We start from the raw sequence: 72089 nt of genomic DNA on the forward strand, positions 1-72089 counted from the left end.
ATGATGAGTTTTGGTTTCACCGTTAAGGAATCTTCTATACTTATGACAACAGACAACTTGTCACACCTTTCCCCAGATTACCTTCTTAATCTAAGAAGAGATGTGAAGACTGCAGTTGCCAACCCTTTTTATATCTCTTTACAGTTCAATATCCTATCCAACAACAACTTAATGCATAACAAAAAAAATTCCATATCAAAGAACATCCATATCCAAACATATATATTAGTACCAAAAGTACAGATGTTCATATCTAAAAAGTTGACTCGAAGTTCCACCTTGAACCCTCTAATATGTACATGGCAAACTTAAAGACTAAGCAAAACTTGATGGATCACCTAGACTTCAAGATCTCTGATATCTTTATAGTGACGAACTGGTAGAATGGCTAGGCTTCAGGGTGTGGACTGCTACCTGAAGAGAGAAAATATTTGAAAAAATGAGCTTAAAAATGCTCTATGAGTGACTACTTTTAGAGAAACGTGCTTTCATAAATGCTCTATGAGTGAGTACTTTTAGAGAAACGTGCTTTTATACCTAAGTAAACATAAACATGCTTTTCATAAAACATTTACATACTTATTTTCAGGGTTTGAAAATAAAATTGAAAATATGAAATCATATCATATAAAAACCTTGAAATAAAATTCATCATCATTTCTTGTAAAGCACTTCTACTCCTCTGCCTAAATCTGAGGGAGAGCCCTTTTACTCAATCTCTAATAACCTTAGTTGAGAGAGAGCTCTTTTGCTCAATCTCATCAACGTCGATAGCATTGGTAATACGTGAAGGATCTCACACCGAGAGTTCCATGAGCACGTTTGGATAACTCCGATCTCATAGTGACCGAAAGACAAATATATACATTCAACACATATAGTTATGCATATTATTCTAATTATCAGCATGCTCAGAACACAATAAATAACAGGGAAAGGGTTCATACCAGTTGAAGACTCTCTTCGAACTTCTAAACCCAAAGCAGTGGAAAACCTCCAACGGATCTACCAACACCCGACGAGTAGGTCGACTGCAACAACACGATCAGAACGTACACGAACACTGCAGCGGGGATAACACCACCACAAGAGAAACTTGGGTATTCTCGGAGTCAAAAACCCAAAGAGTGGGCTCTGGTGAGTTTGGTAGAGGACGGAGGAGAAGACGTCGTGTAGACGATAAGCAAGTAGGAGATGAAACTCTGCTATCGTATAATGGAAATGTTTATCGTATAGTAGAGCTACACGATCATGTAGGAAAAACTGAACGATCGTTTAGGATAAATGTATGCGATCGTTTAGAGAAAGCGTGAGGCAGACGATCGTTTAGACGGACGAGCTTCTATCGTATAGGCTCTCGCGATCACTTTCACGGATTCTTTTTGGACGCGCGATAATACGAATGCACGACTGATCAAAATGAAAACAATTTTCATTGTTTTAATCTGCCGGTTACCATAACCATCGCAGCCCACTTCCCACGTCCGAACGTGGATAAATTCGTTAATTATCATATAATTAATGAATTAGTTTAATCAATAAATATAATCATATTATATTTATATCCTATAGTTTGATATCATATATCTACTATAGTATTTTCTCCTCTACTTGATATAAATCATATTTATATCTAATTTCCTCCAAAATAATATATCTCATACATTTAGCCAATTATATCATATATAATTAACCAATCCAATTATATCATATATAATTGAACTTCCTCTTGTCAATTTGAACATTTCAAATTAACCTAAACACTGGTTCTCGGCTTTATCCAAGCTACCTAGGTGACCTAATGGACCTGTGGCTCGAAGCTCTAGCGGTAGGTGAATAGCTGACTAAACTCTTTAGCCATGAGATTCACCATCCGTTAGCTGTTAGTGATTCTACCAAAGACCAACAGCTGAACTCTTCTTACCACAGATATATTTCTGTGTCCATCGGATATAACCAATCATGAGTACGATGACCCTTCACAGATGCTCGTAAGTACAACTAAGCCAATTTACTATTTTGCCCCTATAGTTATATCTCACTTCTTAAGTACCACTGATTTCTCTAATGAATAATACAACATAGTCCAACTATGTATGAACACCTCTCGGGCCAAGAGAAGAAGTGTGGTGCCACATCGTTCAAGCGCCGGAATCAGTCCTTAAGGGAGCCATCTATTTACTTACCTATGCCTCGGGGAAGGAGTGAATTCCATCTTGTGTAGTTGAGTTCCTAGCTCCTAAATCAGACGAATCCCCAAAATGGTAGGTTTGAATCGGTGAATTGACCACTCGCGCCCATATAAATCAAAGGACTGCCCTCAATGGCAAGAGTTCCCAACTCACTCAGGATTGAGGTCATGTTACCTATGGTCATCCTAGTGAAGTGAAGTCTCTGTCATGAATGGTGTTATATAACGAGACGTTAACACTTTGTGGTCAGGTCTTATACAAACTCTTTGTATAGGACGCTCCTGCTCGCATGTTCCTAACATGAATGATCAAGATTAGACCATCTGTGATGAGTCACAACACTTGTGACCATTCCACAAAGCAGGCCGCGTTCGTAGCATTACAAGGATAAGGTTTCCCTCATTTATCCATTTACTATAGACCATTTTGGTTATCACTCAAGACATGATCAACTTGTATGTCACCACATACATGCTTGAGTCATATACAGATAACCAGGGATTTTATGTTTATTGGTTTGTGGTAAAGCAAATAAAACAATTAACTGAGCAAAATACAAGATGTGAAGTAAATATCATATATTAACATCACAGGTGTTCGTATATACTGTTTACAAACTACAGAACATGAGACTTTAGGGCATCAACCCCAACAATACGTGCACATAGAACTGAATAAGATCCTGACTGCCTTACCATATCTTCGGTATCAGGGATCCCTAGCAGCATAACTGAAAATTTGGGTACCTTACCATGGCTTCGGTACCAACATTTGGAGCAAAGTTCTTGTACAAGGCACAAAACATTTAAAACACTCATAAAATAGCATACTCATGATATAATGATTAAACCTCAAAGTTTACATGTCATCGCATAGTACCTTGTAAACATTTATCATACTCATAAATTCCTTTGTAGAAGTTCATCATATTTTATAACATGGGCATAAACTTATTGAAAACCCAAGCTAATTCTCATATAAAATCTATATTTAAAACTATGGATCATGCGATCAACATATATTAAAAGCATGCATCGAGGAAACCATGATATAAAACAACATGTCATACTGGCTATGCGTCTACAATCATTTGTAATATTACTCATTAGAAATCACTTGTAAAACATTGTCACTTACGGTCTTGAGCTACTCCCCAAAAGGCCTGTACGCCTCTCCTATTTGCGTCTGCTCTATAATAAGAGTAAGTCCCTTGGTTAATGTCATTGGTTCCCTTTTGAGCTCAACTTAAACATTTAGCTTAACATCATACTCAGGGATTTTTCCTTATAATTTATTGATCACATAGCTTAACACATCCCATCATTACTGATTTCATTGCATCATGCCTGAACTCATAACATCATTTATACTTTGTCAGTTTACGTTTTACTTAACTGAAGACCGGTAACCCTCACTTATGAGTGCTCGATAAATCACGAAGACATGCTTTCGTGCCTATGCGACGAGCATCGCTACGAGTCAACCTTAGCATGCCTCGACTACTCACACATTTTTTCGTGCAGCCTCATGCTTTACTCCGCATGTGCACCTTATACGGTGATTACTTTCGCTCATGATAATCCTCATTTCATGCCTACGAACGTCGTCACATATCTCAACAGGTCAGTTGGTTGCTTATTCTTCAGATACAGCTTCCTGTTTATTCATCCATAATCATTAATCCAGATTTCAACTTCCAGATTTTAATAACTTGCAATCCAGCCATTATTTAACTAAACTTCTTTCTAAGAACTTACTCATAAATATCTTAACTTCTTACCTTAGGATTTGAGCATCAAATTTCTTTAGCTAGGCTGGAAATCCTCTAATTTCTCATGATTGCCCGAGAATTGATGAAACTTCAAATTCTAAAAAATTCTTCAAATTTTCAGACTTTAATAGCTTGAATCTTGTCTCGGCAGCCCGATTTCACCTTCAGCACCAATTAAGCTTTAAGTGGGCAATAACCTTCTTTCCTTAATATGAGAAATTTGGCAAAACAGATTTTTTTTTTCAAGACCTATTTATACTTAGGCTTGCATGCACATCTTGCTTAATCAAATGCCACATGGCCTATTAATCCTTAGTTAATGTTTCTAAAACTGCCACTTGGCCTACTTACTATGTGATTAAGTTGAACTCTTTAACTTAACTTCATCACACAGGCTTGCGCCCACTTAAGCCCCTTCCTACTCTTCGTCCATTCGTAGCCATCATCGTGTCACTTTGACTTAGGCATTCATCGCGAACCTTATCTGATCATCTTTCCCTTAAATGGCTTCCATAACATACCTTGTCACATCATCTATGCGACACCATTTTCTCACGGCAGTCTTGCCTACCAACCTCTAAATCTCTCGGCCAGTCCTCATCTTATGCCCATCTTAGCACTTTACCTTATCATCCTTTGGAGTGCTCATTTAGGCAACTTGGCCGCTCACACGTTGCCTGCTCTTGGCCTTTACCAACACCATATGAATCTGGTCGCACACCCTTTTTCTCAACCTCAGCAACTTTTTGTTCGCTCGATAGCCAACTTAGCTTCTTTTATGGTCGTCTGCATGCATCATAGGTTATTCTTAACCACAATGTCCCTTTCTTTAATATCTGGCCGCATAGCATAGAATGACTGGCTGCATAACTTGGCATGACTTCAACGCATAGGACTCTCTGTTTTTCTTCTAAGTGTTAATTCCTCTCCATTCATCTAAGAGCTTAAAACTCTATACTTAGAAGAATTTCTACCCTCCTTGAGCTTGGCTTCACGCCCAACTTTCCTTTGCCTTAAACTATTAGAAATTACTAAGTGTTGGCTACCCATTAACCTATCTGAGAGCACTCTTCCTAAACACTTGAATTTTCCCTCTTCTTAACATTTATATACATACTCATTATAATTTCCATATTATTTCAACTAATACAAATATCATAAGTACATGCTTACAAAAGCTTAAACACATAATTAAGAGAACTTAAGCATAACTAATTAGTAAAGAAAGTTTAGGGGGCTTACACAACTTCCTTTTCATGTGTGAAGGGACAAGACTGTGAATTTTCTTGTCATTGTTTGCTTCATGAAATGGTTTTGCCTTCAAGGTTTTCATCTTTCTTTCATGTTGATCATTTATCACTTTGAGACGATAAAAAAGTAGATGACGAAGTTCAATCTCTCTTTGATGTGGAGATACTTATCCTTTTGAAAGTTGAAGTTTGAGTGAAGTACATGTTAAACATTGGTTTTCTTCTTCTATCGTGGCCATACTCACTCTTTGAAAGGCCGAAGATCGAGTAGTTGAAGGCATAAGAGATCGAAAACAGAAGTTCTTTGCTTGATTTCTTTTGTATCACCAACTTCTTCGGCATTAATATAATATGAACTTGTGAATTTTCATTTTCCTTCTTCATGAGAAGAAATTTTCTAAAGAAGAGCTCCTTTGATGTTATCGGTTAGTAAGGTTGAGAAAATTTTTCATTCTTCCTCATTTCATGTTTTGGCTTCAGTGAGAAATATCTCTTTTGGATAAGATGTTGTTCTTGTTCTTCCCAATGATTTTTATAAGTCAAATCTTTATCTTCAACAGTGATATATTTGATCATGTCTTTGGATTTATATCCCGACCCCTCGTGCTAAATTTGAGCAGATACGGGTTTCGTGGTTATAAATTGGAGTAAGACCAGCTCTTGACGATGGAGTTAGCTATAACACATTTGACTACATTTATTTGTTGTTACCGTAAGATGATTTGATCGAGTTGTTTCATCAAAGTCTAGCTCAATTTTTCTTTCTTGAGCTAATCTTAGGATTAGCTCTTTTAGAATGAAACATTTTTCGATTAGATGATTGATGACTCGATGATACTTACAATAGTTTGGATCACAGACTTTTTGCATCTTTTTTGGTCGTTTAGACTCGGGAAGTTGAATCAAGCGTGCTTTTAGTAGTTGTTCTAACATGTCAAAAATGTTGGAATCAGGAAAGGATAAACTTTTTCTTATCTTTCTTTCAAAATTAAGTGATGTATTTCATATTCTTTATGCTTTTCGAAGGTTTTGTCTTTTTCTTTGAAAGATGACTTAAGGAGTTGTATTGACAATCATATATTCTTCTAAAGTCATATTGACATCATTTTCTTTATTCTTTACAGTAGAGACTAAAATATTTTGTCTCCTCAGTTAACTCCATATTTAGGCTCGAGTTTCTAGCTCTTCAAATGTGCGAGGCTTTATACCTTAAAGAATGTAAAGAAGTTGCTAATGCATGCCTTGAATGCACATTTCAATGGTAGAAAGTTCAATGAAATAGTCTTTACAATCTAGACTCGCAGCTCTCTAGCGATTTATGTAATCAATTACGAGTTCACCTTTTCGTTGCTTAGTGTTGGTAAGCTCGAACATACTGTCTATTCGTCTTGTGCTGAAGAAACAGTTTAGAAACTCTTTTTCGAGTTGTTCCCAAATGTCAATTGACTCAGACTCCAAGTCAGTGTACCGGTCAAAAGCATTTCCTTTCAACGTTTGAACAAATTGTTTGACCAATAACTTGTGTACCAACATTTTCACTTGTTTTGATGAAATGAGTGACATGTTGATTTGGATTGCCCTTCCCATCAAATTGCTAAAACTTAAATGGTCGGTATCCAGTTGGCATTGTTAAATTATCAATTTTCTTTGTATATAATTTAGAATACAAGAAAGAACTTTGAGAAGGACCACCATACTAAGCATTAATAGAGTTGGTGATCATATCTTGCAATTATTGTACTAACAATGAAGCAATTGAAATTGATTGTTGTTGTTGACTTTCTTACAAGACTGTCTTCTCTTTGTCGTTATCCTTGACAGCAAGTGAGGCTTGCTTCAGAAGTGATAGTTTTCAAAAAGAGCTATAATTCCTTGCTTAATTCATGCTTGTTAGTGGATTTTATGTGTTAATTGTCTTATTTTGTAGATACCAAGCAATCAAGAGGTAGAATTAACCATTTGGTGAGAAACAAGGGTAATTTGAAGCAATTTGGAGGTGATTTGATCATCCAGACTTCAAAGGAGTAGAAATGACCCAACTGCCCCTGTTAGAGCGTCGTAACACTCATGCATGCATAGCTCCAACACCTGTGCAATGCTGAATGGCAGAAGCTGAGGATGCAGGCCAGTGTTGCAATGTTACGATGATTAACAGAACGCCAAGCGTCTGCACTCACATGCCTACCGTAAGGGAGAGTCACAACATTGTCGTAATGCATGCCCAACACTTGACGGCTGAATCGATGAGAGCGTTGCAATTCTTTCCCTAGCATTGCAATGTTACGACTATTTCTATATAATCTCTCTTCGGTTTTAGGTTAAAAACTATGCTAAAATTCATGGAGGCTGAGGAGAGGCATGGTTTTTTTCCTTTCCTTTTGTATTTTTAGTATCCATAGGTTAGATCTATGTTTAATTTTGGGTTGTAATTGACAAATTGGATGATTTCCTTGATTTTTCTATGAATTAATAGATGATTCCATCTAATTTCTTTGAGTAAGAGGTTCAATGTAATTTTCTTGAGATTTCTTTGATTGAATTTTATGTTATTCAATTCCATGCTTCCTTTGAATCTTGATATAATTTAGATTTGTATTTATGTGGTGGAGTGACGAACCTATCATAATTGCATGTCTAAGCTAGTTGATTTCGAGCCTACGCATTTCCTTTGTGTTCGTCTGTGCTTGAAATCACCCTAGTGGCAAAAGATTGAATGTGACTGCTTAGATTTATAGGCTGGTCTTGAATCTTGTTAACGCATGTTTAATCTGGATTCGAAGAATATACTGGTTAATTGAATAAGGTTATCTGGTCAGTTAATCACACAATTGAATCCTCAGTCTTAATGCATATGATTTTAAATTCTATATGATCGTTGATAACCTAGTAGAATTAAGAACATATCTTAATTCATAATTAGAACCATGATTGATTATGTATTAATTAGTTGTAAGCCTTTGTAGAGGCTAGTTAAATCATATCAATTTGGTAGTTGTTCACGCATGAGTTGAACGTTTGCTTACTTGTCGAGTTTGATGATAGAAATCGCATAGAACTCTCGCTATTACTCTAGAAATTAGATGGACTCCATTCCTAGATTACAATTACCCCTTATTCTATAAATTAGATGAACTCTATTCCTTCATTACAATTATCCCTTACATTTTAATTTCAAGCATGTTTTCCGTTTTATCGAAAAACAAAACCCCATTTTTACTGCTTTCATAGTCAAAATTAGCTTAAGAGAGATTTAATTCTTGGCTCTCTATGGTTCGACCCCGTACTTAGCATTGTTGCTACATTTTTGTAGTAATAGAGTTTGATGTATTATAAATCTTCTTTTGAATAGGTTTGAGGTTTATTAACGATGTAAGCATTGAATCTATCAAGCGACATCATGACTTTCGATGTGATTCTTTAGAGATGTGATTTCATAATCTCTCTCTTCAATTGCCTTTATTAGCATGCTCACATTCTTTTCTAGTTCAATCATTCTTTCTTCATCTCTACTCACACCTGTTATCATGTCTAACATTATATTGGATTCTAAAGCTTCTTTGCTTGGTTGTTCAGAAGATGAAGTGGCTTCATTAGACAATGGATTCTCTTTGATGACAATCCCCTTATTTATTGATTTCAACAGTTGCTTCCATATATTTCTTGTGATATCAATCGTTGGTTTCTCTCAAATTGTTGGCTTTCCTTGGAGCAACCACTAGTAATTGGTCCTGTGTAAATGCTGATAGGATAAGATAACATGCAACGGAAGCAAATAAAATCAATAAGCACTCTAATTATGTTTAATTTGAGTTCTAAAACATGCTTAAACAGAAATTTAAGTAGAGGGTATCTCAACAACATACCTTTGATGAATTCTCCTTATTCCAAGCTGTTCTTCTCGTGATTCTAGCTCCAATTCAACAGTGAACCATGAAGAGATCTTCTCTACTATTCTCAATCTTGAATTTGAGTGGTGGAACATACAATTGAGCTGAATTTATGAAGGGAAAGGGATGAGTTTTCAGGTAAAGGAGAAGAATTCAGCTAGAACTTTTTCCTCTAGTTCTTCCAACTTCCTTCTTCCCGATCCTCACAAGTTGAAGTGTTTTATCCACTCTTTTCATGTAGGCACTGAAGAAGACATCTCAAGGCCACCTCAATTGCATGTATGAAAATGGGATTTGTGTGTGTATATGGGAGGAACACCTCAATTTGGTGAAAATGTGGGAAGATCCCCCTCAAATCTAATTTTCAATTTTTGTATTTTTAAATTCAAATTTTAATTAATTAAAAAATTAACTAAAATTTTATTTAATTAATTCATATTTAATTAAATTTAAAACATCAAAATTTAATTCCTCAAATTGAATTGAAATTGAAAATTAATTTGATTTTTAAGTAATTAAATATATTTTATTAATTAAATAACAATTTAATATAAAAATATTAAATTAATCACACACCTAATTTTAAACATGAATCCTATTTATGTAATTAATATTTAAATCAATATTTAAATATTATAGACTCTCCAATTTTGTTTAATTTCGATAAATTAAAGATTTAATTATATTAAATATAATTATACAAACTCTAATTTGAGTTTGTTTAATTACAATAAATTAAAGGTCAATTATATCAAATATAATTATACAAACTCTAATTTGAATTTGAACTTATTCAAATTCAAACCCTAGTTTCAATTTGAAATGCAATTTGAACACTTCAAATTAATATCATTCCAAATTCACTCAATTTATTAATTCAAGGTGTTCATGTTTTACGAGCTAGTAGAGGGACCTTATGAACCTACAGATTATGAGCTCCAAAGATGATTAATTGGCTAAAACTCTTTAAACCAAATTAATCAGTATTCGTTAACTATCAAGTCACACCACTGTAGCTCTATAGTTGCACTCTCTTCACTGTAGATATATTTGTGTCCACTTGATTTAACCATAATCAGTAAGTAGACCTTTCACAGGTTGTTCACAATAACAGTTGGGTCAATGTGTTGTTTTACCTCCAATATTACATCTTGCTCCTAAGTTCCACCGATCCTCTAATGAATAATTGGTTTGTGATCCAATCACTAAACTGGATCCCTCTCGGACCAATGAAATGGTGGGGCCTCTTGTTCAAGACATGGATTCAGTATTTAAGTGAACAACCTTTCTATTATCTCTAAATCGGGTAGGTGTGAATTCCTTATTGTACCCTATTTCCCCAGCTATCTACCCGGTCTTACCCCTAAAATGAGAGGTTTATTAACCCATCACTGTTGAGCCAATCTTCGTCTGAGCAAATCTAAGAATAATCCCGAATAAATAGGAATTCATAGTTAGCTCAAGATTAAGATCAAGTTACCCAAGTCATCTAAGCAAAACAGTCAATTCTAAACAGTAAACTCATTGCATAGGACGCCCTCACTACTCATGTCAATACATGAATGAATCATGATCACTTCGTTTGTAGCACCTTACAACAAATTGTAACAACTACAAAGTGGGCTGCATCCGATAGTATTATCAGAATAAGGCAGCCAACCTTATTCGTATACTATAGATCATTTTGACTATTTACTCGAACCTGGTCCACTTTTATGTCTCCATATAAAGTTCAAGTATTCATATAGTAGCCATGGATCTTAGTTTATTGGATTTAGACTTTATAAGTGCAATTTATAGATTCAATAACAACTTTATTGAAGTAATGTCGAATAACATCTTTATTGATAATAGAATATGTTTAAATTTACAAACTGCAAGTTTTAGGACATACAAACCCAACAATACTCCCATTTGGACTAAAACTCAAGTGGATAAATATATACAAATATATATAATGTTCAGTACAATGAGAGAATAAAAACAGAAGTATAAATACAATAGAATAGGGCATCAGATACCCATAAATTCTCCCACTTGCCCTAGTTATAAGTATCTCGTAGACCTAGTCCTACTAGGTGACCCTCGAACACTTTAGTAAAGAGAGCCTTAGTAAATGGATCAGCTAAGTTGTCTTGTGAGGTTATCTGCATGACAATCACGTCTCCTCTGTGTACAAGATGAGATGGTACTTCCGCTCGATGTGCTTTCTACATTTATGGCTTCTAGGTTCCTGTGAGTTTGCAACTACTCTACTGTTATCACAATACAAAATGACCAACAAGTGCATATTTAGAACCACTTCCAAGTCAGTCAGAAACTTTCTGAGCCATACTACTTCTTTTGCTGCTTCACTTGCAGCTACATACTCAGCTTCCATTGTGGAGTAAGCAATACAACTTTGCTTGATACTCCTCCACACTATTGCTCCTCCATTCAGAGTGAATACTGACCCCGAAGTTGACTTCCTTGAATCAATATCGATTTGAAAGTCAGAATCAGTGTATCCAGTAAGGATTAGATTCTTAGCACCATATATGAGCATATAATTCCTCGCTCTCCAAAGATTTTTGAAGATGTTCTTAACGGTAGTCCAATGATCATATCCTGGACCGGACTGAAATATGCTGACTATTCCAACTACATAGCATATGTCGGGACGAGTACACAACATGGCATACATTAAGCTCCCTACTGTTGATGTATATGGAATTCGTTTTTGTTTGGCCCGAGGATCAATGTCGTTAATTTGACTCCATACTGAAGCAAAAGGAATTAGTAAATACCGAACTACTCCTACTACTTCAAAGACGTAGTAACAATGGTAAGTTCGAGTCGATCCACAGAGAAGTGCGATCGGTTTCATTAAGTTAAATTTCTAACCAAAGCGATAAATGGGGGGTTTTGATGTGGAAGAGATAAATGTGTGAAATTGAAATAAAAGGGTAAATGTAATCCCGGATAGGAGTCTATCTAATTTCTAGAGCAAGAGAGAGTTCCTATGCAGTTTCTTTCATTAGGCATCTATTAATTACACTGAATCTGTTAACCCTTCAATCTATTAGAAAATCTAATAGCCCAATTAGCCAGTTTTGATAAAAATCTAAACCAACCTTATTTCAGTTTAAAACTTTTCCTTCTCAGCGACATACAAGTTAAAACTAAAAAGCATTAAGAAATGGTTCAATTGTTGGGACATACTACAAATTGGAAAGCCATATCTTGTAGCATGATTTATTTGGAAAAGATTATATTAAGGCATACATGAATTTGGCCAGAAAAATTCTAGACCCTAAATATGCGATCCTAATATATGCAACTAAATCAATCAATATTGCATAGGTTATGACGAATTTGCAAACAAGAATTTTAACAAATTAATTTGTCAGAAGAATTCATTGAAACTCTATTAATATTAAAACGAATCCATCCAAAGAATTGACAAGAGTACAGCTAAATTAATTAGAAAACCTTCAAGAAATTAACATAAGGCTCTTACTCTAAGAAATTAGATAGAGATTACCTCTCAATTCATAGACAAATCAAGAACGAACTTCCAATCCATCGATTACAACCCAAAATAAAATAAGAACTAACCTAAAGATACTGAAAATTGAAGGAAAAGGAAGAAGAATGAAGACTAACTTCACCCTCCATCAATTTGGCCTCCAAAATTCGGCATATTTTGACCTAAAGACAAAGGGGAGTATTTATAGGAAAGATCACAGTGTCGCAACGTTGAAAATAGTGTTGCAAAGCTGGTGTTTTGCAACGCTGCACATTTTGCCTTAGATCGTCAGGGTAGAGCGTCAGGCTAGCGTTGCAACCCTATGACAGTGGTAGTTTCGTAATTTTCACTGTTTTGAAGCCTAACTGCTCAAATCACCTTTAAATTTCTTCAAATGAGTCCTGTTTGACTCTGATTTCTTGGTTCTACCTCCTCGATGCATGATACCTACAAAATAAGAAAAATAAACACATAAACTTCGATAACAAGCCCGAATTAAGCTAGGAATAATAGCTCATTTTGAGAGCTAACAGTTTCATAACCTTAACATCTTGAGGTGTCTTAGGACATTGTTCCTTAGATAGATGAACTCCATGTCTGAAAGGCAACATTCCTTTCTTGGAATTTTTCATTTTATATCTAGACAATATCTTGTCTATATAAGATGCCTGAGATAATGCTAAAGTTCTATTCTTTCGTTTTCGAACTATTTGGATCCCAAGAATATATTGTGCTTCACCTAAATCTTTCATTTGGAATAGCGTAGCAAGCCATCTCTTGACATCAGCCAGAAACTCTACTTCATTTCCTATGAGTAGAATATCATCAACATATAGAACCAGAAAAGTGATAGTTTTGTTAATGATTTTCTTGTAAACACAAGGTTCGTCAACATTTTAGTCAAAGGCATAAGATTTGATCGCAGTGTCAAATCTTATATTCTAGGATTGAGACGTTTATTTCAATCCATAAATGCATTGTTTAAGCTTGCAAACCTTTTGCTCTTGACCCCGTTCAATAAATCCTTTTGGTTGAGACATGTAGATACTCTCCTCAAGATAGCCATTTAGGAAGGCTGTCTTGACATCCATTTTCCAGATTTCATAATCCTAAAATGCAGCTATGGACAAGAGTATTCTAATAGAATTTATCACGGTATCCAGATAGAAGGTTTCTTCATAGTCCACCCCCTCTCTTTGTGTAAACCATTTTGCCACAAGCCTAGTTTTATAGGTCCGTACCTTTCTAGCTTTGTCTCGTTTTCTCTTGAATATCCACTTACAACCGATGGATCTTACCCTTCTATTTGATCTACAAGATCCTAGACTGAATTGAAGTACATTGACTTCATTTCAAGATCCATGGCTTTAACCCACTGTTCTTTGTCCAGCCTTTTATTGCTTGTTTGAAAGTTAATAGATCCTCTAAGTCATCATCGGGTATGATGACTTGAGTTTCAGTTAAATCCATGTACCAATCAGGCCGTTGCATAACCCTGACATAGAAGGACGTGGAGTGCCAATTTCATCAACAACTCTTGTTGATGGACCTACGAGATCTACAACTCTTGTTGATGCATTTGTCGTTTCTTTGATCATTTCATCTATTACTAGCCTACTGCGAAGTTGGTGATTCTTGATGTGGTTTTCCTCTAGGAAAGTTGCATTTGTCGATACAAATACTTTTGAATGATGTTCCAGTTTCTTAGGATTTTGCACCAACACGTATGTTGGGCATCCCCATATCCTAATGTGATATAAACTACCTTTATGTCATCTCCAAAGCTCGTAAAGTGTTTCAAAAAATTTTTTCGAGGGAACCATGTTCAAAATATACACCGCGGTTTCAACTGAATGTCCCCAAAAAGAATTTGGCAGCTAGGCATAACTCATCATAGAACGAACCATGTCTAACAAGGTTATATTTCTCTTTCTACCATACCATTTTGTTGTGGCGTGTCAGGTGCTATGAGTTGTGACTGGATTCCATATTCTATCAAATAGTCTTGGAATTTCAAGTTCATATACTCACCATCTCGATCTGATCGAAGTGTTTTAAGCTTTTTACCTAATTGGTTTTCAACCTCTGCCTTATATTCCTTGAACTTCTCAAGTGTATTGGACTTATGATGTATTAGGTAAATATGCCCATATCTAGAATAATCATCAATGAAACTGATCATGAAATATTCATACCTTCCTCTAACTTTAATATTCATCGAACTATAGAGGTCTAAATGTACCAGCTCTAAGGGTCCTTTGGCTCTAAGACCTCTTCCAGAAAAGGATCTTTTAGTCATTTTAGTCTCAAGACAAGATTCACATGGTGGTGATGAACTGTCTTCTAACTAATTTAGATGACCGTTCTTAACCAATCTCTTAATCCTGTTGAGATTTATATGACCAAGTCTCAAGTGCCAAAGCTAGACATTTGGAGAAACTTTCATTTTCTTATTTTGAGTTTAAGTTGTTTTAAACATCTCTATGTTCAAAACAGCTTTTACCTTAGTCAGTTTTAACATGTGTAAGTTATTTTCTAATTTTGCAGAATAAATATTAATATCTTTCGAAGTAATGAACACTTCATTATTTTCAAAAGAAACTTTGTAATTTCGTTCTAGCAAACATGAGACAGATATTAAATTCCTTTTTCATAGAAGAAATATAATAAACATTTTCAAGTAAAATGTATCTATCTCCTATAAATAACTTCATATCTCCCACTGCTTTAGCTGAAACAACCTCCTCGGTCCCTACCTTAAAGGTCGTTTCGCCTTCTGTAAGTTGTCTCCAGGAGCTAGTTTCCTGAGAGAAAATACAGATATGATTAACGGCACCTGAATCTAATATCAAGGACTTTTTATCTTTTTCCACTAAGCATGTTTCGATGACTAGTAAAACGCATTTACTCCATCGTTCGAATTTTTCATTCTCATCTATATTGTTCAAAACTTTAGATGAGTTGGGAGATAGAGGACAATCCCCTATTAAAACTTACTTTGAATCATCATTTGCTAGTAATTTTCATGTTGAATTTGTTAGGAATGTTCTAGAACTCGTAGTTTGTGTTAAAACATTCTATTTATCAATAAAATATTATTGAGTATTTTATTCAATAAAGTTTTTGATTTTGCATTCTATTATGAAAATCTAATAAACACATTTATGCTATAGTATGAATACTTTAACTTTATGTGATGACATAAACAAGATCAAGTTAATAGTATATAGCCTAAATGGTCTAATGAGTATATGGATGAAATTGGGTATCTCGTCTTGGTAACACTATTGGATGCAACCGATTAAGTAATACAAATGATGTGATCCACGGATCATTCATGTAGAGACATGTGAGTGGGACATCCTATGCAATGAGTTTGCATATAGGCTGGACTACAAATAGTCGCTTTTCTTTACAGTGACCGTTTACTATTAAAACTGACTATTTCATACTTAAGTAACCTAGGATAACTCGATCTTAATCCTGAGTTAACTATGAACTTCTGTTTCTTTAGGATTATCCTTTGATCTACATGGGTGAGAGTAGTCCAATAACACTGCTCAATAAGCTTTCCATTTTAGGGATAAAACTGAATGAATAGTTGGGGACATAGCCCTACAAGATGAAATTCACTCATACCCATTTCAGGGATAGCAGATAGGTTGTTCTCTTAAGTACTGATTCCAGGTCTTGAACAATTGGGGCCTCACCTTCTCATGATAAAAAAAGGACTTGATTCATAAGTAGTATTATGAATTGAATTATTCATTAGATGGTCAATGGGAACTTAAGGAATAAGATGTATTTGTAGGGGTAAAACGGTAATTTTGACCAGCTATAAATACGAACAACCTATGAAGGATCGACTTACTGATTATGGTTTATATGGACAAAAATATATCTACAGTGAGGAGAGTGTAACTATCAAGCTATAGTGGTGTGTCTTGATAGTTAATGAATAGTAATTAATTCGATTAAAGAGTTTTAACGAATTAATTCTAGATCGTTGGAGCTCATGATCTGTAGGTCCATTAGGTCCCTCTACTAGCTCATTAAATTGGAATAACAAATTGGGTATTGATGTATGAATTTAGGGGTTTCGATTGATTGTATATGATAAAATTATAAACGTTTATTTTAATTGAAATTAAACGAAATTGGAAAATAAATTAATATTTAAATTATGATTTAAATATAAAATTGATTTATTGGTGATATTGTATTAATTTAATATTTAGATATTAAATTAATATTATTTTTAATTAAAAAGTATAATTAAAATCAATTAAAAAATTAATTAGTTTTATCTAATTAATTATATTGAATTAATTTTATAGAACTAAATTAAAATAATAATATTTTTTGAAAACATTCTTAGTTAGTGGATTTTTTTCATTTTTTGGGGAAAATCCACTAACCATATTTGTTAGAGAATAACCAAAATCCATTACTAATTTTCAATCTGGAGCTGCCCAACATGCAACTCGATATATTTGCATGGTTTTTACCTATATATTGGAGCTCTATGCATGAAGATCACCAAGAGATAAAAAGAAATTTTCTGAATTAAGAACCTTGCTCTCGTTCCTCATCAGTTCAGCTTGTTTAAAGTGTTTCCACCACACATTCCAGCTTGAGCATAATTGAGAAGATCTCGGTGGCAGTCCTCTTGGTGATTCAAGCTCTATCTTGGTGTTTTTCAGCTGTTTTGTGGAGGAATCTTCAAAAGTAATATGTGGTTCAAACCCTTTTTTGAATATCATATGTACAACATGCTTAGAACTCAAATTAAACGTAGTTATGTGCTTTTTGATTCTGTAGTCTTCCGCTGTATGATATATCATTCCTACAGAATTGTTATTACCGTTAACTAAAGCGAGAGCGAGTATTTTTTAAGATTTCAACATGCTGAAATTTTAAACACATTCTTATTAGTAAATTGCAACTAAATCCAAATAAAGCTTTAGCAAAAAGTAAAATGTACCCATAACCATTATTTATTTGCAACGATACTATAATGAGTCAGAATAAGTGCTACTGCGGGGCAGTCAAATACTCCTTCACTAAAGCAAGACAATCTTGACTAAATACTATCTCCAGAATAATTCATATTTCAATAGTCATTTAGCTACCATTTTTTTTCATAACTTACTAACACTTTAGTAATTTTGTAAGTGTAACCCTCTATTTTCAGACCTCAGAGTTTGGTTCCAACGATGCTACAAATTTGAAAGTCAAGGTTGGAAAATAGCCTAAGAAATCCTATGCATTTTTTGGATTTTGAATTTTCCGAATCCTATGTTACTACCCTCCGAGGGGATAGTCGTCGTTAAACAACCAGCAAAACCAACTTAAAGACGACAAGCAGGTGCAACAAAGGAATCTCACGGTCTAAATAAATGGAAGAGACCTCCGAACACATTGACACATGTCCTTCACCCACTTACTAAAACTACTTCCCCCATTCACCTTGACGTTGACCCATACAAACACTTTCCGAATGAAGGTCACTCCCAGGGTGACATGAAGCATCATATGAATCTCACGATGTGAACTTTTTAGGGATGTGAGAGTTGAAATCAATATATCGTATATTTGATTTTACATTGAACAACTTCCCCTCATTCACCTTGATCTTGACTCATGCAAACACTTTCCAAATAGAGGTCATTCCCAGGGTGACACGAAGCGTCGCATGAATCTCGTGATGTGAAATTCTTAGGACATGAGAACAAAAATAAAAATATCATTTTTGATTTTACTATAAACAACTTCCCCTATTCACCATAATCTCGATTTATGTAAACACTTTCCGAATGGAGGTCACTCCCAGGGTGACACGAAGCATCATATGAATCTCGATTGTGAACTCTTAGGGTTGTGAGAGCTAAAAATAACATATCGTATATGTTATTAATCTCCCACTGAAACATTCTTAAATTTCCACTAAATTGTTCTAATAATATATCATATATGCTATTAAACTCCCACTAAAGTCTCCTTATATTTGTTTGGGTATAATTTTACTCAAGTTTGTTTCGGCTAATTAAACAATCTAAGTCTATGTGTTTATCCAAGTATAACGTTTATATTTGGATTTAACCTACGATGTCTAAGTGATAAACCAGTTTTAAAACCTCACACCGCTCACGTACTTCTCATAAAACTGGTTAACAACGCTCAATTATTCGGCCATAATCCTCAGGTAGGAGGTGTTTCGTAGACCATCAACTTAAGTACCCCCAGCCTTAGATAGGATTATATACCGGTTGAGTTTGTAACCAAATTTTACAAGATGTCAACCTATTTAACTATTAAAACAGGTGGTTAACCTACATGAGCATGCAGCTTATCTTTGTTATAGATTTTAAATGTCTAACCCAATTTTATAACAACCTACAAAATTTTAGACATGCTAAACATCCACAACATACATCAAAGGCATTCAACATTTAATATAACATTTTATATTAAAATATTTGAAACCCTATACATGCATACTATATATTAGAACACTTTATAACATACTTTCAATACATGTAACATGCTTCCTATAGTGGGATTTTAAATCTACATGGCATGCTTTATACACATACAAGATTTATTTAATTATAACATACATCACATGCATAAATAATTAAACACAAACTGATATGATTTCAGTTTTGGCATTTTCAAGCAAACAAAAGATCTAATTATTACAAAAAAAAAAAAGAGGCAAAAATTAGCTCCAAAACACTTATGGATGGCTCGAACCGCCTTGAACCAGACCCGAACCTCTCGAACTGGACCTTCAATGCTCAAAATTTGGCTGAATCGGGAAAAACCATCGAGTACCATCAAGCATCGAGTATGCCATGTGCATGAGCATCAAGTATGCCAATGAGCATCGTGCATTGAGTATGCCATTGTGCGTGAGCATCAAGTATGTCGTTGAGCATCGTGCATCGAGTATTTCACTAAATACCATTGAGTATGAGCATCGTGCATTGAGTATGCCATCATGTTCCATCGTGCATCGAGTATTTCACAAAATACCATTGAGTATGAGCATCGAGTACCATCGAGTATAGCATCGTGCATCCAGTATTTCACTAAATACCATCGAGTATGGGGCATCGAGCATTGAGTATTGGGTAGTGGCTGAAAATCCAGTTATTGTTGCTCGACCTTCTTCACTTCTTTCTTCAATTACATCCTAATTACAACTCTAATGACTCCAGTCAAATTATAAACCCTTAATCACACATTTAGGCCCATCAATCAGGAGCCAATTACAAGAATTACTACATAATTGAAGAGAAAACAATGGCAAAACTCAGAAAAAACCATATTAGTTCATCATTTTCATACAACTTATGAAAAACACCCATTAAAACTCAAATTAACACTAATTGAGTGCTTAAATCACGCTCTGATACCAATTGATAGGATAAGATAACATGCAACAGAAGCAAACAGAATCAATAAGCACTCTAATTATGTTTAATTTGAGTTCTAAAAGCATGCTTAAACAGAAATTTAAGCAGAGGGTTTTTCAACCACATACCTTTTATGAATTCTCCCTATTCCAAGCTACTCTTCTTGTGATTCCAACTCTAAGTCAACAGTGAACCACCAAAAGATCTTCTCTACTATTCTCAACCTTGAATTTGAGTGGTGGAACTCACAATTGAGTTGAATTTGTGAAGGGTAAGGGATGAGTTTTCAAGTGAAGAAGAAGAACTCAGTTGGAACTTTTTCCTCTAGTTCTTCCAACTTCCTTCTTCCCGATCCTCACAAATTGGAGTGTTTTATCCACTCTTTTCATACAGACACTGAAGAAGACATCTCAAGGCCACCTCAGTTGCATGTATGAAAATGGAATTTTTGTGTGTATACGGGAGGAACACCTCAATTTGGTGAAAATGTGGGAAGATCCCACTCAAATCCAATTTCCAATGTTTGTATTTTTAAATTCAAATTTTAATTAATAAAAAATTAACTAAAATTTGATTTAATTAATTCATAATTAATTAAATTTAAAACATCAAAATTCAATTTCTCAAATTGAATTGAAGTTGAAAATTAATTTGATTTTTAATTAATTAAATAACAATTTAATATCAAAATATTAAATTAATCACACACCTAATTTTAAACATGAATCCTATTCATGTAATTAATATTTAAATCAATATTTAAATATTATAAACTCTCCAATTTAGTTTAATTTTGATAAATTAAACGTTTAATTAATCAAATTGTAGGGTTTTATGTCCTAAAACTCGCAGTTTGTAAAATGATAAACATTTTCTATAATCAATAAACTTATTATTGATTTTATAAATTGTATGAAAGTTTAAATCCAATAAACTAAGACCTATGACTATTACATGAGTACTTAAACTTTATGTGGAGACATAAGAGTGGATTAGGTTCGAGTAAATAGTCAAAATGATCTATAGTACATGAATAATCTTGGGTACCTCATTCTGATAACAATATTGGATGTGGCCTATTCTGTAGTTTTTACAAAGAGTTGTAAAGTGCTACATACGATGTGATCCTAATTCGTACATGTTATGACATGAGGAGTGGGGCCATCCTATGCAATAAGTTTGCATAAGATCGGACCAAGAAATAAGTCACTCTTACTTTATAACCCTATTTACTGTATAAGACTGACTATTTCACCTAGATGTTCTAGGTAACTCGATCTTAATCTTGAGCTAATTATGAACTCCTGTTTATTCGGAATTATCCTTAGATTTGCATAGGTGAGTGTTGGCTCAACAGCGCCGGCTCAATAAGCCTCCCATTTTAGGGGTAAGACCTAATAGATAGCTGGGGACATAGAGTGCAAGATGAAGTTCACGCCTACCCGATTTAGGGATAGGAGAAAGGTTGTTCTCTTAAGTATTAAATCTAAGTCTTGAACAAGGGGCCTCACCCTCTCACTGGGCTGAGAGAGTTTGGTTTAGTGATTGGATCACAAACCAGTTGTTTATTAGAGGATCAGTAGGAACTTGAGAAATAAGACGTAATCTCGAGGGTAAAACAGATATTTGACCCAGCCGTTATTACGAACAACCTGTGAAGGGTCAACTTGCTGATTATGGCTAAATCATGTGGACATAATATATCTACAGTGAAGGGAGTGCAACTATGGGCTTTAGTGGAATGATCCATTAGTTAATGAATGGGGATTAATCTGGTTTAATGAGTTTAGCCAATTAATCTCAGATTGTTGGAGCTCATGATCTATAGGTCCGCGAGGTCTCCCTTCTAGTTCGTAATGGATGGTAACGTGAAATTAGCCACCAAAAACTTGATGGCTAAAATCAAGTGGGACGCAATATGTGATGCATGTCTTAAGGTATGCGTTGATACTCATGTGTCGATGGTCATGCGTTAGAAAGGAAAATATGCGTTGATCTTGTATGCGATGACCATGCGTTCCTGTCACAAGTTTTCTTGCGCTCACACCAAGTATAACGCGAATGCAAGTTTCTCGGTGATGTATGCGGTGATGTATTTGTGACGGATAAATAAAAGAATGATGGAGGGTATAAGCTAATAACTACTCCTACTCCTAACTAACAGACAAAGAATTGGAAGTATGAATGAGAGGTAGAGACACGAAAACTGTTGAAGCGTAGTAAAATGCATGGAAAATAGATAAAATGTGAGGATGTCTTCATCGCAACCTTAAGTTTGACCGCAAGGGCGACCTCAGCCAACGCAAGTTATGCGATCATGCTACACACACTTGAGTCTAATTCTAAGACGCATGTGATGTATATGCGATGTGTCGAGAGGCCTTATTTCTAAGTCTCTATTCCTATGCCGCATGATTAAGTATGCGATACTCTAGCAATCTCACTAAGTGATGCAATGAAGGTTAAAGATGCTAAGTAATGAAGATGGAGATGGAGTCGAAGGAAATTATAGAAATGCATTGTTAACAAAATGTATTAATTTCTTAAGGCATAATCTAATACAATACAATATAAGGAAAAAAGAGAAAATGAAAGGACCAGCTGGAAGCAATGTCTTGCTTCCAACAGATGTGTATCAAGGCTACCAGTGGTGCCATGGATGGGCAGTGGAGCTGACTCTCTCGAGTTCTAACTCCAGCGATGGCTCCGGTCGTCACTCGGAATGGATGAAGGGGATGAAGAACCCTCAAGATTTCCTCTCACGTGTTCGTCTGGATCAGAAAGATCCACCTTAAGGCGAGCCACAAGCGAAAAACCTTGGATGATTTGAAATTCTGCTCATCGGCTTCTATTTATACAACTTGATCGCGACAATATTAATGGACCTGCTCTGATTCTGACACTCGCGGCGCGTTGGTCCTTTTCTGAATCTTTTCTGCTAACGGCGTGGTAGGTGAAATGTCAACATCATCTTTTGATTCTCCCAAGATATGCGTTAATGTTTCCATTCCACCAACCTTGCGTTCATCCCGCTATTATGGTTATCATCGTGTAGCCGCAATTTTGCAATGACCACATTCTCTTGATTACTGCAACTTCTACACGATGACCGCAAATTCTTGACGATCGCAATTCCTATGCAATGGACGCATGTGGTTGATTACCGCAACACCCATGCGTTGAACGTATTCGTTTGCCTTTGCGATGGAGAAATTCTCCGCATGCGATCGTCTTTGCGATAGCCCGGCTTTCGCGTATGCGCACGCATCCTACGTTAGTTACAAAGGTAGACAATTGAACACATAATAATGCATAATAGTGGGTTAGCTGAGATTCTTAATGCTGATGGCCGCAAACTCATTTTCTCATGAATTCCTAACATAATCGCCACATATTCTACTTAACAACCTTCATAATTCTAAATAAAAGGCCTATGATGATGTGCATTTCTGCATGCCATCACACCCTAAACTTAGAATCATGCTTGTCCTCAAGCATGCGTTAAAAAATTCTCAACTCACCTTCTAGCTTTCTTTTGTGATGACCAGCCTCTCATAATATAATTTACTCATGCCTCTAACCATGGTCGTAATGCTTTCCTCCATTTCGGCTGCTTCTTCAAAAAGATATTTTCTAAGTTGAAATCCGGCAAGCCTTTACTAAAAAACTTTTTATTCATTCACTGCAACTTTGCGTTTAGCTTTTGAGAATGCGTTCGTACAAAACACTTCAAAAAATTTGCGATTACTTATTAAAATGCGGTGTTGAACCTAGTTACGCTCTTCGTTTTGGCTTGCCCCCACATGTGTCATGCGGGCATCCAACTTTGGTTGCATTCCATATTGAACTCAACTCATGTCTTGCTTGATTTGGCTTGCGCCCGATAGAGGAGTTGCGCTTATGCGTTGATCCTGGCGACTTACTTTCGTTTTGGCTTTCTCCCATGTGTGTCATGCAGACATCCAACTAAGGATAAGTGCCTTTCATAACTTAACTCTTATCAATATGGGTTTCCCTATTGTGTTGACAGTGGAGTTATTATTCTCAAAAAAAAAATTTCTTTTTTTGTTTTTGTTTTTTTTTTAAGATGATCGCAATGTAATGAACACAGTTCTCCAGATCGCTGCCACCCCCAAATTTAGAGGTTCGTAGTGTTCTCACCGCAAAGCTAAAAACAAAAACAGTAGGAATGCGGTAACAAATGTTTGAGCGAAGGTTTGCACAAAGTAAAACTTGACTTTCAAAATTTGAACAAGCTATTAAAAGTAAGGTGAGCTTTGCGATGCATAGTTAGCGGATGCGGTGAATTATACGTACCATCATAGATGAAACGCAAAGGAAAGCAATCGAACAAGGAGAATTTCAAAAGGATAGTGCATAAAAGATAAAAAGAAAAGAATCTTTGGCGGAATAACGCATGCGACCATGCATTGGAATCCATGCAATCGAAGCCATGCTTGAATGATAGAGGGAATTCTTTCGTTGTAACTGCGGACCGAGGAGAATTATTGCTTTATTGATGCACCTACAAGGAGCAAACGTACCACAACCAAAGAAGCAACCGCATATCCAAAATAACAATAAAAATAAACTAAACTAAGAAAAGCAAGGTAAAGATAGAGTAGAAGACTTCTCTGGAGAGATTGGAGTGATGTCACCGCAAGGAGTCTCCCATGCAGAAGATTGCTCTCAATTGCTTAGGTCAAGGGGCTCGCCCTGACCTTTGGAACTTCGAGCAATTGTTGGGCGCATGTTAGCCACCATGTGCTTAGAACTCCCTTCAGCTTATTGGTGACATGCAGAAATGCATGCCATCTTAGTTCTTTTACTTAGAATTATGAAGGTTGTTTGGCAGAAATTGCGTCGATCATGATAGGAATTCATGAGAAAAGGAGTTTGCGTCGATCAGCATGTCGAATCTTATCTAACCCATTACTTTGCGTTAATTATACGTTCAATGTTCTATTTTTTGTAGCCAATGCAGGAAATGAATGCTAACGCGGAAACCATACCATCGCATAGACGACTGCATGCGGAGAAACACTCTATCGCAAGGTAAACATATCGATCAATGCATGGATGTTGTGGTAATCAGCCGTAGGCATCCATCGCATGAGAGTTGCGCTCGTCAAGCGATTGCGGTCATCATGTAGAGTTACAGTGTTAAGCGAATGCGGCCATTAAATGATTGCGACTATGAGATAACGCGTTCTAATGGGATCAATGCAAGATTGGTGGAATGAACGCATCAATGCATCTACCTCAAGAAAATCCAAAGTTGATGCTGACATTTCACCTACCGCGCCGTTGGTGGCAGAGGTTCAGAAAGGACTAAAGCGCCAAACTTTAGACTCAGAACAGTCCAATTAATGCTGTCGGCAGTCTAAACTCTATAAATAGAAGTCGATGAGCAAAATTTCAAGTGATCCGGAGATTATCCATCAACCGGGGATTTTCCCCGTGATCCAGACAAACTGCATGAAAAGATGGCTGAGAGTTCTTCACCTCCTTCATCCATTCCGAGTGACGACCGAAGCCTTTGATCGGAGTTAGATCTCGAGAGAGTCAGCTCCTCCGCCCATCCATGGCACCATCAGCAACCTTGACGCACATCTGCTGGAAGCAAAGTTTTGCTTCCAACCGGTCATTTCTTTTTCCTTTCTTTTCCTATATTGTGTTGTATGAAATTTTGAATTAAGACATTAATACAATGTGTTTTCAATGCATTTCTCTATTCATTCGACTTCATCTCCATCTTCTTGCTTAGCATCATTACTTTCACTACAACACTTAGTGGGATTGCGTGAGTATTTCATACTTAGTCATGTGGATTAGGGGTATAAAGCATGTAACAAACCACCGAGAGGTGTGTGTTGTGAGAGTGTGTGAGAAAACCTTATTTTCTTAGTGTGAAGCTGCTTTAACGCCTATCTATGGGCTAACGCATTGCTTGTCTATGAGTGAAGTCAGCAACAATCAACTGCCCGAGAGGGTAAGTGGTTGGATGCATTAAGCAAGATATGCATTGTTCACTAGGGATAGTAGCAATCTTAGGTCCGCGAAGTTTATGCGATTGTCTTGTATTATGTATGCTTCATTTGTCCATTAGGGATACTCGGGAGGGTAGTCTAAGGACAGGATCTAGGCTTGGGAAGGTCAAGTCAGAATCTAGGCTTGGGAGAGCCAGATTAGAACTCATAATATAAGAGATAGGCACTTAGGAATGAGCACTATATTTTACTAACGCATCGCATGCATCCTAGAGATAGGATACAATTAAATGCAGTCACCTTGCTTTTTTGCATTTTGCATCATCACATAGGACAAGAGTAGAGACTTAGGAATAAACTCTATGGACACTTTGCGTTCAACACATGCATCCTAGAATTAGAAGCACCACATTTCCATTGGAAAATGACTTGCCATGTATGGTTGTAGCATGATTGCATGGATTGCGTTGACTAGGGTTGCCCTTGCTATCACTCTTAAGTTTGCAATGAAAACATCTCTGCATTTTATCTATTTTCCCACACATTTATTTTCATGTCAAGGTTGTCGCATCTCTACCTTTCATGCATATTCTCATTGCGTTGTTTGATAGATAGGAGTAAGAGTAGGATTAACATAGCAACATCCCCTTCATTCTTTTATTTATACCATCACATGCACATCACTGCAAACATATAGTTACAAGTCCCTGTGTTCGACCTCGGATTACCCGAGAAAACTTGCGTTCATGTTATTCATTTCAACGCATGACCATCGACGCATGACTATCAATGCATTTCTTAGGAACATGCATCACATAATGCGTCCACGGGATTTTGGTTGTCGAGTAAAAATTGACGTCCAATTTTTGCGTACCACTCATGCGACTGATTGCCCTTCTACCTTGGGGTCAATACTAACTTTTGGCGCATTGCCTACACTTCAATATTGTTTACAACTTGGTCGCACAAGCTACAATACTCCCAAGATACAAAGGTTGCCTACAGAGACACAAAACTTAACAAACAATTAGCTGCCAAGTCCCCTACAACGACTACAAAAACTTGGTGCGTTATTTTATGCGATGAAATATTGGTAGGGATTGCGTTGATGGAAAATGCATTGTGCAAACAAGTTTTCTCAGCAGGACCCAAGTATAAATCCTACTGAATTTCCTGGTAAGCCGAGGGTTGAACTTAGGGACTAAAGAAAATAATATGCGGTAGTAATTTTTAGATCACTTTGCGGTAATAATAAATCAATAGTTGGTTGGTTTGTTGTTTACCGTATAAAAAGTATGCAGCGGATTTGAGAAAAAAGTAATTATGCGACAGATACACTGAGTATGCAGAGGAACGGGTTGAGAAGGTCTTTAGCTAGCATTTCCCGAGAATGCGTTCAAACTATGCGATCATGCTACATTCATGTGACCGCAACTCATTTTTCAATGAAAATGCAATGACTCCTAATTTTAGGACGCATGCGATGAATGCGATAATGTCTATAGAACTTATTCTTAAGTCTCTACTTCTTGCCTATGTGATGATAATGCATGCAAGGGCAAGGCGACCGCATACAATCATATCCTATCTTTAGGGTACATGTGATGCGTTAATAGCAAACAAAGCTTATTCCTAAACTTCTATCTCTTGATTATGCGATTCTAATCTGACTTTCCCGAGCCTAGATTCTAATCTGACTTTTCTAAGCCTAGATTTTATCCTTAGACTACCCTCCCGAGTATCCCTAATGGATGAATGACGCATACATAATACAAGATAATCGCATAGAATGAAGATCCCAGGTTATGTTATCTAATTTCTTCTCAACCCATTCAACAGATTTAGCTACTCATGCCTAATGTACAAAGAGTGGACATATATAAAGATGAAAATTCCATTTTTATAAATAAGTTCTGATTACAAAATGACAATGGAAATAAAGGTAGAGAACCTAATAGCAATTCCTTGCTTCCCAAGACTTTTATACTGTATTCTCTATTTCTCCCAAAAGATGTTCTTGCTTCCGCAAGAGTTGGCCTTCTCTCTGCTTTCGACACTCCCCGACACTCTTCCAAGTTCACCATGATGATCTCTAGGTGTAATCTCCCCTCTCTCGCTTCCGCCTCCTAAGTAAAAGAAAACTATGAACAAGGCTATTTCTATCTATAGGGAAAATTCTCTAAAACTGAACTCACTGGCTTCTTCACTGAAGGTGGCTTTCGGTATTTATAGAGCTTCGGGGTGAAAGGGTTTTTCTCTCTTATGATTACACTGATGGGATGACATTAATTCTCTGTCTGATGCACCGAATATTTGTCACCGAAAAGTTGAGTGTACTTACTATAGTAGATCGTTAACGGCTTGTCAACTTAATTCGGAATCGACCGTCATCAGCTTTCTGTCCCATCATGATTTATTGAGCTTTTCACCCAGATGCGCCCACCACGATGTACCGGCTCTATGCGGAAACCTTCTTGAGTAGATATTCATAGGCGCAAATGATCGCATAGCCTTGCGTTAATGCAATCTCTTAATGTGCTCGGACGTTAATTTCTTTGGATCGTATTTATGCCTTGCATCAACGCATTTTCTGCACAAAAATACATAAGTTAGCTGTTTTAATGTGATGGACGCATGCAATCGCAATGTTGTGAACTTAATGCTTTTAGACGCAATATTGTATATTTTTATCATCGCAACCCTACATTGTTTTATAACTTTGCGCTGTAATAACGTGCATTTCTGCCCGTTATCAATGGACTAGCTCTAAAATAGCATGATAAGTTGATTTGAAACGTTCAAATTAGAATTAAGGGAATTAGTAATTTTATAAGATATAATTACGTGTTTAATTTGAGAATTAAACGGAATATGAGAATTTATATTTAAATATGATTTAAATATATAAAGGTGGATATATGTAAAAATTAATTTAATATTTGATATTAAATTAATTCAGTTTTATTTAAAAATTAATTTATGAAATTAATTTTATAGAATTAAATTTTTTCAGTTTTAAAATCAAAATGGTTTTTTAAAAAATCAAGTTTTGATTTTGGGATAAAATTAGAAAATTTGAAAAACAATACACAAATGGAAAAACTAGTATTTCCATTATCCATCTCCTGCTTGCTCATACAAAATCCATCTCCATTGCCTTGTGCTACTCCAAGCATGAGCTACAACTCATGCAACTCTCTTCCTTGCATGATGGTCTGCAATATATTGAAGAGTTTGGAGTGAATTTCGGGCATGCAATCAAGAGAGAATTTTAGAGAAAATTCGTGCTGAAGAAAGTTTTCTTCAACTAGATTGTTGCTGTGAGCAATTCATTTCATTTTGAACATTTCAATTTGAAATTCAATCTGAACACTTCAAATTGATATTATTCCAAATTCACTCAATTTATTAATTCAAGGTGTTCATGTTTTACGAGAAAATAGAGGGACCTTATGAACCTACAGATCATGAGCTCCAACGATTTAAGATTAATTGACTAAAACTCTTTAAATCAAATTAATCATTATTCGTTAACTATCAAATCACATCACTATAGCTCAATAGTTTCACTATCCTCACTGTAGATATATTTGTGTCCACTTCATTTAACCATAATCAGTAAGTTGATCCTCACCGGTTGTTCATAATAACGGTTGGGTCAATATGTTGTTTTACCTTCGATATTACATCTTGCTCCTTAAGTTTTACTCTTCCTCTAATGAACAATTGGTTTGTGATCCAATCACTAAACCGAATCCCTCTCGAGCCAATGAGAGGGTGAAGCTCCTTGTTCAAGACCTGGATTCAGTACTTAAAAGAGTAACCTTTCTTCTGTCCCTAAATCGGGTAGGCGTGAACTTCTTATTGCACCCTATGTCCCTAGCAATCTACCCGGTCTTACCTCTAAAATGGGAGGCTTATTAAGTTGACGCTGTTGAGCCAACTCTCACCTATACAAATCTGAGGATAATCCCAAATAAACAGGAGTTCATAGTTAGCTCAGGATTAAGATCGAGTTACCTAGGTCATCTAAGCGAAATAGTCAGTCTTAAACAGTAAATAGTGTTATAATGTAAGAGTGACTTATTTCTTGGTCCGATCTTACGCAAACTCATTAAATAGGACACCCCCATTTCTCATGTCAATACATGAACGAATCAAGATCACTTCGTTTGTAGCACCTTACAAGAAATTGTAACAACTACAAAGTGGACCACATTCGATAGTGTTATCAGAATAAGGCACCCAACCTTATTCATATACTATAGATCATTTTGAATATTTACTCGAACCTGATCCACTTTTATGTCTCCACATAAAGTTGAAGTATTCATATAATAGCCATGGATCTTAATTTATTGGCTTTATACTTTATAAGTGCAATTTATAGATTCAATAATAACTTTATTGAAGTAATGTCGAATAACATCGTTATTGATAATGGAATATGTTTAACTTTACAAACTGCGAGTTTTAGGACATACAACTCAACAAATGCCGCTTGAAGTTTTAGGAGCATTGTCTTTAGATGCTAATAGCTCTTAAAAAGAGCTATAATTCCTAGCTTAATTTAGGTTCATAAATGGGTTTTTAATGTTTATTTATCCTATTTTGTAGGTAAATTTATCTTAGAGGAAAATAAATATTTGGAAGAAAAACGAGGCAAAAATGAGCTAATTTGGAGGTTGGATTCACCTATTGTGAAAAAGTCACAAAATTTACCATTGTACCATTGATGCGGCATCATGACCCTCATGCCACACTTCCTTGCAACGCTATAAGGTAGTAGGCTTGTATACAGGGCAACACTGCAACGCTGTGTAGATTGATGAAATTTTAACGGGCGTACGCGCCTCATCGCAACTCAGTGTCACACGAGTGTTGCAATGCCACTTTGATGCTCGAAGCCTAGAGATGGGCAAGAGCTTTGCAATGCTATCTTTAGCATTGCAACACTGCACCAAATTCTATTTATATCTCTTTCAATTTTTGGGTTAATTTTTATGCAAATTTTGATGGATGTCGAGAAAAGACTTCGTTTTCTTCCTTTTTCTTTATCTTTTCAGCATCAATAGGTTAGATTTTTATTTTCTTTTGAGACGTAATCGATGGATCAGATCTTCTTCTTGACTTTTTCTATGAATTTATGAGATAATTTCTATCTAATTTCTTTGAGTAAGAGGTTCCATGTTCAATTTCTTGAGATTTATTTAACTAGATTTAATATTCTTCAATTCTATGCTTTCTTTGAATCTTAATCTAATTTAGATTTGTGTGTAAGTGTTGGATTGATGGCTCTATAATATTTGCATATCTTTGTTATTTAATTTCAAGCTCGTGCATTTCCTTTTGTTCGTCTATGCTTGAATTTACCCCAGTAGCATAGGATTGAATGTGAATGTTTTGATTTATAGGTTGGACTAGAATCTTAGTAATGCATGTTCAACCTAGGTTCAAAGAACAATTTGATTAATTGAATAAGGCTATCCAATCAATTAGACAACACAATTAAATCCTCAATCTTCATGCACATGAATTTTATTTCTATATGGATGCTATCGATTCCAATAGAATTAAAAGCATATAGTTTAATTAAGAAATGAATTTCCAACCTTAATTAATGCTTAAGATGCTTGATTGATTTGGTTCTACTTAGTTGTTGGTCTTTGTTGAGACTAGTTAAAATCAAATTGATTTAGTTATTGTGCATGCATAGAATAGAATTTTTGTTTAGTTAATGAATTCCATGATAGAAATTACATAGAATTCTCTCTCTTACTCTAGAAATTAGATAGATTCCTATCCTAGATTACATTTACTCTTTACATTTTAATTCTGCATTTAGTTTATCTTGTCAACCAACCAAAACCCCCCGTTTTTACTTCTTTCCATAGTCAAATTTAGCTTAAGAGATATTTAATTCTTGGCCTTCTTGTGGTTCGACCCCATACTTGCAACTTATGCTACCTAGTAGTATAAGTAGTGGTTCAGTGAATTATAAATAATATTTTTTTGGTTAGAGGTTGTAGGTGATGACCATTCTTGCCCAACAAAATGGTATCGTTGTCGGGGAGGCAAGCCAATTAATCTATTTTAGTTAAATTTTACTTGTAAACTTTAAAAATCCCAAAAGTATTTTTCTTTTTCTTGTGTTTATTACTTTTATCATGGCGTGGTTTGAACATCTACGATGCAGTTCTTGCAAGACAAGTGGCTTGGTGAAGAGAAGAAGAGGTAAGAGAATTTAGTGAGCTTGGAAATCAAATATTTGAACTAACCTTTCTTGATCAAGTTTTGGCTACTAGGAAATTGCAGGAGCTTGAGACATGTCGAGTCTGTTTGCTTCAAGGTCATTCATTCGAAGCATATCCTCAGCTTTTCGTGGTCATGTGTGCAATTATAATTCCTCTTGGGAGATGCCTAGCCAAACCCCGATGTCGATGCATATTTCTTCTACCAATTCAGGTATTTCATTAGAAGATTTGGTTAGGGAACTTTCTAACAGCTCTTGTGAGTTTGTGTAGGAATCCTTCTATATACAACAACAATTCCCAAGTTACCAGCAAGATAGCTTCCATTCCAGATCCGAAGCTAGAATTGATTTTCAGAGTCTGAGTGACCTTGTTGCTCAGATCACTAAACCAGTTAGGAGACTTGAAGAGTCCTTCTTGCAACCATCTTCTAAACCTATCGACTTGATCGGCAGTGAGTTGACAGACATCGACCATCATGTTGAGCAGCTGAGTCCTCGAACTTCAAGGTGAGGTATGAAGTTGAGTTCTTTAATATATGAATTTGCTAATAGTTCTTCCCAGTATGAGCAGAAGTCTATTGAGTCTCACTTGGAGGCTCAAGTCCCCGTGCTAGTTGAGGTTGATTATATTCCTCAGCTTGCAAATTCAATGCCCCCACTGGAGAGCCGACCAGAGCTACATAGTGTTTATACTACTGAGGCCGAGTCCATTGAGGATTTTTATCCTTTCATAAGTGATGATGAAGATGTATATTCTCCGCCACACCAAAAACAAGTCAGTGAGGTTAAGTATGAGCCCAAGCTTTATCTCAAGAAGCCCTAGGTGGTAGAGTTAGAGGCTACCAAAACCTCGTTCTATATTTTCATCTGGCATCTCATATATATACTTTTTACTATTGCTCATCTTTTCCTTACGAGTCAGAGTAATTTGTAGAGTATTTTATTTCTTTAGGCTCGATCAAGCAATTTGAGTCTTTTGATTCTTTCTTTTCTCTTTTTTACGGATAGTAAAAAAAATACCAAATTCAACCTGTTTGTGTCTTCTCTAAAGATGAGAACCCTTATAGCCTTGCCAGGCAATATCGACTCATCCAAGAAAGAACTGAAGAAATACAGAATTTCTTTGTACCTTGATAAGGGATGGGTCATGTTGAGCAACTGACTTTAAAAATTTACACTTCCTAGAAGGAGCCAGATGAACATATTTACTGCGTTCTTTTATTGTTTTTTCTTAGTTAACTTTTTGTTTTTCGTTTGTAGATTCTTTTCCTTGGTCCTAAGAAGAAAGAAGAATCAATTGAAGCCGTGCCTTCTTACCACCCTTCCATGTTCGAGAACATTATCAGGGGAGTTTCTATGTTCCCTTTTTTTATTTTTCATAGAGCTTAGAGTAGAGATAGATACATTGGGGACAATGTATCATTTTAAGTTGGGGGTGGGGTACCTGCTGGGTAGTTTATTACCTTGGGGTCCTTGAACACTATGCTCGAACAATGTTGTGTGCTTGAATGTTTGTCTATTCTGTTGTTTGGCTGTTATGATGAGAAGTTTATGACACACTTTTTTTGTTATTAAATTTACATGATATAATGTTTGAAGAGCATGATCATGATTTTTAGCCTAATTTTTAAATTTTTTCTTGTCTCTCATGTATGCTAAGTCATTGTTCTTGCATACTTAGAATTTTATTATCGGGTTTGGATTTCTATTGTCACCTCGAAAGGCACACCTTTGACTTAAGAGTAACCCTACCTGTCTTAGAGTAAAACTAGACAATGTGGATAAAAAAAAAGCCTAGTATGTGTGAATAAAAAAAATGGTTAAGTTAAAGTAAAAAAAGAGAAAAAAAAATAGCAATGCTAGCTTGCTTGAAAAAAAAAAGAAGTGTGTGTGTATGGATAGAGGTGAAAAGAGCTACCTCCACCGTGTCAAGTTAGGGCCCCGTGAGAAAAGAGTAGATAGATTCCTTGTAGATGAGTGTGAAAGCTAGCCTTCTAGGTATGCCCTTTACATTTTGTGCGCATGAGTTAGACACCCTTATTTTAGTGTTGCCCTCTGTTTTGCAAGTTTGGTATGTCTAAAGTTGATAACCAAGCTAAAGTAGGGGAAAAACAGATTGAGAACCTTATAAAACTTTTTCAGGTTATGCAAGCTTAACTAGCGAAGCTCTAAGCTCACTCATGCATGAATAGATTTATAATCAATTTTAAAAATCCGCTTCATTAATTGATTGTAATTAAATCTCATTATTGATTGAAAATTTGATCCTAATTGACTATTGAGACTATAGTAACGACCTTTGCAATTTGAGCAAGCATATTTTTTAAAGAATATTTATTTGCTAGAATGTTTGTTTCTACCTTGCTCAAGACGAGCAAGAATTAAGTTGGGGTGTTTGATATCACTCAAAAAGAGCTATAATTCTTAGCTTAATCTAGGCTTGTAAAGGGGTTTTTAATGTTTAGTTATCCTATTTTATAAGTAAATTCATCCTGGGAGGCAAAGAAACCATTTCGAAGAAAAACTAACCAAAAAGAAGCTAATTTGGAGGTTGGATGCACCAATTGTGAAAAAGTCACGAAAATTATCATTCTGCCATTGATGCCAGCATCATGACCCTCATGCCATGCTCCCGTGCAATGTTGTAAGGCAATAGGCTCGTATACAAGGCAACATCGCAACGCTACATAAATTAACAGAGTTCCAACGCGCGTGCTCTTGCACCTCATCGCAACGCAATGTCACACAAGTGCTACAATGCCACCTTGACGTTCGAGGCCTAGAGGTTGACAAGAGCATTGCAACGTTGTGCCAATTTCTATTCATATCTCTTTTGATTTTAGGGTTAATTTTTATGAAAAATTTGATGGAGGTCAAGGAGAGGCTTAATTTTCTTCTTTTTCATTTATCTTTTCAACATCAATAGGTTAGTTTCTTAATTTTTGTTTTGGATTTTAATCAATGGGTCAGATCTTCTTCTTGAATTTGTCTATGAATATATGAAGTAATTCCTATCTAATTTCTTTGAGTAAGAGGTTCTATATTCAATTTCTTGAGATTTCTTTAATTAGATTTAATATTCTTCAATTCTATGATTTCTTTGAATTTTGATCTAATTTAGATTTCTGTGTATGTGTTGTATTGATGATTTTATCATATTTGCATATCTTTGCTAGTAAATTTCAAGCTCGCGCATTTCCTTGTGTTCGTCTATGCTTGAATTTACCTCGGTAGCATAGGATTGAATATGAATGCTTTGATTTATAGGCTGGACTAGAGTCTTAATAATACATGTTCAACCTAGGTTCAAAGAACAATTTGATTAATTAAATAAGGTTGTTCGATCAATTAGTCAACACAATTGAATCCTCAATCTTCATGCATATGAATTTTATTTCTATATGGACATTATCAAACCCAATAGAATTAAAAGCATATAGTTTAATTAGGGAATGACTTTCCAAACTTAATTAATGCTTAGGACGCTTGATTGATTTGGTTCTAATTAGTTGTCAGCCTTTGTAGAGACTAGTTAAATCAAATTGATTTAGTTGTGCATTCATAGAATGGAATGTTTGTTTAATTAATGACCTCCATGATAGAAATTGCATAGGATTCTCCCTCTTACTCTATAAACTAGATAGACACCTATCCTGTCAACCAAAACCAAAACCTCCCTTTTTATTGCTTTCCATAGTCAAATTTAGCTTAAGATAGATTTAATTCTTAGTCTTCCTGTGGTTTGACTCCATACTTGCCACTTGTGCTACCTAGTAGTATAAGTAGTGGTTCTATAAATTATAAATAATATTTTTTTTGGCTAGAGATCATAGGTGACGAAAATTCTCTACCCAACAGGTGCCATGATGTCTTTATATAGATTTTGTATGAGAGAAAGAGGTGAAAGTTAGAGAGGTCTCCTGGTATGGCAATCTGTTCGACGAGATTTTTTAAGAAATTTAATTCGTGAAATTTGAACTTTGCATTTATATTAATTTCAATATAATATAGTGAGTACAGTCTCTAATACATGATCCTTTGATGCTTTCTTTTGAAAAAATAAACTTTAATCTTCAAGCTTGTTGATCTTCCTGAATGATCGACCTTTGAGCTTGTTGATCTTCTTGGAGAATCAGCCTTTGGGCTTGTTGATCTTGTTTGATAACTTGGATTGGCCTCTGACTTGTTGATCGTCTTGGAGGATCGATCTTTGGGCTTGTTTATCTTGTTAAATAACTTGGATCGATCTTTGGCTTGTTGATCAGCTTAGATTGACTTGGATCAGCCCTTAGCTTGATCAACATGGATTGGTCTCTAGCTTGTTGATCAACTTGGATCGACATCCACCTTGTTGATCGGCTTGTGAGCCTTTCTTAAGTTTGAGGAGATTAAATCTTCAGCTTGTAGGTTGTGAAGATACAGTTAATTTATTGAAGTCTTCTAATCTTTGAAGTTTCAAATAGTTTAGATCTTCAGTTCTTCAAAATTTGAGTGCTTCAATCTTTGAAACTTGAGAAGCTTTAAGTCTTTTGCACTTGAGAGCTTAAGGACACTGGTTTTCAAGACTTAGAAACTTCAGTATTTGGACCTTGAGAGTTTGTCTTGGATCTTGGGAGCTTAAATTTTCAGAAATTTAATGTCTTCTGATATTTAGAGTTTTAGTATGTCTTCTGATCTTCAAACCTTGGAGGAGTTCTTTTCTTTAGCTCAGGTAAGACCTCTATTTATAGAAGTTCCTCATAGGCCATAAATGGGTTTGGGCCTATTTGCTTTTGGCCTTGAGCTAAAGTTGGGTTTGGCCCATTCTTTCCCGTGGGCCAAATTTATGTCATAGGCTTGCATTGGGTTGTGCCTGAACAATTTCAATTACCCGACCCAATCCATTTATAATTTTCACAATGGGCTAGAACTTGTTCAACAATCATATCTCCAAACAACTTAGTTTTGCAAATAGATTAAAAGTAAATGACTTTAATTTCTATTTTTCGTAAAATCGAAATTGAATAAGATAAAAAGAAAAGAAAACTTCCATTTTTACAAATAATTCCTAAAATATCTTAAAACTGCAAATAAGTTTAAAGAAGAATAATTGTTTTAAATGATAAAATTGCAGAAAATATTTTCAAATATAATAAAATGTCACTGTTTATTGGTGATAGATCACAATAAACGATAATAAATATCTATCATTGATAGTGATAGATATCAGTATACTATATAAGTCTATTACAATCTATCATTAATAGACAGTTACATTTTATAAATGGACTCATTTTTCTTTGTTTAAAAACAACCTAAAAAAAAAAAACCAAAATGACACTTCAATCCATCTTCTTTCACATTTTGTAGTCTGAGTTGAAGTCATGATTCCCAAGAACTTTTCGTTGACCAAGTATTTATTTGATTCTTTTTTTGTTTTTTCCTTACGGGGAAGGGGTGAAACGTCAGATAAAATTCTTTTTTTTTTTTTTTTCTTTTTTCAAATAAATAAATTGCTATCATACAATTCTGCACAGCAAAGAGTTGGTTGCTATGCCAAAAACATTAACTATACAGAGGCATATGCTTCTATGTATATGTACCTGTATATATATATATAATATATATATATATATATAAAATTACTCTTTTGGTCTCTAAATTTTCAAGAATATATGCATTTGGTCTATAATATTTTAAATTAACTATTTTAATCCTGAATTTTTAATTATAATTTCAAAAAGTCTTATTTTTAGACTCATTTTATTTCTCAATTAAGGATGTGTTTGGATTACATTTTCAAGTGTTTAATTTAAAAAAACAAGTCATGTGTAAAGAAATTTGGGTATCTGACAATCACTCAAAATAATTTTTCAAGTGAATTTTAATTAATTTTTATAAAAAAATATTTAAATAAAAATAAGATTTTTAAAAAATACTTTTTTCTTAAGTCAATCCAAAAGTACCTAAATTAAAGGGAAAAAAATTTTAGACCCGTTTTATTTGTCAATTAAATTAAAGAGAAAAACTAAGTAAGAGGCATTTTTTACTTTCCAATATTTTATTATTATTATTTTTTTTACAAAGATATTATAATTAAAGTGTAGAATGGAAGAATCGAATATCTGACCTCGAGGTCGATAATACAAGTATTATGTCAGTTGAACTATGCTCATATTGACACAATATTTTAGTTTCTATCACACTTATTATTGATAATTAATAATTAATTAATTAACAATTTATTATTTATAATTAATCATTTATGGCATATTTTATAAATTAATAAATTAAGGAAGAGACAAAAAAATTTACCAACATCCTCACTTTTTAATATAATTATAGGTAATTATTTTAATCTTAATTTGCAATAAAGTTGAAGCATGTTATTAATTTTTCTCACACATACACACGCATACAAAATAATTCTGAATCTATGATAATTTTGCTAGAATTGATTGTATGAAAAAGCTTAGTTCTATTTTAAATTTTTTTTGATAATTATCTTTCATTTTTTATAGGCATACCTAACTTTCATTTTGTGCTTGTATATTTAGAGGAATGATTCTAGGAAGGTTAATAATAAGCATGTAATGAGTATTATATAATCAAGATATCATATATCAATGTATTTAAAAATTAAAATTACAAGTTTAGTCCACTAATTTTAAAAATTGTAACGAATAGATCTCTAAGCTATCAATTGTGACTTAAATAAGTTTTTTTTTTTTAATAATAAATTTCTAATAGATCTATAAACTTTCAATTTTATATCCATTAAATCTCATAAAATGTTTAAAAATTAATTGTGACAAAAATATAATTGTGTATTTAATTGAACCTTAAGGGGTCCTTTGGCCCAATATGAAGTTAATGAGTTTGTGTTTAGGGTGTTGAGTTGTAAGATGAAATTCTTCGATAAATGTGAAAAGTAGATATAGAATAGAATATGAAGTTACTTAATAAATATGATAAATATGGATAGATAGGAATATATGAAGTTCCTCCATAAATGTGAAAAGTAGAAAAAAAAATGAAGTTACTTCATAAATATGTAAATTTCAAAAGTGTTAACTCTCGAAGTTGAGTTGCTTGCACCAACTTCTTTAACTTTTTTGCAATTTTCAATTTTAAATTTATGGCCAAACTATCCCTACATTTTCAATTTTGTAGCTAATAAATATATTTACTTTTTCCCAAAAAAAAAAAAAATGTGTCCAATAATATGTATTAGACTCAAAGTTAAATCTAAAATCATACAACATTTATTTTTTTAAAAAAAATTGACTAGGTAAAAGATCTATTAGATGAAAAATTGATATTTTCAAAATCTATCAGACAAATCAATTGATAATTTATAACTTTTTTTAAAGTTCATGGACTATATATAGACACAAATCTAAAAATTTTTGGGTATAATTTTAACCTTATATAATATGTGTCATCTAACATGAATTTTATGGATTCGTCACTTTCTAGAGGTTTCCAAGTTCAATATTCTCTATTGTACTAAAAGAATAGTATATATTTCATCCCCTCTCCTTCACTCTTTTGACCAATACTTGCATGTACATATTTTTTATAGTCCAATTCAACTACATAATAAAAAAAAAGCCAAAATATTAAAAAAAATTATCACATGATAAATTGTAATTGAATTATCGAAGATACTTTTCTATTAGAAATTAGATAATCTCTCTAGAAGGTGGTTGCTATCATTCATCGATAAGGAAGAGATGAAAAATCTTGCTCACTAGAAGGATAAACTCATTTTTTTATTGTCTAGATTAGGTACATCCAGCTAGCGTATTGTTCTTTTTAATAAAACTTTAACATAGGAACTATGTTTTTAATATTATTATAGTGTTCTATCGAATGTCAATGACCAAATTTAATACTTAATAATTTACAAGTACGCAAGATGTGTTAAATTAAGAATGGTGAAATGAGAAAGATAACGTCCATACGAATATAACTCGAATTATTAATTAAATATCAAATGTTTGAATCTTTATATATTCATTTGTTATTGAATCGATTAAAAAAACCAACATAATCAACAAAAAAAGGTAAGAAAACAACCAAATTTATGTTGTGAAAAGTCAGTGACCGAATAGAGTTTGATTGTAGCTACAATAGGTTGAGAAATGAAGAAGAATAAATGTGAGAATTCACAAAAATGATTTTACTTGAAAAAATCTAAACAAATTAGGGTAAAGATCACGAGAAATGATAGAAAAACTTACTACATATAATAAGAATTGTTAACTTTCTTTCTTATAGGATAAGAACATACTCTATCTTATAAGAATAAATTCTATCTATTTTATCTAGAGCTCACTTGATTTGAGATTTGGGATGCGTTGTCATTTGCCGACAATGTGTATCTACCTATTTATAGTAGATAACAAATTCAAATGGCTCAAAATGGTCTTTTAATGAAAAATCTAATGGTCATGAATTGATATTGAGCAAAGAGTAAGATCGAATGGCCATAATGGCCTCCAAAGAAACTTATTAAAGAATCTTAAAGATACTATTATTTAACAATTTGTACTTTCATAAAATTAAATTATTTCTGCTACATGATATTGTATATGACGATGAACCTAGTTAATGACTAATAAATGATGGCACATATATTATTTAAGGTAGGTAACTTATAATAAAATGTCACAAATTCAAATTTCTATTATGTAGTTATATTGACGTAACTGTAGTATTAAATTTTCATCAACATCTCGACATTGTTATTGATATTTTTATTTGCCCAAATTCGACAACGAAATAAAAAATAGATTGACATCCCACTAAATCACAAAAAAAAAAAAAATAATAATAATGCAACATAAGGAAAAATAACAAATTTTCTTTTATTAATTTAATTATTTAATTTTTATTATTTTTTTTAAAACATCTATCAATATTCTTATCAACATTTTTCATAAATTTGATATCTCAATAGTTAGAAAAGGCTTCTTTCCCGAGTGAAGAGCAACCTTGAGAGAAAATCAAAGTCGCTAGAACATAAGTGACTTTGTTCTCGAGACATATGATAAAAACACAAAATAAAAGATTGTCCTCAATAATAATCACAATCTAAAAAATGAACTTTTCTCTTTTGTAAGAGCTTGACAACCTCAAGAGCGTCCGATTCAACCACGAGCGAAGGATTCCTACCAGCCTATTCACCAATTTGTTTGTTGTAATCTTTTACGTATTATAATGGACAGAATTTGAATTTTCTTCGCAGGATTTTTTTGGTTTGAAAAGACGTTTTTCTAGTGTGGATCTTGGTTCAGGGAGTTTTTAAGTTGGGGTTTTTTTAAATATAAAAAATAAATAATAAATAAAAACTTGCTTGCATATGCAATGACGTGTGCATTCAAATATTTGAACATGTGGCTAAGCTGACTCAATAATTTATTACAAATTAATGACTGCTTGCAATGAAGATTAGCCTCCTTGGGATATGGTCTTTGAGTAAGGATCTCAATCATATATTTTCTTTCATTTTAATATAGTTTCATAAATAGCTATTTTGTTGAGAAAATTACATTTGTACCTACTATTTTGATAAATAGCGGTTATATTAATAGATTTAAGGGACAGTTGCAAATATAGATATTAAATCGAAAGTATTAATAGATATAATATAATGTAAAAAAAAGTACATTTATGACCAAATTTAAATAATCATAGACCATATTATTAATAAGAGTCTATCAGTGATAAACCGTATCACTGGTAAGAGTCTATCAACCATAGAAATCTATATTTGTAATTTTTTTAAATGATGTTATACACTTAGTTATTATTCTTAAAAATCCTACCAATTACAATTACTCTAGATTTAAATAATTCTAAAATAAATCCACCTCAATTTACAATCATACTGAATTTGATTCATAGTTTTGAAAGAATCTCAAATTTTAATTCATTAATAAATATTTTCGATTCAATTAGTTAGCTTGAATTTTTATAAATACTGCAGTAGAAACAATCTATACTTTGTATACCATAGCAAATTTTAAAAATTAAAATTAAATTTATCTGTGATTTTACTTAATTGGTTGACATTAGTTCCAAAAAATTAATAAAATATAAATTAAACTAGGTAAATTATATGATATCAATATCGAAAATTTAAATTTTAAATCCAATATAAAAATTCTAAATTTTAATGATTTTAGAAACAAAAGTCAAAATAATCAACATAATTAACATGAAAATTACCATTTTGTACAAAATAAAAACAAGAATAAAAATTAATCAACACATCTTCTCGATGCACCAAACAATTATATTTTTCCCAAATTATTCAAAACATTTATTTGATTTAAGATTTAATAATATACATATGTTTCTTCATATTCAATTTAAGTTTTTATTTTTAAAGTTATGAAATATTTGCAATGCATGTAATATACAACTATTCTATTAAAAAACATGCTATATTTTTTCTTAAAAGGAATAAAAAGCCACAAATCGGCCATAAATTAAATAATTTCTACTTATTGTCATACTTATATTTGATTGAAAACTAGAAAACAAATAAAAATCACATAAATCTATAATCGATATCCATATCTTAATCTCTAAAAAAGCTAGATTTTTAAAAAATATTTAGGACTATTTTATCCTTTTAATTAAAAATTACAAATATACCATTTTATTTAGATCATAAGTTGTCCCTCTTTTGTATTCTTAATAATTAATTCATGTATAATAATCTTACACAAAATTATAAAATTATAATCAATATTGATTTTGTAGTGAATAGTTGATTACATTACAATTTAAACTACATTAAATTATGCACAAATGAAAGACATAGAGAAGAACTTCCAATTTCATCTCTCTACATTAAATAGTAAATGTTCTCTAAAAAAAGTTCATAAAAAACGTTCTAATGCAAATGAGAGAACTTGTTGTGATACGATTAATAATGTAGGGGAAGATTGTGGTTGTTGATACGAGATTGAAAAAAGTCGATGAAGAGCAGTGAAATCAATATGATAATATTGTATTTACTTTCATTCATACATTTAAATATTTAAAACATTCTAATGTAAATAACTGATTTCGTGAAAAATCAACTACCATTTTTGTATAGGTATAAATTGAAATTTTTATTGGCAATATATGGAGTAGGAGAATCGAAGATTGTTACTACTTTGAGTCAATTAAGGCATACTCGTACGGGCAAATATAATCTATAGACTCAACATGTACTAACAATAGTATTAATCAACTTGGATAAAGCTTGTACCATTAGTCTCGAATTTAGAGATTTGATTCCCACACCTCACATATTATAACATAAAAGACTTAACTTGCATTATTTAACTATATAATACATATATTAAACAAATATCTATTATGTAAAAAATGTTGATTAAAATATAAAGAAAATTAATAGATTGTTAAGAAACATAAACTAACTTATTTATAAATATAACAAAATGTGTCATTATTATCAGTGATATACATTTTTTACTATTCGGTTCACTCTCCCAATTATATTGCTATATTAAAAAAAAAAAAATTGAAAACAAGTAGATATATTAAAACTAAATTTATGAGAAATGGGTAAATCAAACCAAATAAAAAAACTTGTAAAAATAAAAAATAAAAACAAACTTTTATTTATTTTAAAATTGGGCATACTTCAAACATTTACCTCAAATTATTTTAAAATAAAAATAAATACAAATTTGTTGCATTTTTTAGTATTTATTCTAAGGATTGGGTTTGAGATGTGTTAGGCATTCTAAGCCAACATTTGTTTGGGACAAGGGCTTAGGAAGTCAACTTCCTACACTCTTTCACATGGGTTTGAATAGTATCCATGGATTACACTTTTTTTTATATATATAATTTAATTTGGAAGTTTGTCAGCCAACTTCCAGACACCACTTCTGGTGACCACCATCAGCCAACTCCAACCCCTACCTCTAATGACTGTCGTCGATCGCCTCCGGTCTCTACTTCCAGTCAAACTTTGGCCGCCACTGGCTAACTTCGACCACCACCTTCAGCAATTGCTGACGGCCACCTTCGAAGATTGCCATCGGCCACCTCCGATCGCCACTTTTGGTAACCTTGTCGGCGAACTTCCGGCCACCGACTAACTTTGGAAAATATTAATAAAAACACCTGTCGATAACTTAATTATTGATCTAAATAAAATTTATAAATCTTTTGACTTACAAACATACCTGTCGACATGGATAGTATAACACTTGATTGAGCTAGCTATTAAAACATATGAGAAATTTTGAGGATAGATTGAGTAAAATAAATAGCTGAAATTAATTACTTTTTTTTTTTTTTCTTTTGGCAAAGCTAATATGGTATATTACAAAAAAAGGAAACCTCTTAGTCAAAGGCCAAAGCACAAACCAATCAAAACCAGAGTACAAGAGCTAGAGTTTACAACCAAGGCAGAGAAGCAAAACAAACCAAACAAAACCAGAGTACAAGAGTTAGAGTTTACAACAAAAGCAGAGAAGCAAAACCGAAGGACAAACTCACATTTCAAGCTAGAAGAAACAATACAAATCACAACAAAACAAACTATCCCAAATCCTTTGGCGAATCAAAGGGATCTTAGAGGTTCATCAAGAGTTTAGGCTTATTAGTCACAATGTGACAATCGACCACCAAAGAGGAGACATCATCTAGAAAGAACACCAACAAAGGAAAGGAAGAATCTATAATATCTTTAGGCGACCATTACAACAAAACTGAGATTTCATGATATCTAAAAACTGTCAGATTTAAAATTCGTGAACAGTTATTTTCAATCATTGTATCACTTGTAAAAGTATGCATATAAATGACAATTTTTGAAAAATGTCTGGTCTTCCCATGACAATGAAAAACTGTTGACAATTATAAACAATCATTGTCAAATATATTAAGAATTATTATGGTCATCAATTGACTCAAAATTGGATATTTTCTATAGTGTTATAGGCATTAACGTCGTTATAAAATGTCAAAAAAAATCCATAGTGACATTTTTCTTGTCAATAATATATGAACCATGACATTTTATTGTCAAGAATATTAGAACCATGACAACTATTTTATGTCAATAAATGGTCTATCACAACACATTTTTGTCACATAATTTCATATTTATGACACTTTTATATTGTCAATAAAAATATATGTCTTGAAATTTTGTTATTTATTTGAATCTTGTGAATACACATTTGATTTTCATCATCAACTAATCTTATTTTAACACAAAATCGACACAAACATAAATAAGAACTTGTATATATAAGAACAAAGTTGATAACGTTTTCACAAAGATATTAAATTCAAGGAACTATTGAATGTCCCCAAAGGGACAAATATAAACAAACTTGGTAACATTTTTTTAAAGAAATTAAATACAACAAGGTATTACCACGAGTAACTACACTACAACAAGTTTTGTCACTAACCAAAAGGTCAATCACTTGCTTGGTAGTTTCACCACTTCATTAAATTCATGCAAGATCTAGCAAAAAAACACAACATTCATTCCAGAGTTCAACTCAAATAATCAATATCAAAGATAATCACAACATTCATGTAAGTCTAAGCATCCTTCTCATACGTCATTCATAAAACAAAATTTAAACAATCACTTATCCACTAATGCGATATTTCTGATATTCTCTTACTTCCAATTCACAACGATATATAAATACTTCATTCAACTCCCTCCCCCCTCCACCACTACCAAAAGTGGAGTATCAATAAACACTGTAGCCACATATTTTTTTTTAATCCGATTTTATTTAAGTTAATTTATTTTTATATTGATTTTTATCTTAACTTTATAATCTAATTTTGATGTTTATTCACTTTTGACCTCTTTTTAACTTTTATAGTTTGGTTAAAGTAATCAATTTAGTTAGGGTAAAAAAAACAAACAAATGTGAATTTTTTAAATTTGGTTTTAGTTGCCTAGAAGTTGTGCTTCCTTTTTGAGCTTAGACTTTGTTTGGTAAAATTTAAAATTGGAAATAAAATCCATTAAAAAGAAATTAGACAATGTTGAAAATGGTCTTAAGCTTTATAATCTCTGTTTCTCTCCCAACAAATCCTAGAGAGTCTCCATCCATAATAATCCCAAAATTCTCATTTTTTCTCCCAAAAAGAATCCTAGCAATCATACCCTAAATTTCCTCTTCTTTTAAAATCTTAGAGCCTCTATCCTTACATACACAAGGGAGAGTTCCACATACACATAGAAAAAAAAAAAAAAAAAAAAAAAAAAACTCTACAATGTTAAGAATCCAACATACAAGGAAAATTGTAACTTAGTTAATACAAGGAAAATTGTAACTTAGTTAACATTAATTTAAAAAAAAGATAACTTAGTTAGAAAACAAAAAATCAATTTTGTTAATATTATTCAAAATTTTTAATTATTTTTTTTTGTTAGTTTATTCTTAAACTTTATTCATTATCTATTTATCTTTATTTTTTTTTTTATATAATTAGCATTGTGATTTAATTCTTTTTTTTTCATTATAGCATTGATTATTGTTTCTTTAGCATCTTTCATTCCTTTATATGCATATTTAAATATTATATATATATTTTTTTTGGCAATTTAATATATTCTTGCTGATAGTTGTTTGAATTTGTTAATATTTTTAATTAATTTTATTTTTTTAAAAAATATCCGACTATGGATTCTAGAAATATTTGGGAGTTCGATTTTCTTAGAATGGTGAGGAAGTTGATTCTTTGAGAGTTCGAAATCGACCTCCAATATGTTTTATTAAATTTTTAACATTTTTTGTAAATATCATTATTCGTTCGTATATCGCTTTAAATCCATTGTTAAGTTGTATATCTTGTCAATATAACTTTATATATTTAAATAATGTTATTTTTTAGTAAAATTTCTCTAGCATTTTCAACACTTTTAGGTTTATTTTCAAATCTTTGAAATTAACTTATTTTGATTTTTATTAAATGAATTTTAATCTCTTTTCTTAAATATTTGTTTCAAGGACATTTTTCTAAAGTTTTTGGTGATAGATTCTAGAAATATTTGAGAATCCAATTTTCTAGAATTTTGAGGTGAGGGAGTCGCTTCTTTTAGGAGTCCGAGACCGACCTCCAATATGTTTTCTTAAAATTTTAAATATCTCTGTAAATACTATTGTTGTTCGTTTATAGCTTTAAATGGATTATTAAATTGTATTTTTTTTGTCATATAATTTTACCTATTAAATTGATGTTATTTTTTGTAGTAATATATATATTTTTTAATATTTTCAATCTTTTAAGTTTATTTTCGAAATCCTTACTTTTTTTCAAGTTTGTTCTAGAAGTATTTGGGAGTCCGATCTTCTAGATTCTTGAGGTAAGGGTTCATGATCTTTAGGAGTCCGGGATTTTGAATCCAAGATAAATTGAATTTATTTTTTTTAAAAAAAAAACTTTTATTAAAATGCTATCCTATAATGGATTTTGAGAAATTGTTATAATTTCTAATATTCTTGAGGTGAGAAATTTTTCCTCAATTCTAATATTGTCAAATTGATGGATGGCTTATTCACTTATTTTATGAAATCATTACTCCAACTATTGGAGAAATGATAAGTAAAATAAGATAATACTTTTTTAAAATAAGATTAAAGAATATTTTCAATTCAAAATTTAAATTTTGGCTACTGTTTTCTAAACAAGTGTTGTGAGATGCTAACACCTTTCCCATACACAAATGACTCTTGAACTCAACTCTAGCTTCATAGACCATTTTTGTTTTTCTAATTAAAATTTCTTTATTTTATTTTTTTGTCCAATCACCCAATCACATAGTAAAAAAAAAAAAAATTGGTGGCCACTCATTTTTATTTACTTTAAAATTAACTCTTTTCGGGGATGTCGACAACTTCGCATCATTTCGGACATTGAAGGAAATCGACCACGAGGATTTTCATGAGCAGTAGAAGGATCTTTCCAAATTTCAATCATATATGAACTTTACAATTACAATCACAAACGGAAACATACGGTTAAGCATTAAACAGAAATTACAGCATGCTTTACTACTTGATCAAGGGAAAGAATGGACAAATCTTTGAAGACTCATATTCAAGTTCCTTGATCACGAACGCTCGACCACAGCAACACGGCAACACACGAACGGTCGTCCAATATGATCGCTACACTGCACTATCACAGCGCACTCGAACTAAGCGATTGCTAAACTCCCGAACACCATGAATGGCCTCCACAAAACCTTAACTATGTCGAGTTGAGTATGACACCACCAACAAGGTTACCTCAGTCTTCTCGGTGTGAGAATCCATAGTGTGGGCTCTGTGTGGACTTGGTTTGAGGCAGAAAGCCAGAGGAAGAATGATCGTGTAAATGATTGAGCAAGTGGGAGATGAAACAACCTATCGCATAGGTTGATGCCCAATCGTTTAGTAAAAGTTATATGATCGTTTAACTCATCGTCTAGTTGAATGCTTATTGTGTAAGAACACTGCACGATCGTTTAACTAACTCCAAGCTGTCGTTTAGTAAATCTAATTTACTTGACAACTCTCCGTGAGTAATTTCCAAGAGTGGAAATCTCAAATTCACAATTTTGCAAATCTTAAACCTTACTAAAATTAGGAAAAAATTTTTCCTTTTATCTCACGATTATCATGAAACCACCAATAACCTCCCACCCAATTGGTTATTAGAGAAAAAGAGATAATTATCCAATAATTAATATTATTATAAATATAAATGATAACCAACTTATCATACTATATTTATAACCTATATTTTTAATATTTCATCTCATGAAACATATAAATCATAGCTCTTTTTCTATTACATGGCACTTAATGTAAATCTTATTTACATTAACCCTTCACTTGATGTATCTCATACACCATATCGATCATATCATATATAATCAAATTACCTCTTGTCAATTTAAACATTTCAAATCAACACCAATAAATGATCCTCAACTTGAATCCATTGAGCTACCAAGAGGACCTTATGGACCTATAGCTCGAAGCTCCAATGGTACGTGAATAACTGACTAAACTCTTTAGCCACAGGATCCACCATCCGTTAACTGTCAAGCACTCCATTAAAGACCGACGGCTGAACTCATCTTACCACAGATATATTATGTGTCCATCTTAACCAATCAGCAATGCGACAACCCTTCACAGATCGCTCATAAGTACAGCTCGGCCAATAATCGTTATGACTTTCTAGTTACATCTAACTCCTTAAGTACCATTGATCCCTCTAATGAATATAAGTCATAGTCCTACTATGACTGAGTCCTCTCTTCCAAAGAGAAGTTGTGGCCACTATGTTCAAGTCCCAGAATCAGCCCTTAAGGGAGCAATCTATTTACTTACCCCTGCTTCAGGGAAAGAGTGAATTCCATCTTGTGTAATTGAGTTCCCAGCTTCCAAATCAGACAAGTCCCTAAAAAGGTAGGCATGTTGAGTTGGCAATCTGGCCACTCTCACTCATACTAATCAAAGGGCCGCGCTCAAAGGCAGGAGTTTCCAAAACACTCAGGATTGAGGTCATGTCACCTATGGTCGTTTAGGTGAGATATAAGTCTCCAGTATCAACGGAGTTATATATAGAGTCTAGTCATCTCGTGGTACGATTTTATACAAACTCTTTGTATAGAACACCCCCGCTCACATATCTTCACATGAATGGTCAGGATCTACCATTTGTAGTAGTTTACAACACTTGTAAACCTCTACAAAGTGGGTCGCATCCGTATTGCCACCAGGATTAGGTATCCCACCTCAATCCTTATATTACAGACCTATTTAGGTTATCACTTAAGGTATGATCCACTTGTATATCACATATACACACTTAAGTTTACATAAGATAACCATGGAGCTTTGTTTATTGGATATGAGTAAATGCCAGAATGAAATAACAATTGTTTTATTCATAAACAATGTGTATAATTACAAATAACGAAACTTCGAGAGAATTAGGATACTGATCCCAACAATCTCCCATTTGTCCTAATGCCTCAGGAGACTAATGTACAATACAAGAAAAGATACATATACAATATATAGTAAACTAGGGCATACCCCAGTATCATCTCCCACTTACCCTAGACAAGATGCCGCATGTCCCGCAAACCTAGACTCTCTAGGTGACCCTCGAACACTTTAGCCTTGAGAGCCTTTGTAAAGGGATCAGCAACGTTGTGCTCCGACGTGATCTTCGTGACTATCACATCACCGTGATGCACAATCTCTCTGATCAAGTGGTATTTCTTCTCTATATGCTCATCCCGACGATGACTCCGAGGTTCCTTTGAATTTGCCACAGCCCCACTGTTATCACAATAAAGAGTGATAGAAAAATCTATATTTGGAACAACTTCCAAATCTGAAAGGAATTTTCTTAGCCAAATAGCCTCCTTAGCTGCTTTACAAGCTATACGTATTCGACTTCCATAGTAGAGTCCGCGATGCATCCTTGCTTAATGCTTCGCCAACTACAACCTCTCCATTCAGAGTGAACACTGACTCCGATGTCGATTTGCGAGGATCTCTATCGGTCTGAAAGTCAGAGTCCGTGTATCCTGTAAAGATCAGATCCTTATCCGCATACATCATCATGTAGTCCCCCATTCTCTGAAGATACTTGAGGATCATCTTGACCGTCGTTCAGTGATTAAATCATGGATTGGACTGATACCGACTGACAATCCTACTGAATAGAAAATGTCAAGTCTGTACACAACATTGCATACATTAAGCTTCCTACAGCTGAAGCATAGGGAATCCATCTCATCTCCTCAACTTCTTGAGGTGTCTTAGGACATTGATTCTTAGACAAAATGATTCCATGCCTTAAGGGTAACAAACCCCTCTTGGAATCCTGCATTTTTGTACCTGATCAACATTTGATCAATATACGATGCCTACGACAGGACTAACCTTTTGTTCTTATGATCCCGAATGATTTGGATCTCTAGAACATACTGTGCCTCACCTAAATCTTTCATTTGGAATTGGGTAGCTAACCATTTCTTAATGTAAGTCAGATACCCTACATTATTCTCAATGAGTAGGATATCATCCACATACAATACCAGGAAAGCTACTGAGTTGTTGATGATTTTCTTGTAGACACAAGGCTCATCAACGTTCTGATCAAAGCCGAATGACTTGACTACAGTGTCAAATCTAATGTTCCATGATCTAGATACTTGTTTCAGCCCGTAAATAGACCTATTAAGCTTGCAAACGTTTACTCTTGATCTGGAACTATGAACCCCTCTCGTTGAGTCATATAGATGGTCTTCTCAAGATTACCATTAAGAAAGACAGTCTTGACATCCATTTACCATATTTCATAATCATAAAATGTGGCTATGGATAGGAGTATTCTAATAGACTTGAGCATGGCAACATGTGAGAAAGTTTTCTCATAGTCAACTCCTTTGACTTGGGTATAACCCTTTGCCACGAGTCGAGCCTTAAAGGTTTGTACCTTTCTATCTACATCTCTCTTTCGCTTATAGATCCATTTACACCCGATAGGTCTTACCTCATCAAGCGGATTAGCAAGCTCCCAAACATTATTGAAGTACATAGACTCCATTTCCTGGTTCATGGCTTTAACCCATTCATTCTTGTCAACATCCTCCGTTGCTTTCTTAAAAGACAACGGATCCTCGACCCCATCATTAGAAATGATGTTCTGGGCTTCAGTCAAACCCATGTAGTGATCTGGTGGGTTTATAACCCTCCCACTACATTGAGACAATCTCAACTCTTGAGCTGGTTGACTAGATGCACCAACCTCAACAACTCTTGTTGATCTGTTAGTCTGTGAACCCTCAGCAGTCCAGTCTCACTGAAAATCTCACGTAAAACGAGCTTACTTCGTGGCTTATGATCCCGGATGTGGTCTTCTTCTAAGAAGATAGCATTTGTAGAAACAAACACTTTGTTCTCACTCGAATCAAAGAAGTATCCACCTCTTGTTTCCTTGGAGTAGCCTATAAAGAGGAAAACCTTCGAACGCGGATCCAACTTCTTTGGGTTAGTCGCTAGCACATGTGTCGGACAGCCCCAAATCTGAAAGTGGCATAAACTACCTTTACGGCCTCTCCACATCTCAAAAGGTATTTTAGAAACACTTTTTAAGGGAACGTTGTTCAGGATGTAGCATGCAGTCTCTATTGCAAAACCCCAAAACGAGTCTGGAAGATGAGTATAACTCATCATAGACCGAACCATGTCCAACAGGGTTCTGTTTCTCCTTTCTGATACACCATTCTGTTGAGGTGTACCTGGGGTTGAGAGTTGGGATGCAATCCCATGTTCTATCATATAGTTCTGGAATTGGTGGTCCAAATACTCTCCACCACGATCAGATCGTAGTATTTTTATCTTCTTACCTAACAAGTTTTCAACTTCAGCCTTATACTCCTTGAACTTGTCAAGGGCTTCAGACTTACGTTGCATTAGGTAGATATACCCGTACCTTGAATAATCATCTATGCAAGAGATGAAATATTCATATCCACCTTGAGCCCTAACATTCATCGGACCATAGAGGTCAGAATGTACAAGCTCCAAGGCTTCCTTGGCTCTATAACTTTTTACAGTAAAAGGTGGTTTGGTCATTTTGCCTTCAAGGCATGATTCACATACCGGCAAGGAGTTTTCTTCTAAACTCTTTAGAAGTCCACTTTTCACCAACGTGTCAATCCTATTGAGGTTGATGTGACCTAACCTTAGATACCAAAGATGGACGTTTTCTTTAGGAGAAACCTTTAGTCTTTTAGCCGTCGTGGCCGTAATGAACATTTCAGTATTAAACAAGGCTTTTATGACTAACGACCTTAGTACATATAAGTTATTTTCTATTGAATCAAAACCAATCTCCATTCCATTCTTGAAAATAAACACTTTATTCTCAGAAAAGGAGATGGTATACCCTTGTTCAATGAGACAAGAAATCGAGATTAAGTTCCTCTTAATATGGGAACTACGAAAACATTATCCAATAACAGATAATGTTTCTTGTCAACAAATAACTTCAACCTACCTACAGCAACAGCTGAAACAACCTCACCAGTACTGACTCTAAGAGTCATCTCTCCCTATGGCAACGTTTGCTAGGAACTAAATCCTTGGTAAGAGGAACTGACATGATTGGTAGCACCCGAATCAAGGATCCAGGCAGAATCATTATTCTCTACCAAACACGTCTTCAAGACCCATAAATCAAATTTACTGTCTTTCCTCCTTTTTTGGAGAGTAGTGAGATTAGTGTCAGAACAACTTACACTAATGGTTTTGTCATCCATCCCTTTGTGCTCGAAAAGTAAGAACTGATGTTCAAACAAATCTTGCAACGAGTCCATGATCTCACATGCAATGAACATGTTCTCAACCCTTTTGGCCAAAACATCAGGTATGTCAGCCAAAATGTGAAGTCGGGCCAAAGAATTAGCCTTCATCCACAACTCATATGCATTATGAACACTTCGCAGTGCATCAAGGGTCAGGAATCGAGGACATTCCTCAACCATTACAAATTCGAGGTCGTTTGCCACGAAATACGTCTTACACGATTCGTTCCACTGTATGTAATTAGTCAAAGGCACTAAATGGAAATACTAACGAGTTGCTGAAAAGAAAAACACATTGACCTACGTTAGCTTTTAAACAAATACTCGTTGTAAATAAACAATATCCAATAAGGTTTTAGAAAAACTAATATGAACCCCGTGTGACATCTAGTTTCACAATGACACTTCAAAGGTTTAGGACAAAAGCCGCCGAAGGGAGGTTAATTATCCCTCATGTTAATTGAGAAGTTCTCAACCAGTTATTAATATTAGAACAACTCTTGTTCCTATAACAACTAGCCATCATTGATTTGGTCAAGAGATCATTAACTTACTTAACAATCTCCCGTAAGTGTGATCCGCCATTTTAGGCCCTAGAAATCCACCCCAAGCAGCCAATTCGAAGGGGAAAAATCCAATTGGGGCAAAACCTAAAGTGACTCTATTCATTTATGAAGTTCATGTAAGAATGTGACTCTATTCATTTCTGAAGTTCATGTAAGAGTCTAAGTAATAATGTAATAATTTAAAAGTAAAAGTGACTAAGTCATTGAATATCAAAGTTTTAAGATCAATTAAAGCTATTAAAGAAAGTAATACAATCCACCCACTAAAGAAAACATGTAATCCATGTAAAAAGTTCCTAAAAAGTGTCTAAGTAACATTCTCACTCTCCAAACAAACTAAAAATGTCTAAGTGAAACTCTAGTAACTAACAGGTTTCATAAAGTGCCTAAATTTCATTTTGACTCTCAAAACCATGTAAGAGTCTAAGATTAAAGAAGAATAGCACCTAAAATTGTGAACACTTGGAATTCAAAACAACTATATTAGAGTCTAAGATTGGCTAGAAGTTTAAAATAGAAATATATACTATAAGCAATTGGCATACTTTGAAAGAAAACAAAATCAATTCCAATAACCTTCGTAACTTAAGCTACATGCTACTATCATTGTTTGAAGGGGGCAAGTAGTTCAAGAACTTATAAAATAGACGAGAACTCTCATGTTTCTTGTTCTAAGACTATAAACTTACTTTGATCGTGCAACTTACAACTGTAATCAAATGATAGTTAAGATTTCCCACCAAATCCTCTTGAAATCTAACTTGTGGTAAGGTATTAAACTATGAAAGCCACTTAAAAATTCTAAAATCGTGTTTAAATTTCTTTTTAACTCTAAAAACTTCTCCAACAAGTTCCATAAAAGTGCTTAAGTTTTATTTTGACTCTAAAAAGCACTTAAAAATTAAAAAAAATAAAAAATAAAGTTGCTAAGTCACATTTTTACTATGAAAGCCACATAAGAAGCTCCTAAAAAAGTGTATAAGTGACACCTTGACATGAAAATCACGTTAAAAAGTTTCTCAAAAGTGTCTAAAGTGACACTTTCACTCTCGAGACAAACTAAAAAGTATCTAAGTCTCTCTTTCACACTCAAAACCGCATAAAATGCTCTTAGAAGGTAGTTAATTAGTCACACTTTGTCTATGAAAACCATGTAAAATGCTCTTAAGATGTATCTAAGTGACACTTTCAATCTTGAAACAAACTAAAAAATGCTTAAGGCCCCACATCAAATAAAAAATAATAATGAAACACAAACAACGTAACAACACCTATGTCCTATTGATTAAGATTAAAAAAGCTATCATCCCACATAGGATATGAGCCTTCTCTTGGGTGTTTCAACTTCTCCATTGAGAATGTTCCAAAAACAACCTGAAACTACATAAATACTAAACAAAAAAAATAACATCCTTAAACAGGGGACAAAGAACAAGAAACTAAAAACTTTCTCATGAACGGAGCGTTTGGGCCCCTTATTTATAGTTGTAGCCCACCCAACATTTTGGGCTCCAACTATTATGCTCCCTTAAGTCCTCGATTATTTTGGTCTGTTTCCTTACTCTCCCTCATTTTCCTTACTCCTATTAGCGCTCGATTATTTTACTCTGATTACTCGATCCTCGATTACTCGTCACATGTTCCTCGATGCACGGTCACTCAATATCCAGCTTCATGGTCACTTGATATAATTTCAATCGACACGTGTATACTCGATCATATCGATGTCATACTCGATGCTCAATTACTTTATACTTGATTATTTTGAATTCAAAACACGTTTGAAGGTCACTCGATACCAAGTTTCATGGTCACTCGATACGCCTGCAACCAACACGTGTAAACTCGATCATATCGACGTCATACTCGATGCTCGATTATTTTATACTCGATTATTTTGAATTCAAAACAAATTTGAAGGTTACTCGATACCCAGCTTCATGGTCACTTGATACGCCTACAATCGACACGTGTATACTCGATCATATCAATGTCATACTCGATGCTCGATTACTTTATACTCAATTATTTTGAATTCAAAACACGTTTGAAGGTCACTCGATACCCAGCTTCATGGTCACTCGATATGCTTGCAATTGACACGTGTATACTCGATCATATCAACGTCATACTCGATGCTCGATTACTTTTTACTCAATTATTTTGAATTCAAAACCCGTTTGAAGTTCACTCGATACCCAGCTTCATGGTCACTTGATACGCCTGCAATCGACACGTGTATACTCTATCATATCAATGTCATACTCGATATTCGATTACTTTATACTTGACTATTTTGAATTCAAAACCCATTTGAGCATGTTACATGGTGCTCGATTATTTTGCCCCTATTTCGATTATTTTCCTTACTCTCCCTCGTTTTCCTTACTCCTATTAGCGCTTAATTATTTTGCTCTGTTTCCTTCCATCTCTTCTCCTTAAGGTTTCGCCATTATTCCCGATCAGCGTTGTTCCTGGTGGGTTTTAGAGCTTCCACTTCTCTGTTCCTGCCAATCGACTGCCATTGTGGTTCTCGTTGGTCGCATTTGAAGAAATCCTTCATAGATCTAGATTACAGTATGTTTGGTAGTCTAGATTTGTGTTTTTCTCTAGATCCGTAACCCGCCCTTTTTCATCTTGCCATTTCGACGCCACTTCTTTCGGTTCTCTTTGCTCTCTTTGCTCCAAACGAGGGTTCCCCTTTGCTGCTTCTTTCGGTTCTCCAATCTTTTGTGTTGTCCCTCTTGTCTATCTGAGTCTTAATCGTACAACCATTTTGGAGCTCAGATCTTGCTTGGTAGGGGATGGAGATCCTCGTTTGGAGCATGGTAAGGAATGGAAGATAGTGTTCGGATCTTGGTAGGGTTACCAAATTCAATGGTAAGTCTTCTTTCTCTTCACTAGCCGATGATGAACCACTGTATATTTTTTTCCTTCTTTTTTTTTTTTTTTGACAAAATGTAAGCTTATTTTGGTCTATGCTTGATTTCAATATTCTATTCTTGGTCTTTGATTATCGTCTCTGATGATCAATGTATTTGTTCTGTTCAATGACTATTTCTATCTGATTATCAGTCTCTATGCTTGATCTTTGGTTATCGGTCTTTGATTATCGATCTTTGATTATTTTGCCCCTATTTCGATGACTCTTTTTGCATTGCTACTATTATTGGTATTCGATTATTGTTCTTTGATTATTTTGCCCCTATTTTGATGACTCTTTTTGCATTGCTGCTATTCTTGGTATATGGTTATTGGTTTTTTTATTGTCGGTCAAAAGATTTTCTTGCTACTATTTCAATGACTCTTTTTGCATCGACTCTAATGATCAATGTATCTAATTTACCATGATACATTATATTATCCAAAATTCAGAAGAAACTTAAGAAAGAATTTCGTTATTTTGAGGCTGGTTCTTACTGTCTAAACATAATACTAGGATAGTTGATTGTTTGTTGGCTTCCTTGTTTTTTTTTCCAATCTCATTGCAACTATGTCATAACTCTTGTTTGGTTGCCAACGTGTTTGGTTTACTCTAGTTTGATTGCAAGTAGTGGTTCTTCGAGTAGTGGTTTGCAAGTATGTTGTTGATGTGATTGACAGTAGTGAATTGATGTGTTTGATTCCCAATCTCAATGATACACTATTCACTTTATTTCACTAGGTGGGGTTTCCAAGGTGTACTTATTACCTCTTTTCCTACTCATGACCTACCCATGAATGAGACCTAAACTTTGACCTACCCATGAATGGGACCTACTTATTTCCAAGATGTACTTTATTTCTCTTCTCTATAAATGAGACCTCTTTTCCTTACAACTATGAGGACAACCCCATCTTCACCACACCATTGTTGGTAAGTCCATTTCCCCTTCTTCTCTCTTGTGTTGCTTATCACATCTCCGTGCGCTCCACCAGACCCAAGACACGCCCAGATCCGACCCGATTTCTCACTCGCGTTTGCCAATTGTCGACGAAGCATTCCATTCGTTTCGCGACCCACGCGTTCGTGTGCCGACCCGAATCGCCGCCCGCTTGCGCGTTTGTGTTTCCGTCAACCCGCCCCACGCTTCCATTGACTGCGCTAGCGGGCGTTGACCAGCCGGTCCAGACGGTCTGGGTCAGTCCGTTTGACCTGGTTGAGCCGGTTTGACCGGTTTAACTTGTTTTTTGGAGTTTTGGGCTGGTACTGGAGTTTTTGGGCCGGTTCGAGAGTTTTTATGCCGGTTTGAGTTGATTCAAATATGTTTGAAACTGGATTGAGAGCGGTTTTTTGTACTACACCAAATTATTATCGTAATAATTTAGTTGTTAGCTTAATTTAAGAGCCAAAACCAATCCATTTGAGGGTATTTAATTAATTATGCATGTTGATCTATGTTTTAATTAAACTTTGAATCTTATTGTGCATATAGTATGCCATATAGATTTAAAATCCCACCATAGGTTAACATGTACATGCATTTGATATATGTTATAATTGTTATAATGTATATAGTATGCATGTTAAGTTTTTTTTTAATATAAAGTGTTATATTAAAGCATGATCATCAAGTATGAATGTATGTTATAGATGTATGATTCTAGGGTTATAATGGTTATAATTTTATTTTATAATTGCTATAAAATAACCTAGACTTTAAAATCTTTAACAAAGGTAAAAGTTGCATGCTCACCTAGGTTTAAATTAGTGCAATTTCATTCGACTTTTCTAAAGAGTTAGAATAGGTCGATTACTTGTTAAACAAAGAGTTATTTACTTACCCAAGGAGATCTTGTCTAAGGTTGGGGGTTCTTAAGATAACGGTTTACAGAGAGATCAAACTGGCGTCTAAGTCAAATAACCCTAGTTTTAATGAGCATGCGTGAGAGATGTGAAGTAATAAAATTTGTTTATCACCTAGACATCATAGGTTAAAATTCAGTATAAGAGTTATACATGGATCTATCACCTAGACTTAGGATATGTTTAATTTAGCCGAAATATATCTCTAAGTATTTTTTATACCCTAAACCGTTATAGAACACTTCAACTAGAGAGAAGTAGCGTACTTTTAGCTCTAGCGTCCCTAAGAGTTCACATCATGAGGTCCATGCCATGCTTTGGCCCGTGCTTAGGAGCGGACTCCCTTCGGAGAGTGTTTGCATGGATCAATATTAAGGTGAATAGGGGAAGTAATTCATAGTAAGTGGGTGAGGGGTATGTAATAACATATCCCACGGTCTCTTCTATTAGGTCGCTCCGTGAGATTCCTATAATGCGCCTGCATGTCTGTCCTGGAGCGACCTTTCCCTTCGGAGGGTTGTATTATAGGATTCGGAACACCGCGAACTCCAAATATGGATAGACTCTCTTAGATCAGTTTTCATATTGACTTTCCACTTTCGGGAGCATGTTGATTCTGGTTTCTGAAATCCAAAAATGGAAGGTTACACTTAAAAGAATTACTAAGATGTTAGTATATTCTCGACCAAAGTAGTGATAACTAAACTGCTATAAGAATAAAGAGTTATTCTGTGATTAGCATCTAGTCAAGATTATCTTGGTTCAAAAGAGGAATAATCGACTACCCTTCGGTGGAGGTTACTCTAAACTTTTGAAATATCGTTGCAAAATATAATAATGAAGGGTACATTATTAATTTTTTTTTTTGCTAAACTTGATTGGATTTAAAAGATTAATGTTTTTTTACTAAAAATGATATGTTTATCTTTTCAGCATGAATAGCTTGATAATTCAACTCTTAGCTTCCGAGAAACTAAACGGCGATAATTATTCGGCATGGAAATCAAATCTAAACACAATACTGATAGTTGACGATTTAAGATTTGTCTTAAGTGAGGAATGTCCTCAAGCCCCAGCCTCAAATGCTAACCGAACTGTTCGGGAAGCATACGATCGATGGGTCAAAGCCAATGAAAAGGCTTGTGTTTACATTCTTGCCAGCATGTCTGATGTTTTGGCAAAGAAACATGAATCCTTAGCTACGGCTAAAGAGATAATAGATTCATTAAGAGAAATGTTTGGGCAACTATCATGGTCCCTTAGACACGAGGCAATTAAGCACATTTACACGAAGAGGATGAAGGAGGGGACCTCTGTTAGAGAACATGTCCTGGACATGATGATGTACTTCAATATCGCTAAAGTAAATGGTGGACCCATTGATGAGGCTAACCAGGTTAGCTTTATCTTACAATCTCTTCCGAAGAGTTTTATACCTTTTGAGACAAATGTGTCTTTAAATAAGATAGAATTTAACCTCACTACCCTTCTTAACGAGCTCTAGCAATTCCAAAACCTTACTTTAGGTAAGGGGAAGGGAGTGGAAGCAAATGTTGCTACCACTAAGAAAAAATTTATAAGAGAATCGTCCTCTAAAAATAAAGCTGGACCCTCTAAAGCTCAAATGAAAAAGAAGGGAAAAGGGCAGGTTCCCAAGATAAAAAAGGGAAAGAAGAATGCAGATAAAGGAAAATGTTTCCACTGTAACTAAAACGAGCATTAGAAGAGAAATTGCCCGAAGTACCTTGCAGAGAAGAAAGCTGAGAAAACGGCACAAGGTAAATATGATTTACTGGTCGTTGAAACATGTTTAGTAGAATATGATACTTCAATCTGGATACTAGATTCATGAGCCATTAATCATATTTGTTTCTCGTTTCAGGAAACTAGTTCTTGGAAAAAGCTTAAAGAAGGTGTGATAACCCTTAGAGTTGGAACATGAGAGGTTGTCTCAGCTGAAGCATTGGGAGATCTGAAGTTATTTTTTGAAGATAGATATCTAGTACTTAAAAATGTTTTGTATGCACCTCTTATGAAGAGGAATTTGATATCTATCACTTGTATTATAGAAAAATTATATACAATATTTTTTAATATAAATGAAGCGTTCATTTTTGTAAAGGTATTCAAATTTGTTCTGCTACACTTGAAGACAACTTATATAAGTTAAGACCAACTAGAGAAAATTTTGTTTTAAATACTGAAATGTTTAGAACATTAGAAATTCAGAATAAAAAACAAAAGGCTTCTTCCAACGCCTATCTATGGCACCTAAGACTTGGTCACATAAATCTCAATAGGATTGGGAGATTGGTTAAGAGTGGACTTTTAAGTCAGTTAGAAGATAACTCTTTACCTCCATGTGAATTCTATTTTTAAGGAAAGATGACCAAGAGATCTTTTACTGGAAAAGTCTCAAAGCCAAACTACCCTTAGAGCTCGTACATTCGTACCTTTGTGGACCAATGAATGTCAAGACTCGAGGTGGGTATGAATATTTCATCAGTTTTATTGATGATTATTCAAGGTATGGTCATGTCTACCTGCTTCATCACAAGTCTGATTCTTTTGAAAAGTTCTAAGAATATAAGGCTGAAGTTGAGAATGAATTAGGTAAAACAATAAAGACACTTCGATCAGATCGAGGTGGAGAATATATGGACATATGATTCCAAGTCTATTTGATAGAAAACAGGATCCAGTCACAGCTTTCTGCACCTAGTACGCCTCAGCAGAACGGTGTATCTTTAAGAAGAAACCGAAGCTTATTAGATATGGTTCGCTCTATGATGAGCTATGCTCAATTGCCTGATTTCTTTTGGGGATATGCACTTGAATCTGTTGTCCATATTTTGAACAAGTTCCCTCTAAAAGTGTTTCAGAAACACCTTATGAGCTATGGAAAGGGCGTAAAAGTAGTTTACGTCACTTTAGAATCTGGGGTTGCCCAACACATGTGTTGGTACAAAATACCAAGAAATTGGAACATCGTTCAAAGTTATGCCTATTTGTAGGTTATCCAAAGGAAACAAGGGATGATCTGTTTTATCATCCTAAAAAAAAGGTATTTGTATCAATAAATGCCACATTTCTAGAGGAAGACCACATTAGGAATCATCAACCACGTAGTAAAACAGTGTTGAAAGAAATTTCAAAAGACGCTACAGATAGAGCTAGTTCATCTACTAAAGTAGTAGATAAAACTAGTACATCTAGTCAGTCACATCATTCTTAAGAGTTGAGAATGCCTCGACGTAGTGGAAGGCTTGTTCATCAGCCTGGCCATTACTTGGGTTTAATAGAAACACAAGTCGTCATATCTGATGACGCCATAGAGGATCCATCGACCTATAAATAGGTGATGAAAGATGTGGATTGTGATCAGTGGGTCAAAGCCATGGACCTCGAAATGGAGTCTATATACTTCAATTCTGTCTGGAAACTTGTAGATCAACCAAATGATATAAAACCAATTGGTTGTAAGTGGATCTACAAGAGAAAATGAGACCAAACCGGTAAAGTACAAACTTTTAAGGCTCGACTTGTGGCAAAGGGTTATACCCAGAGAGAGGGAGTGGATTATGAAGAAACGTTCTCTCCCATTGCTATGTTAAAGTCAATAAGAATACTCTTATCCATTACCACCTTTTATGGCTATGAAATTCGGCAGATGGATGTTAAGACAACCTTTCTAAACGGCGAACTTGAAGATAGTATCTATATGGCTCAACCAGAGGGGTTTATTGTACAGGGTCAAGAACAAAAGGTTTGTAAGCTTCAAAAATCCATTTATGGTTTGAAACAAGCTTCTAGATCCTGGAATATAAGGTTTGATACTACAATAAAATCTTATGGCTTTGAATAGAATGTTGACGAGCATTGTGTTTACAAGAAGATCGTCAATTCTACTATAGCGTTCTTAGTTTTATATGTCGATGATATTCTACTCATTGGAATGATGTAGGATATCTTACTGATATCAAGCAATGGTTAGATACTCAATTCCAAATGAAAGATTTAGGAAATGCGCAGTATATTCTCAGAATCCAAATTGTTCGGAATTGTAAGAACAGGACACTAGCCATATCTCAAACATCTTATATAGACAAAATGTTGTCTAGATATAAAATGCAGAATTCCAAAAAGGGTCTGTTGCCTTTCAGACATGGAATTCATCTGTCAAAATAACAATATCCTAAGACACCTCAAGAAGTTGAGGATATGAGAAATATTCCCTATGCCTCCGCAGTTGGAAGCCTGATGTATGCAATGTTATGTATTAGACCTGACATATGCTACTCAGTAGGGATCGTTAGTAAATACCAGTCTAATCCTGGACGTGATCATTGGACTGCCGTTAAGAAAATCTTAAAGTATCTCAGGAGAACTAGGGACTACATGCTCGTGTATAGTGCTAAGGATATGATCCTTACTGGATACATTGACTCTGATTTCCAAATTGATAAAGATGTTAGAAAGTCTACATCTAGATCAGTGTTCACTCTAACGGAGGAGCAGTAGTGTGGAGAAGCGTAAAACAGACCTGTATAGCTGACTTCACAATGGAAGTTGAATAAGTAGCTGCTTGCGAAGCAGCAAAAAAAAAAGGTTTGGCTGAGAAAATTCTTGACAGATTTGGAAGTTGTTCCAAATATGCAACTACTCATCACCTTGTATTGTGACAACAGCGGTGCAGTTACAAATTCAAAAGAACCTCGAAGCCATAAACAGGGAAAGCACATCGAACGCAAGTACCACCTTATCTGGGAAATCGTACACCGTGGTGACGTTGTAGTGACCCAGATACCTTCTGAGCAAAACATTACTGATCCTTTTACAAAAACCCTCACGGCTAAAGTTTTTGAGGGTCACCTACAGAGTTTAGGTCTACGGTGTTTCTAAACTAGGACAAGTGGGAGATTATGTTGGGCGTGAATGCCCTAGTTTATTGCATTCATATGTTTATTATATTCATATGTAATATTAATTTCTCACAGTTAAATTCAGCATCGTTTCATCCTACTAGGAGTTTTAGTCCAAGTGGGAGTTTGTTGGATTTTATATCCTAAAACTCGTAGTTTGTAATATCATATTCTTGTTCAATAAAGCTGTTATTGAAAATATTTAGTAAATTTAAATTCTATATTCATGAATCCAATCAACTAAGTTTCCGAGGCTATTAAGTTTAAGTTTGAACTTTATGTAGTGACATAAATGCAGATCAAGTTCAAATATATATAGCCAAAATGGTCTATATAGTATATGAATAAGGTTGGACGCCTTATTCTGAGGACACGATGGATGTGGCCCATTATGTAATTAGTACAAACGATGTGATCCTAAACCGTTCATGTGGAGATATGAAAATGGGGGCATCTTATGTAAAGAGTTTCATAAGACTGAACCATAAAATAGTCACTTTTTACGTTCTAAATGCCGTTTAATGTATAAAACTGACTATTTCGTTAATTGATGACTTAGGTAACTTAATCTTAATCTCGAGCTAACTATGAACTCCTATTCACTCGGAATTATCCTTAGATCTGCATAGGTGAGGGTAGCTCATTATCGCTGGCCCAATAAGCCTCCAATTTCAGGGATAAGATCAGGTGGATAGCTGGAAACATAGGGTGCAAGACAGAATTCACTCCTACCCGTTATAGGGATAGTAGATATGTTGTTCCTTTTAGTACTGAATCCAAGTCTTGAACAAGAGGCCCCACCCTCTCATTGGCCCGAGAGGGTTCAGTTTATAGGTTGGACCTTAAACCAATTGTTCATTAGAGGATCAGTGGAACTTAAGGAATAAGATGTAGTCTCGGGGGTAAAACGGTTTTTATGACCCAGCCGAGATTACGAACAACTTGTGAAGGATTAGCTTACTAATCATGGTTATATCATATGGACACAAATATATCTATAGTGAGGGGAGTGCAACTATGGGACTATAGTGGAATGACCCGTGAGTTAACGAATGTTGATTAGCTCCATTTAAAGAGTTTAGCCAGCTAATCTCGAATCGTTGGAGCCCATAATCTATAAGTCCATTAGGTTCCCCTACTAGCTCATATGGAATAAACTTAGAACAGTATGATAGAATAATTCAAATTGTTCGAATTAGGTGAAGAGAGAGAAACTGACAAGTATATGTGATATAGTGGTCGATTTTTTAGTTTAGAGATACAACTTTAATATTTAAATGTGATTTAAATACCAAGAATATGAATTCGTTTATATTCGGAAGCTCGAAAATAATGGAATTGGTCAAAGATGTAAAAAGTCAAAGAGTTTACTTTTGACTTTGAAAAGTCAAACTTTGACCGACCTTTATTCAAATGTGATTTGAATTTCGAGAAAATGAATGTGGATTCATGCTCGGGAGGTCAAAATTAGTCAATACAGAAAAAATCATAAAAAGTCAAAATATTGACTTTTCGGTCAAAGTTTGACTTTGACCGAATGACTATTTTGCCCTTTGACTAAAGTTAGTGGGAAAATCCAAACTTTTGTTGGATAATTTCACTAACAAAATAGTGGGCTAGGTGTTGGCTTATAGTGGAGACATTAAGCCCACTTAGATAGTGGATTCTAGGTGTTGGGTTTTTATGAAGTTATTTCATGCAATTTTGCATGGCCCTTTTCTATAAATATGGGCTTGTCATTTTAGATTAAAAACTTTTGGACATTTTGCAAAATTGAGTTTTTAAAAATAAGGCTGAAAAAATCCAAACCCAACCCAATTTTCACTCTACTATTTCCTTCACTTTCTCTCTCTCAGGTTCTTCATCCATCGGGTCCCACAACTCGGTTCTGAGTCTAGAGGATAGTAGGTTAGCTCTAGTGGTTGTCCGGTTCGTGTTCAAGCGGAGATAGATGAGTTTCGGGAGCTTCAAAGGTATTGTTTCTAAAAAACCTTAATTAACTAATTTAGGGTTGTGTGTTTAATTTATGCAATTAGAGTAAAATTGATCCTCATTTTCGTTGCGCATGCCTACTATTCCATCAAGAAGAAAAACGGAGGGCCAGATGGAAGCAATGTCTTACTTCTATCAGATGTGTGTCAAGGCTGCCGATGGTGCCATGGATGGACGGTGGATTAGACTCTCTCGAGCTCTAACTCCGGCGAAGGCTCCGGTCGTCACTCGGAATGATCGAAGGGATGAAGAACTCTCAAGACTATCTTTTCGCGCTTTGGTCTGGTTCACAAGAATCCACCCGAAGGTAGAAACTTGGATAATTTAAAGTTTTGCTCAACGGTCTATTTATAGAGCTTAGTCGCCGACAACATTAATAGTCCTTATCTGAAATTCTGCAGCTAACGGTGTGATGGACGTGATGAACCTGCTTTGAATCTCTGCTGCTAACGGCGTGGTAGGTGAAATGTCACATCACTTTTTGATACTCCTGAGGTATGCATTCATGCTTGGTTTCTGGAGTATCAACGCATTCTACCACCCTTGCGGTCATCCCTCTATTATGGTTATTATTCTGTAGTCGCAATCTCTATGCGATGACCGCATTCACTTGACGGCCATAACTTCTATGCGATGGACGCATGCGGTTGATGACCGCAACATCCATGCGACGAACGTATGCGTTCACTTCTGCGAAGGAGAGATTCCCCCCATGTGGTCGTCTTTTGCGATAGCCTGGCTTCCGCGTATGCGACCGCTTCCTGCGTTAGCTGTAAAGATAGACAATTGAACGCATAATAACGCATAAAAGTGGGTTAGTTGAGATTCTTAATGTCGATCAACGCAAGCTCGTTTTCTCATGAATTCTTAATATAATCGTCGCATCTTCTACTTAACAGCCCTCATAATTCTAAATAAAAGGCCTATAATGACGTGCATTTCTGCCCGTCATCAATTTACTACCTTATACATTGTAAATAACACATTACCTTACAATTTCTTTCTTTACTACTTAAATTGTACTACGGTGTACATGTAGCAGGATGACAAGTTTTTCTAGAGCTCCAAAGCACACTTGGACGACAGGAAGAGTCGAAGCTGGTGGAATGTTTGGTGACTTTGGTTGAATTTGGTGGATGGAGACCAGACAACGGGACCTTTTGCCCTAGGTACCTGGCACAGTTACAACATATGATGGCTGATAGGATATCTGGCTGTAGAATACGAGGGACCCTCACCATAGATTGTATGGTAAGGAGCCTTAAAAAATGTACCAAGCTATAGCAGAAATGCGAGGACTGACATGCAACGGGTTTGGTTGGAATGAAGAATTCCAATGCATCACTATGGAGAAAGAGGCGTTCGATGGTTAGGTGAAGGTAAAATTTCATAAACATGTTTTTTTTCATTCATCGTCACCCGTTATATTGACCAGTCGTACTCTCCATGTAGAGCCATCTTGCAGCAAACGGGTTCCTGAACAAGTCATTCCCATATTTTGATGACTTAGCCTACGTCTTCGGCAAGGACCGGGCAATTGGAGAAGGGGCAGAGACACCTGGTGATATGGCCTCAAATGTGCTAGGGCGTATGCATGAAGGTCTCCTACTGGTGATTCACAGGAACATGACCTATCACAGGATGAGCTTGATGGAATCTCGACTGCACTTGGTTCCGAAGGAGGCAATTCATCAAGGGGTAGTAAGAAAAAGCATCATGGATATTAGTCTGAGTTGGTTAAGGTTTTTAAGAATGTAATGGACTTTACAAATGACCAACTGAAGTCCATTGCTGAATGACCGAAAGAGCAGTATGCAACAGAGGTTGAGCTACGTGCCAAGGTTGTGAATGAACTTAACGATATTCCAGAACTGCAAAACTGACAGAAGGTGAAGCTTATGAATATCATATTCCGCAATGTGCATAATACGGAGAGTTTTTTGTTCGTTCCAGTAGATATGAAATTGAAGTATTGCGAGCTTTTTCTTCTAGACAACACCTGATCAACTATTTTCATCACGTGCTTTTCCATGTTTAATTGGACATATCTAATTTATGACTTGTACTTTATAATATTTTTTTATGTTTGACTCCGTACTATTTCATGGACATGAACGTGATTTGGTTTTCTTTTTTTGCTGTTTGTGAAATTTATCTATCTCTACATACATTAATGTATTGGACAATGATTAATATCCTTTGAAGAGAATGAAATTGTATTTGTTGCATGCTCACGAAATTTGATACGTCAAAGAAGGTTAAAATTGGTGAAATAGACAATGCAACGTTCAACACATTTTATACAAATTGGTGGAACAAACAATTTTATTTAGGTTCGTGAAAATATGATATTTCATTTAATTTTTTTTCCATTGATATATGGAAAAGTAGAATCAATTATGATATATACTAAGATAACATGCATTTAGTTTACATACTGTTATAACTAGCTATTATAATAATCTGCACCCCAAACACAGAGTATTATAAATCAGACTATAATAACCTGCACAACAAATACAGATTATAATAACCTGCACACCAAACACAGACTACTATACCACAGACGATAATAACCTGTACTTCAAACACAGACTATTATAACACAGACTAAAATAATCTACACTCCAAACACAGATTATTATAACCCACAGACTATAATAAACACTGACTAATATAACCCACTCAGTACCCAAACGCCCCTGAAGAGACTAATAACCAAAGTTGGTAAAGCTTTTACAAAGAAAGAGTTTCAAAAAAATTAACGTCTAATTTACAATATTTAGAAAGACTTTCGAGAGAATCTAAATGAAACTGTTAACACATGAAACTCACCTAAACAAATTCGGGTCTTAGTTATAAAGTCTTTGAATGAGTCCGATATCAACTCAAGGCTACAAACAGAATAATTCTACAGGTTAGAAGCTACACTGAGACTTCAAAGAATTCAAAAGGACTTTAAAATAGTTCATGAGCCAAGACAATCTTGCTCAAAAAATCTAGATTACACAAATATATAATGCTCATAGTAGGTGGTAAATAGGAATTTAAGTTCTAGAAAAACCTTGCCTTTAGTTCTTTGGATATCCTGATAGAAAATATCATTAGTTCATTAAACAACAATATTCATGCTCATAAATGAAAAGCTCTACATAGAAAATAATCATGTCTACGCACAAATTTTTACAAGTTTACAGCACCTAAGATATCAAAACATCAAATTGCCTTTCAAAGTAGAAAAATGCAATTATAGAGCTTTATGGCAAAGCTTCAACCTGCTGCCTCGCAGAGACTTAGGAGTGTTCAAATAACCCGACAATCTGAACAATCTGGACTACCCAATTCAAAATATAAGGATTGAATTGGGTTAGTTTTGTCTTTGGTTGAATTTTTCTATTTTTATTGGGTTGGGTTGTGGGTTGGATAAAAATAATTTGGGTTGACCCAACCCAACCCAAATTATATATATATATATATTCTTCTTTGTTTAAAGTTTGATTTTCTTGTATTGATTAATTTTTGAATTTTTAATATTTTTCTTTTAAAATTTTTATGATATATGTCTTTGTTTTACAATAAATGTCATAGATATTTGGTATTTAGCATGAGATTTTAGTTATTAGTCATGTGTTGTATATAAATTTATATATTTTCATTAAAAATAAAAAACAAGTTATAACCCGACAACCCAACCCAACCCGACCCGAATTTTAAGGGTTGGGTTGGGTTGGAAACTTTATTTTGGTCATTTGGGTAGTCAATCAACCCAATCCGAATTTTCGGATTGATCTAAAAAATACTCTCAATCCAACCCAATCCATATACACCTCTCCCAAGACTTATGACCAAACTTTGTTCTCTTCGGTGGATGGTTTGATAATGTCATCCAACATCACGCCCATATTCACATTTTTTATTCTCTCAAAGTATTAACTGTGAAGCCATGTTAAGTTCTCTAGAAGAATCTCATTTATACTTGAGTTTAGTTTCTTGCTCAGAACCAAACTTCAGCTTTTTACTTGATCCAACAACGAAAAATTAATGCATACACATAAATTTGAGGCCTTGGCCAAAAACAAAGTTGATCAAATTGGACACTAATATTTGGACAAGTTAAGGTCAGATACTATTCTAAGTTTAAGCAACTTTAAGAGAACTTTGTGCCATATATTCTCAAGTAAAATAGAGATCAAATAGGTCAGGAATAGGACTATGAGTAGGACAACTGAAAAGCAAAAATAACATATTTTGAAACAAACTTATATAGATTATTCAAGCAATAGAAAATCTGATGGAAGTCAAGCGGATGGCTAACACCAACAATTTCTTTGGGAAAAGGGCGTTGATCTTTTGTCCGATCACAAAAATTCATGCAAAATGAACAAATATAAGAAATTTTTGCAGCATGCATGTTACACAATACAAGCAAACTATAATCTCGGCTGCAAACGTTACGACTAACCATACGGAGACCTATAAACCATGGTTCCTATCTTGTACCAACATAATGTTCTTCTAGTGCCTCGCCTGAAATACGAAATACGCTTAAACTGGTTGTTGTAAGTTCTGTTGAGTTTAAATGTTGTAGGTCAAGTACAAGAAGGCATATAGAAGTTAGAAGCGAAAGCAAATATATTAGTAGGATTTGGAAAATGACTCAAAGTAAGCATTTCAGTATGATCAATGAAGTTCTTGACTCCAATAGGTATCTTTTACCTTAGCAAATTAAAATATGCTCTCTTTCTAAAAAAATTCCAATTAGAACACTCACCTTGGAATGCCTAGTCCTTGGGAAATTTGTACGGATGACCCAAAAATTAGGCCGAAAATGTCAAATGACTCATTTTTAAAAAATAATGTCAATTAACCCTACCAAATTACGTAAATTGCCCTTACTTATTCGTCTTCTTACCTTTTTACTAAGAACCCACCAAAACTTTTACTATTCTTCATTCAAATTTTTCAAGGCTAACGGCTTCGTATCGCTCATTAACAAAAAAACCATTTCCGGCTTGCAAACGATTCTACTGCCGCCGACAAATCGAATCTGATCAGTAAATCTTTCAATATGTGCCTGAAAATGTCTTACAGTAATCAGTAATGGGGCTTTGTGGGTCGTTCTAGGTTTAGAAATACACTGATATAGTTTTTTTTTCGTTTGTTTTTTTGGTTTTCGATGTATTATGTGATTGAAGACGAGTAGAAAGAGTTTGTGAGCGAGATAAGTGAGAGTGAAATTGGTAGAGCGACACCGGAGAGAGCGAATGTGAGTGAGATAAGTGAACCTATAGTTTTTTTTTTGTTTGTTTTTCTGGTTTTCGATGTGTTATGTGGTTGAAGACAAGTAAAAAGAGAGAATGTGAGGGAGAAAAGTGAGAGCGATACTGGAGAGAGCGACACCGGAGAGAGCGATACTGGATAGAGTGATACTTGAGAGAGCGATACCAAAGAGAGCGACACCAGCGAGAGCGAATCCAACGAGAACGAGTCTAGCGAGAGCGAGTCTAGCAAGATTTAAACAGAATGTTGTTTTACATTTTTTTTTCCTGAAGGATTTTACTGATTGAATTTTTATTTCATGCAGGAGTGATTTAAGATGGCTACACATTTCAGAATAGCCGAAGCCGACCGATTTCTCGGTCAAGTAACCAGCTTGGCCCACATTGCTAATGCAAACAAGATTGTGAAAGAGAAGCTCACGCCAACGCAGTTGCACATGTTCAAGAGAACAGTTTTTAGGCGATTTGTAGATGTTGACATGGTGTTTAACATCCCAATTGTCCATCACATGTTGCTTAGAGAAGTGAAGAGCACAAGATCAGACTCAATGTCATTCTCTGTCTGTGGGAAGATTGTCACTTTTTCGAACGATGACTTTTTGTTGATGGCTGGTTTGTGGCAATCCCCAACACGAGTTGATCGGAACCAACAGTCCTCATATGAACTTGCTATCAAGTATTTTGGTAATCGAGTGACGAAGGATACTTTACACCTCTGTCAACTTGAAGAAAAATACAAGGACTTAGAGTTTGAAAATGATGATGATGCTGTGAAGATCAGCATAGTTTACTATACTCAAGTCGCAATGATGGGGAAAAATAAACAGAAAAATGTAATCGACCTCAAACGTTTCAAGGATGTTCAAAACTTGGAGTACTATAATAGTCTTGATTAG

This window comes from Benincasa hispida, chromosome 7 (assembly GCF_027475165.1).
Source record: "Benincasa hispida cultivar pf3 chromosome 7, pf3_genome.v1.1, whole genome shotgun sequence".
Lineage (NCBI taxonomy): Eukaryota > Viridiplantae > Streptophyta > Magnoliopsida > Cucurbitales > Cucurbitaceae > Benincasa > Benincasa hispida.